Genomic DNA, 72,089 nt, shown 5'->3' on the forward strand with positions numbered 1-72,089 from the left:
CAAGGAGGAACCAATAGAGAAGCCATTACGCCATGGGGAAGGCTTTAGAAGCGACAATTATACAGTATAGTATTGGTCCCAAAGTCCACAGAACTCACCACAGTTATTATTTCAATATGGAGGAGAAGCCAGGAAGCACAAAATAAAATGTACTTCTGGAGGAAATCAATTTAATCTGTAAAAACCTGGAGAATCAAAATCAACACAGCAGACGTTCCATTTCCTTTCAGCCTGGTCTCAGATCTGTTTGTGGTGTCCTGTGAACTCCTACAGCAGCATGACAATGACATGCCATAGGAGTTTGCACTAGGACAGCACAATGAGATCTGGAACCAGGCTAATTTCCTTTTGGTTTGCCAGTAGGACATACCCAACAATAAACGGATAGGTACTGAGAACAGGACAACGTGACAGACAGGCATTACTGTACACAGGTCACACACAGATAATAAAAAGGGAGTTCCTGCAACTCCTACGACCATTTTAATGTCTTGTGATAATGATCCGATTAGATGGCAAGGCAGTACAAACACATCTGGAACCAGGCTAGGCTCCTACAGCACTTAGGCCTTATCCCAAACTAAACAAAAACCCCTCTCTTGCCCACACTAGGTCCTTTCAGATCAGCTATAGGGGTTGAACAAGGGCCAAGGGAGAGCAAAGGAAGGCTCCGTCTGTTTGGGACTTGGCCATGGGAGTTGCTTAGCCTGGTGAACCCAGATTGAAACGCTGCGCTCACCAGCTTTCAGTCTGGTTTATCCAGGCTAGGAGTTACTGTATCATTCATTAAGGGAGTCAGTCAGCGGTTCTAAAATTTGGACCGTGCTTTGGTAAACGTTTCAGGAAGGATCTCTCTCTCTCTCTGTTAATCAGAACAGATGGGTTCGATTCAATCAAAGACAAGACGGAAAAAAAATAATAATCAGGAAAACTCATTCAAATCAAAGTGAGTTTTATTTTCTGATTCTTTCTTCACCCAGTAAACATTGTCTATGAATCACATTACTTAAAATGGTGTTTTTCAAGTTTTGCGCAGTAGTAATGCTTTTCCACAGTGCAGTTTTTCCTGTACTGTGTGTTTGATTGAATACCAGCCCAACACAGAAATCCCATCCATATTATCGTCAGATTCAAATCAAACCTTGCATATTAAAGATAAAATATTGCTGAAAGATACAACTATTCTTCTGAATATAATATATTTTATATGTATTATATATATACACACACACACACCCCCCACTGTACTTCGTCTCACACTGTAATCCTAACATCAAATGTTACCACTTGCATACTACCTTTTAATTAAATAATTTCTAACCCCTTTAAGAGCAATTCCAACAAATACGTAGACTTCTAAAATATTGTTCTTTACAGTTTGACAAAACATTGAGTCTAGTAAGAAGTAGAATATTGGAACCGTTGAGGAGTGGCTCAGCTCAAGTGAGTTGGAATGGACACTGGATTACAAATACAGTGCAACTAAACTCATTGGTTAACAGGCTAGACAGGAAGGAAGCACAAAATTATTTCCTCACAATCTCAAGTAAATGTTTAAGTTACCCCACACGTTCCCACAGCAGCAGACACCAGTTCAACTTATGTGTACAAAACATTATGAACACCTGCTCTTTCCATGACATAAACTGACCCGGTGAATCCAGGTGAAAGATATGATCCCTTATTGAAATTAAATCCACTTCAATCAGTGTAGATGAAGGGGAGGAGACGGGTTAAAGAAGGATTTTTAAGCATTGAGACATGGATTGTGTATGTGTGCCATTCAGAGGGTGAATGGGCAAGACAAAATATTTAAGTGCCTTTGAACAGGGTATGGTAGTAGGTGCCAGGCGCACCGGTTTGAGTCAAGAGCTGCAACGCTGCAGTTTTTTTTCACGCTCAACAGTTTCCCGTGTGTATCAAGAACGGCCCACCACCCAAAGGACCACAAGCCAACTTGTCACAACTGTGAGAAGCATTGGAGTCAATATGGGGCCAACATCCCTGTGGAACGCTTTCGACACCGTGTAGAGTCCATGACCCTGACGAATTGAGGCTGTTCAGAGGGGAAAAGGTTTGAGGTGTAACTCAATATTAGGAAGGTGTTCTTAATGTTTTGTACACTCTATGTATATATCATCCCATGTAATTGTTTTGTTTGTAATAGGGCTATCATAATAATATATTTTCACAAGTCACAGATTTTATATTAGGTCTTTGTTCAGCTAAATATATGATATATTCTATGTACAGTAATACATTGGAAATCAGAACAGTGTGCTGGTTGCTATAGCTACTGTGTTTGTTTGTTTGTTTGTTTACATCCAAGCTTTACACACAAGCTCTATCTATCTCAAGAGTGAGGTCAATTGCCAATACCTACAGTAGGTATATATCTAGAACCTAAAACAAGTTCATAGAGGGGAGAAAAAAAATGTAAAAAATGTTTTCAGCAGTAATGAACGATAGAACTTAGAAACATGCTTAATGTTTTCAATTTTAATCATTTAAAAAATAAGTTCTATTATTAAGTTTAGTGAAGACCATTATCTCTGATAGACAGATCATACTAAACGGCCAAAGCCTAAGTCAAGTGTATTTAGTATCTTGAAAATGTTTGTCCTCTGGGTCGTATTTCACACCGTAGCACTACGCAACAGAAAGTAAAAAAAAAAAAAAAACAGGCTTTTGTTGTTGGACAAATTCAGGTCGTGTCCCTCTCTGTTTTCAGTCCGTTTTCCTCCGTTTGGTGTCTAGTGAATACAACAAGACACTAACCCAGGATATGCCGATAGCCTTGTATTGTAATAGCTTTACTACGGTTCTTCCTTCAAGTCAGCTAAAAATCAGTGCAATATTCTCCGTACATCCACAGAGAAACCGTCAGCCAGCTAGTCAGTCAGTCACCCACTGTCCCCTATCTGTGTGCTTAGTTAGGATCCATTTTGTTTAGGAAGACATTCTGTTCAGAGCAACGCAGACTTTAGTCTTTAGCTAGCTAGCTTGTTAGCTTGGTAGCATAACGGTTGGTTGATGCTGTTGCTAGCTAGCTTGGTAGCATAACGGTCGTTTGATGCTGTTGCTAGCTAGCTTGGTAGCATAACAGTCGGTTGATGCTGCTGCTAGCTAGCTTGGTAGCATAACAGTTGGTTGATGCTGTTGCTAGCTAGCTTGGTAGCATAACAGTCGGTTGATGCTGTTGCTAGCTAGCTTGGTAGCATAACGGTCGGTTGATGCTGTTGCTAGCTAGCTTGGTAGCATAACGGTCGGTTGATGCTGCTGCTAGCTAGCTTGTTAGAATAACAGTTGGTTGATGCTGCTGATAGCTAGCTTGGTAGCATAACGGTCTGTTGATGCTGTTGCTAGCTAGCTTGGTAGAATAACAGTTGGTTGATGCTGTTGCTAGCTAGCTTGGTAGAATAACGGTCGGTTGATGCTGTTGCTAGCTAGCTTGGTAGCATAACGGTCGGTTGATGCTGTTGCTTGGTAGCATAACGGTCGGTTGATGCAGTTTGTTTGTGTAGTTTGGTACTCAGGTACTCATGCAGGTCCCAGTGGTAGCTATGACAGTCTGAACGTGTTGTTCTTGTTGCTGTTATTGGTAACTCCTTGATGCTGGGAGCAACATCTTAGTTCACAGTAATGACTGGTTAAAAACAAGAAAAAAAAATAGATGCTGGGCAGATGAGGGATGAGTGTCTGGAAGAAGGTGCAGGCCACACACAAGTAGCCAAAGAATCTCTCTCAGACACACACACACACACACAGCCAAACTCTTCCTCTCACACACACACACACACACACTCTCTCCCCCTCTTGCATGTGTGTTCTACATGGCCTCCGTGGCAGCAGGGGGCAGTATTCCCCTGTCTCTCAGGCGATCTCTCATGGCGTTAAAGATACTGAGCTGCTGCTCTGGCTGCAGGACCAACAGCTGCTGTAACACCTTGCTGGGGTTGGGACCTCTGTGACACAGACATAACATAACATTACATCAACATTACATATTATAACGTAACATAAACAGCTGCTGGGGTTGGGACCTCTGTGACACAGACATAACATTAACATAACAACCATCAAGATTACATATTATAACATAAACAGCTGCTGGGGTTGGGACCCCTGGCCTGGAAGATGGATACACTGGACAGGGTCACCGCATGATAGATAACTACCCCAAACCTCCTATCAAACCACAGGACAGGGTCACCGCATAATACATCACCAACTACCCCAAACCTTACATTTTGCATTTACATTTGCATTTGAGTCATTTAGCGGACACTCTTATCCAGAGCGACTTACAGTAGCGAATACATACATTTCATTTTTCATTTCATGCATTTTTTTTTTTGTACTGGTCCCCCGTGGGAATCGAACCCACAACCCTGGCGTTGCAAACACCATGCTCTACCAGCTTGGATCTAAACAGCTTGGAGTCGACCATCTGATCCAACTGGTCACCATCTCTCTTCATCTGGCTGTCAGTTAGACACCAACCCCTGATCTAAACAGCTTGGAGTCGACCATCTGATCCAACTGGTCACCATCTCTCTCCATCTGGCCGTCAGTTAGACACCAACCCCTGATCTAAACAGCTTGGAGTCGACCATCTGATCCAACTGGTCACCATCTCTCTCCATCTGGCTGTCAGTTAGACACCAACCCCTGATCTAAACAGCTTGGAGTCGACCATCTTATCCAACTGGTCACCATCTCTCTCCATCTGGCTGACAGACACCAACCCCTGATCTAAACAGCTTGGAGTCGACCATCTGATCCAACTGGTCACCATCTCTCTTCATCTGGCTGTCAGACACCAACCCCTGATCTAAACAGCTTGGAGTCGACCATCTTATCCAACTGGTCACCATCTCTCTCCATCTGGCTGACAGTTAGACACCAATCCCTGATCTAAACAGCTTGGAGTCGACCATCTTATCCAACTGGTCACCATCTCTCTCCATCTGGCTGACAGACACCAACCCCCTGATCTAAACAGCTTGGAATCAACCATCTGATCCAACTGTTGTGACAGTTTGAAATTGATGACATATAGCCATTAAATGCCTCTTGATATCCCATATAGAAGCTTGTTTTACTCCAATGTTAGTAAACAAACACAATATAGCCTCAAAACATGGTTAAAACTAGAGCTGGGACGATAAACCAAAAATGATCGACACCGACCATACGGACCACTTACCAACACCGACTATACGGACCACTTATCAACACCGACCACTTATCAACACCGACCATATGGACCACTTATCAACACCGACCACTTATCAACACCAACCATATAGACCACTTATCAACACCGACCACTTATCAACACCGACCATATGGACCACTTATCAACACCGACCACTTATCAACACCGACCATATGGACCACTTATCAACACTGACCACTTATCAACACCGACCATATAGACCACTTATCAACACCGACCATATGGACCACTTATCAACACCGACCATATGGACCACTTATCAACACCGACCATATGGACCACTTATCAACACCGACCACTTATCAACACCGACCATATGGACCACTTATCAACACCGACCATATGGACCACTTATCAACACTGACCACTTATCAACACCGACCATATGGACCACTTATCAACACCGACCACTTATCAACACCGACCATATGGACCACTTACCAACACCGACTATATGGACCACTTACCAACACCGACTATATGGACCACTTATCAACACCGACCATATGGACCACTTATCAACACCGACCACACTGACCACTTATCAACACCGACCACTTATCAACACCGACCACACTGACCACTTATCAACACCGACCATATGGACCACTTATCAACACCGACCACTTATCAACACCGACCATATGGACCACTTACCAACACCGACTATATGGACCACTTACCAACACCGACTATATGGACCACTTATCAACACCGACCATATGGACCACTTATCAACACCGACCATATGGACCACTTATCAACACCGACCACACTGACCACTTATCAACACCGACCACACTGACCACTTATCAACACCGACCATATGGACCACTTATCAACACCGACCATATGGACCACTTATCAACACCGACCACACTGACCACTTATCAACACCGACCATATAGACCACTTATCAACACAGACCATATAGACCACTTATCAACACCGACCACACTGACCACTTATCAACACCGACCATATAGACCACTTATCAACACCGACCACTTATCAACACCGACCATATGGACCACTTATCAACACCGACCACTTATCAACACCGACCATATGGACCACTTATCAACACCGACCACTTATCAACACCAACCACACTGACCACTTATCGTAGGCATTTTGTTGATATGGTTCATTATGATGAGTAGCCTATACTAGAGAAATGTGAAATACAATACATTTGCTAATATGGGTGATTTGTTAATGAGACACTTGATGGCTACAACCATCCCACTAATAACAGTAGTTAAAGGGAAATTTACCAATTATCGTTCTATTTATCGTTGTCGCATCAATTCAGGCAATTTATTGCGATATGGATTTTTGTCCCAAAAAAACTATAATATTGATGTCATGGATGGTCAGTCCTTGCAGCCATTAATCTGACTATGATGAATTGGCGAGTGGTTAGATTTCTTCAGCCTCATCCCTCGGCTTTTTACCCAAACAGTTCCAGTACTGCTAATTGCCCCTTTAAATTAACAGTTGTTGCCTATTGATCCTCTTAAAGATCATCCGTACCTGATAAAAGCTGACGTAAACTGGCTAATAAACTATGTCAATTACTCCCTATTCCCTAAGTAGTGCATTATGGGTATTTGTCTGGCTACGTTAATGTGACGACCCTTACCTGATGAAGCTGGCTACGTTAATTTGACGACCCTTACCTGATGAAGCTGGCTACGTTAATTTGACGACCCTTACCTGATGAAGCTGGCTACGTTAATTTGACGACCCTTACCTGATGAAGCTGGCTACGTTAATTTGACGACCCTTACCTGATGAAGCTGGCTATGTAAACGTGAGTGAAGGTAGCCATCAGATACTGACAGTCGAAGCGATCCATGATGCCTCCGTGACCAGGGATGGTGTCTGCAAAGTCCTGACAGGAGAGAGAGAGAAGTTACTACAGAGAAAGTCCTGACAGGAGAGAGAGAAGTTATTACAGAGAAAGTCCTGACAGGAGAGAGAGAGAGAAGTTATTACAGAGAAAGTCCTGACAGGAGAGAGAGAAGTTATTACAGAGAAAGTCCTGACAGGAGAGAGAGAAGTTATTACAGAGAAAGTCCTGACAGGAGAGAGAGAGAGAAGTTATTACAGAGAAAGTCCTGACAGGAGAGAGAGAGAGAAGTTATTACAGAGAAAGTCCTGACAGGAGAGAGAGCGGTTACTACAGAGAAAGTCCTGACAGGAGAGAGAGAAGTTATTACAGAGAAAGTCCTGACAGGAGAGAGAGAAGTTATTACAGAGAAAGTCCTGACAGGAGAGAGAGAGAGAAGTTATTACAGAGAAAGTCCTGACAGGAGAGAGAGAGAGAAGTTACTACAGAGAAAGTCCTGACAGGAGAGAGAGAGAGAAGTTACTACAGAGAAAGTCCTGACAGGAGAGAGAGAGAGAAGTTACTACAGAGAAAGTCCTGACAGGAGAGAGAGAGAGAAGTTATTACAGAGAAAGTCCTGACAGGAGAGAGAGAGAGAAGTTATTACAGAGAAAGTCCTGACAGGAGAGAGAGAGAGAGCGGTTACTACAGAGAAAGTCCTGACAGGAGAGAGAGAGAAGTTACTACAGAGAAAGTCCTGACAGGAGAGAGAGAGAGAGAGAGAGAGAGAGAGAGAGAGAGAAGTTACTACAGAGAAAGTCCTGACAGGAGAGAGAGAGAAGTTACTACAGAGAAAGTCCTGACAGGAGAGAGAGAGAAGTTACTACTAGGGTTGAGCAGTATAACGTATATACCAGGCTATTTTGGAAATACCCACGAGATGTTTTTTTCAATACCGTTGAAACTGTACGTAATTCACTACTAAATGTTTGCCGTCAGATATAATCTTAAGAACTGTCCGAAAGATGTGCTTTTACTCTCCAGCTGTGAATTTGGTTACTTGTTAGTTAACTATGTTAAGTGGGCTGAATTAAATCAGGAGAAGGGGTATTAGCATTCTGCCGTGTTTGAGAAGACAAAGCGCTCTAGATGAGATCTACACAGCTGCCATTTTGTCCCTGTGCTTCCTACTAGTGGTCGTTTCCCCTCCTCTCTGCTCCCCTCTCTGCTCCGTGTACACATGCCACTACTTCCTTCAAAAAAGCATGCATAACATGCTTTGTTCATTTGCACAATTTTTCTTATTCACTTTCGACTTGTAAACGTCCACACTCAACGAAAATGGTTACTAGCTATACTTGTATAACTTTATGAGCTGGATTTGCCTGTCTGCAATTAGTTTGTTTGTTTTTGCTCGTTAGCATTTAGCTAAAAGCGTTCATGAGAACTCGCTATGAATTTTGTTATCATTCTGGTAATGACTCAAAAAATGTCTTTTTTTTGTGTGTATTTAGTGCCCCCTAGTGTACTATGCTGGAAATACCGTAAATCCCGCGATGGCAGAAGAACAGTACGACAATCTGGATACCGCCCCAAGACTAGTTACAGACGAATCACTGATTATGTCTTTAAGGTATCCATGGAAGTAATCCTACACAAACATTTAGCTAAATAAACAAGCGTAGCCAAGCGTAGGCCTGTGTGTGTTTATGTCTCTGTTCTCACTTTAATCTTGAACGCTCGTTTGAATCCGCTGGCGAAGAATCCTCCGAAAGGACCAATGAGAGAGCCGAAGGTGGAGAGCGCCACGCTGTGGATCTGGTATGGGTAGATGTTGACCGTTTTCTGTAGAGACAGACAGACACAGACAGACACAGACAGACAGAGACAGACAGAGACAGACAGACAGAGACAGACAGAGACAGACACAGACAGACAGAGACAGACAGAGACAGACAGAGACAGACAGAGACAGACAGAGACAGACAGAGACAGACAGAGACAGACAGACAGGACACTTTAGCGTTTCCCTTGGATTCATTGAAACAAGCACTACTATTTAGTTGTAACCAGCTAGTAAGTAAATGTTTGAACAACATGTAGTAAAATACATTTGAGCATTGATCATGTCTTGTACACACAACAGCAGGTCTATCAGACTTCCATTCTCACCAGACCAGTAATACAGGCATCCTAATTCTGAACTTTTTACACTAATTGGGTCTTTCGACCAATCAGATAAGCTCTTTTTGCTCAGAATTGGACTGCCTGTGTAAACTCAGCCTAAGAACACAAAATTTTGCCTATTAGTATCAAAGCCATCCAGGACCACAGGAAAGGCACACCACTTGTCAGAGCAGGTGATTTAACAGAGGTAAATAAATAAAGTAAATAAACCATTCAGCCTAGAGGTGCTCCCCTTCTATGACCAGATAAACTTTGACCCTGGTGGCTAAATCCCCAAAACGTTCCCAAATGCCACTGCTTTGCCCAGTTAGAGTATTTCTGGGACCAGCAGAGAATAAGATGTTAGGGAAACAGGAATTCTTCAGACAGAATTTCTGGGGGGGGGGGGGGGGGGGGGGGGGGGGGGAAATGAAATTTGCAACTGTGTAAGGTCCCCTTACCCATCTGAGGATGCTCTGGACAGTGAAGGGCAATGTGTACTCGTGCATCACGAAGATGTCCGAGGGTTCACACTCCGCAGTGAAACGGTTAGTCTCGCTGTTGTATTCCACGGGACAGACAAAATACTGGAACTGAGCTAGCAGGTATGCCAGCTAGCAGGAGAGAAGAAACACAGAAACTTTATTCCATACTATTACCATGCTGTTACTCTATTCTATACCATTACCATGTTGTTAAACTTTATTCCATGTTATTACACTTTATTCCATACTATTACTATGCTGTTACTTTATTCCATACTATTACTATGCTGTTACTTTATTCCATACTATTACCATGTTGTTACTCTATTCTATACTATTACCATGTTGTTAAACTTTATTCCATGTTATTACACTTTATTCCATACTATTACCATGCTGTTACACTTTATTCCATGTTGTTAAACTTTATTCCATGCTGTTAAACTTTATTCCATGTTGTTAAACTTTCTTCCATGTTGTTAAACTTTATTCCATGTTGTTAAACTTTATTCCATGTTGTTAAACTTTATTCCATACTATTACCATGCTGTAACTATTTTACTGTAATACTCACTATGAATCCAAAGACCAGGGTCCCAAAGAACCCTCCTATGAATCCCTCCCACGTCTTCTTGGGAGACAGCTGTAACAAATAACAATAATACATTTCAATTTCTAACGCATGTTATGATAATTATTTGATTTCTTCCAATGAGGTCTTTTTTTTATGCATAAATTGATTTTAAAATGGCAATTCCACCATTAAAACAATAAGATTCATAAAATGCCACATGAATTCACAATGTAGACGGTAAACATCACGCTTCCCGCGGAGAACATTTTATAATTTATACTGCTGTTGCTTTTCACGAGAGTGGCGCCATGTTAGCTTGTTGTCATCATCCAATCACAAGTCAACAAACCAGCACTAGACTACAGACAAGAGTTACAGCCTCCCTGTTCAAGTTATTAAGATATATTTAGGCTACTCAATGGAAGATGGAATTAAAATGACAGAACTAAATGAGAAGGACAGGCTACAACAGGTAGACTGGTAGACTGCTACTTAATAACCTGAACAGAGTTATTTACTGTAGGATTCGGAAGGGGATAAAGCGCACAGTTGAAGTTATGTAGTCTCAATTAGCCTGGCTAACGTTAGCTGGCTAGCTTCTCTCGGTTTGATGCAGTCAAGACGGGGGACTATGTACACTGAACAAAAATATTAAAAACGCAACATGTAAAGAGTTGGTCCCATGTTTCATGAGCTGAAATAAAAAGATCCCAGAAATGTTTCATACTCATAAAAAAACGAATTTCTCTCAAATTTAGTGCAAACATTTGTTTACATCCCTGTTAGTGAGCTTTTCTCCTTTGCCAAGATAATCCATCCAGCTAACAAGTGTGGCATATCAAGAAGCATGATCATTACACAGGTGCACCTTGTGCTGGGGACAATAAAAGGCCACTCAAAAATGTGCAGTTTTGTCACACAACACCACAAATGTCTCAAGTTTTGAGGGGGTGTGCAATTGGCATGCTGACTGCAGGAATTTCCACCAGAGCGGTTGCCAAGAGAATTTCATGTTAATTTCTCTACCATAAGTCACCTAATTTGAGAGAATTTGGCAGTACGTCCAACCGGCGTCACAACCGCAGACCACAGGTAACCACGCCAGCCCAGGACCTCCACAACCGGCTTCTTCACCTGCAGGATCGTCTGAGACCAGTCACCCAGACAGATGATGAAACTGTGGTTTTACACAACCGACACAACTGCATCTCTCCCCCTCATCCATTACAGCGCTGGTTAATAAAGTATAACTATTTAAAAAAATATATAATTATCAATAAATGTATCCTCCTACTAAAGTTACAGCATTGTGGTATTAGGTATTTGTAAAAAATATATATATATATATATATATATATATATATATATATATATATATATATATATATATATTAAAAAAAGGCTTTATGATGATCGGAACCTGTTAGTGGTAGTTTTGTGATAACATTTAAATCACAGTACAGTTAAGAAAAAAACAACAGTTTTTCGGGTTGGGGATTTTTATTTAATCATTCACACCCCTATTTCACACAGTGATGGCAGTGTTTCAACACAGTGATGACATTGCATTTCCACCCAGCCCACCCTGGCCTAACAGGGTGTGTGAGTAACAGGGTGTGTGAGTAACAGGGTGTGTGTGTGTGTGTGTGTGTGTCCATCCTAACCCCAATCCGCATGTGACTCAACTCCAATGGGAAAGAAAAAGGTCATGTATCTATTCTGTGGCCATACTGAAAAATGTCTGACTGTTTCTCTCTGTGTGTGTGTGTGTGTGTGTGTGTGTGTGTGTGTGTGTGTGTGTGTGTGTGTGTGTGTGTGTGTGTGTGTGTGTACTAGTATAAATCATTTTACTATTAGAATAGTATCATACATTTTTCCGATATCTGGATATTTGAAATACTTGTGATTTTTAAAACTTAAATGTTGTAACCTGAGCTGAGCCCTGCTATACACTATTTCTACCACTGGTGAGGAGACAGTGAGAGACGGGAGCAAGCGGATGGAGGTGAGAGAGATTCAACTGGGCTACAGATACAAGATTCGGTAAGTTGTAGCAGCCAAAATATTGATCATCAATTCAAAAAACAGTGACGGTCTTGAATAGAGTAGCCACATGAAGCTAGCTAGCTAGGCTAACGTTCCACACTGCACTTTCTCCCCAACCAGATTCATTTAAAAACAGTCTACCTGTTGGTTGCTCATTGTAGCATACTCCTGAATTATTTCACTTTTAAATTCTGTGATTTTTATTTTAATCTGGCATTGTATTAGTGAACTCCTGCTATACAAGGAGCCTCTGACTGTGAAGTTAAGTCACTTTGATTGGCCAACATACTGTAAACAACAAGCTACATGGTACCGGTCTTTTTAAATGGGGCACACGTCATAAAAACTATATTGAAAAGTTTGTTTTATTAAATGAAATCATTTGAAATGTCATGATATATCCTTGTATAACAATGTCACATGGATAATATTTACATTTAGAAAAAGTATGTATTTGTTCAAATATACCTACATTTACAGGCCTACTGGTGCCAGAAAAACATCCCACAGAACCACCGTCACCAGCCGGTAGCGTTGACACCAGGCAGGATGGGTCCATGGACTCATGCTGCTTTACGCCAAATCCTGACTCTGCCGTCAGTATGACTCAACAGGAACCAGGATTCGTCGGACCAGGAAATGTTTTTCCACTCCTCAAGTATCCAGTGTTGGTGATGGTGTTGGTGATATGTTGGTGTTGGTGATGGTGATATGTTGGTGTTGGTGTTATGTTGGTGTTATGTTGGTGTTGGTGTTATGTTGGTGTTGGTGTTGGTGATATGTTGGTGATGGTGTTGGTGGTTATGTTGGTGTTGATGATGGTGATGATGTTGGTGATGGTGTTGGTGATGGTGTTGGTGATGGTGTTGGTGATGGTGTTGGTGATGGTGTTGGTGATGGTGTTGGTGATGGTGTTGGTGATGGTGTTGGTGATGGTGTTGGTGATGGTGTTGGTGATGGTGTTGGTGTTGGTGATATGTTGGTGTTGGCAATGGTGTTGGCAATGGTGATATGTTGGTGATGGTGTTGGTGATGGCGCGCCCAATGGAGCTGCTGCTTCTTGTTTTTAGCTGTTAGGAGTGGAACTCCAGTGTGGTCTTCTGCTGCAATAGCCAATCCGTGACAAGGACCGACAAGTTGTGCGTTCCCGAGATGCCGTTATTCGCCTGTTAGCTTGCATGACCCATGCCATTCTCCTTTGACCTCTCATCAACGAGCTGTTTTCACCCACAGGACTACCGCTGACTGGATGTTTTTTTTTGGTTTGTCGCATCATTCTCAGTAAAATCTAGACACTGTCGTGCGTGAAAAGCCCAGGAGGCCATTCGTTTCTGAGATAATGGAACCCGCACGCCTGGCACCGACGATCATACCACACAACAAAGTCGCTTAGGTCACTGATTTTGCCCATTCTAACGTTCAATCGAACAGTAACTGAATGCCTCGATGCCTGTCTGCCTGTTTTATATAGCCACGTGACTCACTGTCTGTAGGAGCCATCCATTTTGGGGAACGGAGTCATGTACCTAATAAACTGGCCACTGAGTGTATAATATAATACAGTATACATTAAATGTACCTTAATGAGTGGTGTTCTGCCAAAGAAGAAACCAAACAAGTAGGCCATGATGTCATTGCAGATCACTATGGAGACAGGGACGAGGAACCTGGAAAACAACGTTCAAAAACATGTCAACTCCAACCGAACATTATCTTTACATTTGACCAACGAGCATCTTTACCGTTTACAGATATTGTTTTACAAAATACAGTTTGAATACAGAGCCATGAGGAGGACCTCTGTATTTGGGCTCAGCGCTGACTACCATAGGGCTGACTACCATAGGGCTGACTACCATAGGGCTCAGCGCTGACTACCATAGGGCTCAGCGCTGACTACCAAAGCGCTGACTACCATAGGGCTGACTACCATAGGGCTGACTACCATAGGGCTCAGGGCTGACTACCATAGGGCTCAGGGCTGACTACCATAGGGCTCAGCGCTGACTACCATAGGGCTGACTACCATAGGGCTCAGCGCTGACTACCATCGGGCTCAGGGCTGACTACCATAGGGCTGACTACCATAGGGCTGACTACCATAGGGCTGACTACCATAGGGCTCAGGGCTGACTACCATAGGGCTGACTACCATAGGGCTGACTACCATAGGGCTCAGGGCTAACTACCATAGGGCTGACTACCATAGGGCTCAGCGCTGACTACCATAGGGCTCAGGGCTGACTACCATAGGGCTCAGGGCTGACTACCATAGGGCTCAGGGCTGACTACCATAGGGCTCAGCGCTGACTACCATAGGGCTCAGCGCTGACTACCATAGGGCTCAGGGCTGACTACCATAGGGCTCAGGGCTGACTACCATAGGGCTCAGGGCTGACTACCATAGGGCTGAGCGCTGACTACCATAGGGCTCAGGGCTGACTACCATAGGGCTGAGCGCTGACTACCATAGGGCTGACTACCATAGGCCTGACTACCATAGGCCTGACTACCATAGGGCTGAGCGCTGACTACCATAGGGCTGAGTGCTGACTACCATAGGGCTGAGCGCTGACTACCATAGGGCTCTGGGCTGACTACCATAGGGCTCTGGGCTGACTACCATAGGCCTGACTACCATAGGGCTGAGCGCTGACTACCATAGGGCTGAGTGCTGACTACCATAGGGCTCTGGGCTGACTACCATAGGGCTCTGGGCTGACTACCATAGGGCTCTGGGCTGACTACCATAGGGCTCTGGGCTGACTACCATAGGGCTCAGATGGTGAAATCAGACTACTACAGTGTCAGGTAATCTGATGACTACAGTATCAGTGAAGAGGAGAGAAAGGACAGGTTTTTCAGGGACAGGTTTCTGGGCGTATTGTGTTTGCCGTTGTCTCTCTTACCAGATCATTCCTTCAAACAGGTTCTGGATGACCAAGTGAGACTGAGTCACCACTATCAGTAGGGTCACATGGGTCCACGCAAACTGCAGGGGCAAACCACACACACACACAGTTAGCGATGGGGAATGTAACCTGATCACTCACAATAACAAGGTTGGCAGGTAGAATGCAGAGATAGGCAGACAGGCTATAGATGTAGAAATACAGTATCTAGATAGGCAGGCTATAGAAATACAGTATCTAGATAGGCAGGCAATAGATACAGAAATACAGCATCTAGATAGGCAGGCAATATAGATATAAAAATACAGCATCTAGACAGGCAGGCAATAGATATAGAAATAGAGTATCTAGATCGGCAAGGCTGAGTCACTCCACACCACTACACCCACCGATATCTATGGAAGGCTAATAAATATGTTTTTTTTTTTAACACAGCACACTAGTGTGTGTGTGTGTGTGTGTCATGCTGGCTAGTCTGAAACATCATCCCATGTAGTGCACCTACTGTTTCATCCAGAGAGAGAGAGAGAGAGAGAGTTGGTCAAATGTAATTATCATTTCACTATGTAGTGCTCTACTTTTTACTCAAAGGTCAACAGTGGTGCAGTACATAGGGAATAGGGTTCCCTTTGAGCCGTAGTCTGGGAGGCAGTAAGCTGAATAGTAGGGTTCCCCAATAGGAGGGAGCTGTATAGTAGGGTTCCCAAATAGGAGGGAGCTGAATAGTAGGGTTCCCCAATAGGAGGCAGTAAGCTGTATAGTAGGGTTCCCCAATAGGAGGGAGCTGTATAGTAGGGTTCCCCAATAGGAGGCAGTAAGCTGTATAGTAGGGTTCCCCAATAGGAGGGAGCTGTATAGTAGGGTTCCCCAATAGGAGGCAGTGAACTGTATAGTAGGGTTCCCCAATAGGAGGCAGTAAGCTGTATAGTAGGGTTCCCCAATAGGAGGCAGTAAGCTGTATAGTAGGGTTCCCCAATAGGAGGGATCTGTATAGTAGGGTTCCCCAATAGGAGGCAGTGAACTGTATAGTAGGGATCCCCAATAGGAGGCAGTAAGCTGTATAGTAGGGTTCCCCAATAGGAGGGAGCTGTATAGTAGGGTTCCCCAATAGGAGGGAGCTGAATAGTAGGGTTCCCCAATAGGAGGCAGTAAGCTGTATAGTAGGGTTCCCCAATAGGAGGGAGCTGTATAGTAGGGTTCCCCAATAGGAGGCAGTAAGCTGTATAGTAGGGTTCCCCAATAGGAGGGAGCTGTATAGTAGGGTTCCCCAATAGGAGGCAGTGAACTGTATAGTAGGGTTCCCCAATAGGAGGCAGTAAGCTGTATAGTAGGGTTCCCCAATAGGAGGCAGTAAGCTGTATAGTAGGGTTCCCCAATAGGAGGGATCTGTATAGTAGGGTTCCCCAATAGGAGGCAGTGAACTGTATAGTAGGGATCCCCAATAGGAGGCAGTAAGCTGTATAGTAGGGTTCCCCAATAGGAGGGAGCTGTATAGTAGGGTTCCCCAAAAGGAGGCAGTAAGCTGTATAGTAGGGTTCCCCAATAGGAGTGAGCTGTATAGTAGGGTTCCCCAATAGGAGGCAGTGAACTGTATAGTAGGGTTCCCCAATAGGAGGCAGTGAACTGTATAGTAGGGTTCCCCAATAGGAGGCAGTAAGCTGTATAGTAGGGTTCCCCAATAGGAGGCAGTAAGCTGTATAGTAGGGTTCCCCAATAGGAGGCAGTAAGCTGTATAGTAGGGTTCCCCAATAGGAGGGAGCTGTATAGTAGGGTTCCCCAATAGGAGGCAGTAAGCTGTATAGTAGGGTTCCCCAATAGGAGGCAGTGAACTGTATAGTAGGGTTCCCCAATAGGAGGCAGTAAGCTGTATAGTAGGGTTCCCCAATAGGAGGCAGTAAGCTGTATAGTAGGGTTCCCCAATAGGAGGGATCTGTATAGTAGGGTTCCCCAATAGGAGGGATCTGTATAGTAGGGTTCCCCAATAGGAGGCAGTGAACTGTATAGTAGGGATCCCCAATAGGAGGCAGTAAGCTGTATAGTAGGGTTCCCCAATAGGAGGCAGTAAGCTGTATAGTAGGGTTCCCCAACAGGAGGCAGTAAGCTGTATAGTAGGGTTCCCCAATAGGAGGCAGTAAGCTGTATAGTAGGGTTCCCCAATAGGAGGCAGTAAGCTGTATAGTAGGGTTCCCCAATAGGAGGCAGTAAGCTGTATAGTAGGGTTCCCCAATAGGAGACAGTAAGCTGTATAGTAGGGTTCCCCAATAGGAGACAGTAAGCTGTATTGTAGGGTTCCCCAATAGGAGACAGTAAGCTGTATTGTAGGGTTCCCCAATAGGAGGCAGTAAGCTGTATAGTAGGGTTCCCCAATAGGAGGCAGTAAGCTGTATAGTAGGGTTCCCCAATAGGAGGCAGTAAGCTGTATAGTAGGGTTCCCCAATAGGAGGCAGTAAGCTGTATAGTAAGGTTCCCCAATAGGAGGCAGTAAGCTGTATAGTAGGGTTCCCCAATAGGAGGCAGTAAGCTGTATAGTAGGGTTCCCCAATAGGAGGGAGCTGTATAGTAGGGTTCCCCAATAGGAGGCAGTAAGCTGTATAGTAGGGTTCCCCAATAGGAGGCAGTAAGCTGTATAGTAGGGTTCCCCAATAGGAGGCAGTAAGCTGTATAGTAGGGTTCCCCAATAGGAGGCAGTAAGCTGTATAGTAGGGTTCCCCAATAGGAGGGAGCTGTATAGTAGGGTTCCCCAATAGGAGGGAGCTGTATAGTAGGGTTCCCCAATAGGAGGGAGCTGAATAGTAGGGTTCCCCAATAGGAGGGAGCTGAATAGTAGGGTTCCCCAATAGGAGGCAGTAAGCTGTATAGTAGGGTTCCCCAATAGGAGGGAGCTGTATAGTAGGGTTCCCCAATAGGAGGGAGCTGTATAGTAGGGTTCCCCAATAGGAGACAGTAAGCTGTATAGTAGGGTTCCCCAATAGGAGGCAGTAAGCTGTATAGTAGGGTTCCCCAATAGGAGACAGTAAGCTGTATAGTAGGGTTCCCCAATAAGAGACAGTAAGCTGTATAGTAGGGTTCCCCAATAGGAGGCAGTAAGCTGTATAGTAGGGTTCCCCAATAGGAGGGAGCTGAATAGTAGGGTTCCCCAATAGGAGGGCGCTGTATAGTAGGGTTCCCCAATAGGAGGCAGTAAGCTGAATAGTAGGGTTCCCCAATAGGAGACAGTAAGCTGTATAGTAGGGTTCCCCAATAGGAGGGAGCTGTATAGTAGGGTTCCCCAATAGGAGGCAGTAAGCTGAATAGTAGGGTTCCCCAATAGGAGACAGTAAGCTGTATTGTAGGGTTCCCCAATAGGAGGGAGCTGTATAGTAGGGTTCCCTAATAGGAGGGCGCTGAATAGTAGGGTTCCCCAATAGGAGGCAGTAAGCTGTATACTAGGGTTCCCCAATAGGAGACAGTAAGCTGTATAGTAGGGTTCCCCAATAGGAGGGAGCTGAATAATAGGGTTCCCCAATAGGAGGGAGCTGAATAGTAGGGTTCCCCAATAGGAGGGAGCTGAATAGTAGGGTTCCCCAATAGGAGGCAGTAAGCTGTATAGTAGGGTTCCCCAATAGGAGGGAGCTGTATAGTAGGGTTCCCCAATAGGAGACAGCTGTATAGTAGGGTTCCCCAATAGGAGACAGTAAGCTGTATAGTAGGGTTCCCCAATAGGAGGCAGTAAGCTGTATAGTAGGGTTCCCCAATAGGAGACAGTAAGCTGTATAGTAGGGTTCCCCAATAAGAGACAGTAAGCTGTATAGTAGGGTTCCCCAATAGGAGGCAGTAAGCTGTATAGTAGGGTTCCCCAATAGGAGGGAGCTGAATAGTAGGGTTCCCCAATAGGAGGGCGCTGTATAGTAGGGTTCCCCAATAGGAGACAGTAAGCTGTATAGTAGGGTTCCCCAATAAGAGACAGTAAGCTGTATAGTAGGGTTCCCCAATAGGAGGCAGTAAGCTGAATAGTAGGGTTCCCCAATAGGAGACAGTAAGCTGTATAGTAGGGTTCCCCAATAGGAGGGAGCTGTATAGTAGGGTTCCCCAATAGGAGGGAGTAAGCTGAATAGTAGGGTTCCCCAATAGGAGACAGTAAGCTGTATAGTAGGGTTCCCCAATAGGAGGGAGTTCTCCAAGTTTTTTGGGCAATATATATATATATATATACTGTGTGTGTATATGTATATATATATATATATATATATATATATATAAAACACACACAGTTCCAGTCAAAAGGTTGGATACATCTACTCATTCCAGAGTTTTTCTTTATTTGGACTATTTTCTACATTATAGAATACTAGTGAAGACATCAAAACTATAAAATAACACATATGGAATCATGTAGTAACCATAAAAAGTGTTAAACAAATCAAAATATATTTTAGGTTCTTCAAAATAGCCACCCTTTGCCTTGATGACAGCTTTGCACACTCTTGGCATTCTCTCAACTAGCTTCATGGGGAATGCTTTTCCAACAGTCTTGAAGGAGTTCCCACATATGCTGAGCACTTGTTGGCTGCTTTTCCTTCACTCTGCGGTCCAACTCATCCCAAACGGGTTGAGGTCTGGTCATTGTGGAGGCCAGGTCATCTGATGCAGCACTCCAATTCTCCTTCTTGGTCAAATAGCCCTTACACAGCCTGGAGGTGCGTTTGGGGTCATTGTCCTGTTGAAAAACGAATTATAGTCCCACTAAGCGCTAACCAGATGGGAAGGTGTATTACTGTAGAATGCTGTGGTAGCCATGCTGGTTAAGTGTGCCTTGAACTCCAAATAAATCACTGACAGTGTCACCAGCAAAGCACCCCCATACCATCACACCTCCTCCTCCATGCTTCACGGTGGGAACCACACATGCGGAGATCATCCCTTCACCTACTCTGCGACTCATAAAGACGCGGCGGTTGGAACCAAAAATCTCAAATTTGGACAGATTTTCACCAGTCGAATGTCCATTGCTCGTGTTTTCTGGTCCAAGCAAGTCTCTTCTTATTGGTGTCCTTTAGTAGTGGTTTCTTTGCAGCAAATCAACCATGAAGGTCTGATTCACACAGTCTCTTCTGAACAGTTGATGTTGAGATGTGTCTGTTACTTGAACTCTGTGAAGCATTTATTTGGGCTGCAATCGGAGGTGCAGTTAACTCTAATGAACGTATCCTCTGCAGCAGAGGTAACTCTGGGTCTTCCTTTCCTGTGGCGGTCCTCATGAGAGCCAGTTTCATCATAGCACTTGATGGTTCTTGCAACTGCACTTGAAGAAACTTTCAAAGTTCTTTACATTTTCCACATTGACTGACCTTTATGTCTTAAAGTAATGATGGAGTGTTGCTTCTCTTTGCTTATTTGAGCTGTTCTTGCCACAATATGGACTTGGTCTTTTACCAAATAGGACTATCTCCTGTATACCACCCCTACCTTGTCACAACACAACTGATTGGCCTCAAACGCATTAAGGAAAGAAATTCTACAAATTAACTTTTAACAAGGCACACCTGTTCATTGAAATGCATTCCAGGTGATTACCTCACAAATCTGGTTGAGAGAATGTCAAGAGTGTGCAAAGCTGTCATCAAGGCAAAGGCTGGCTACTTTGAAGAATCTCAAATATAAAATATATTTTGATTTGTTTAACACTTTTTATGGTTACTACATGATTCCATATGTGTTATTTCATAGTGTTGATGTCTTCACTATTATTCTACAATGTAGAAAATAGTAAAAAATAAAGACAAACCCTGGAATGAGTAGATGTGTCCAAACGTTTGACTGGTACTGTATATATTTATTTTATTATTTTCGTTGTTGGATATATATATATATATATTTTTAAATCACCAGGAATTCAGCTCAAATTTATTTTATTTTAGGAAATCTGTTCCATGTATTCCCACACATAAAGAAGTGATCGTATCCCAAATGTAAATCAAAGTTTGAAATTATTCCGTTTTATTTTTTTTTTGTCAAAATACTCCAATCTCCATTTTGGTGATTCTTGCTGTCAATTTGCGCTGTAGAAATGATATATAACCATGTTCCCTTGGGGGGGGACCCCCCTGACCATCCGTGGCTGGATGAAACTGGGGAACCCTGCTGTATAGTATGGCATGCAGAGTATCAGGAAGGTGATTGGGCAGTTAGTCAGTGGTATCCAGGGTTACGTGACTCATACACACCATGTAAAACTGCAGGCGATAATGCTTCTTCACTAAACTCAGAACAAACATGCAGAAACCTGTGAAAAATCAAATAACATGCGGTCAGTTTCTCTGTACAAGGTGGGAGGGGAAAGAACAACATCTTCATCCTCATCATCATCATCATCATCATTCCATATCCCCCCCCACACCTTTAATCTGTTGCAGTAGGGTATCAATAGGGATGTGCATCTTTTTGAGACGATTTAATATACGTATATAGATACATGGACTCCATTACCATACAGGAACTATCGGTTTAAATTTGAAAACGATTCAGTGAATCGATGAGAATCAAAAAAAAATGTTGCATTTATTTGTTACATAAAAACATATTCCTTTTCAAGTTGAAATCAGCTGCTGATGGGAGCTCACGGGTTGGATATGTCTGAGCTGACGTGTGTGTGTGTGTGTGTGTGTGTGTGTGTGTGTGTGTGTGTGTGAGAGAGAATGATGTACACTGCGTGCAAAATTATTAGGCAAGTGAGTATTCTGATATTATCTGCTATCATTAAGGATGAGGTGGTTGGACCTTTTCGGGTTAAAGCTGGACTGAAACTCAACTCCCAAACCTACTGCCAGTTTCTGGAAGATACTTTCTTCAAGCAGTGGTACAGGAAGAAGTCCTCCACATTCAAGAAGGCCATGATCTTTATGCAGGACAATGCTCCATCACATGCATCCAAGTACTCCACTGCTTGGCTAGTCAGCAAGGGCCTCAAAGATGCCTGAATAATGACCTGGCCCCCTTCCTCACCTGACTTCAATCCTATTGAGAACTTGTGGGCCCTTCTCAAACGTGAGATTTACAGTGATGGAAGACAATACACCTTTTTGAACAGCATTTGGGAGGCTGTAGTTGCTGCCTCAGCGAAAGGTGATCGTGAACAGATCAAGAAACTGACAGACTCCATGGAAGGAAGGCTCATGGCATTTATTGAAAAGAAGGGTGTCTATACTGGTAACTGAATATTTTTGAAAGGTCGAAAATTGTTATTTAATTGTCATTTTGTGTTACTTATTTGTTACACTTACTCTAAAAATTGAGAATAAACAAGTGAGTTGGGAGAAATTATTTTTGGTATTTAGTTGCCTAATAATTGTGCACACTTATATATTCCCCTGAGAAAGACACAACTCACTTTTCCTTTGTTAAACATTCCGGTTTGAGGTTCAATAACATTTCTGGATTGACTGAGAGCATTGTGTTTGTTCAACAGTAAAATTAATCCTGAGGAATACAATTTGTCTAATAACTGTGCACTCAGCGTATATCTATGGTGTAGGTACCTGATCTGAGCCATAAAGGAGACTACCACCCACTACCAGATTAGAGCCATGAGGGAGACTACCACCCCTCTACCAGATTAGAGCCATGAAGGAGACTACCACCCCACTACCAGATTAGAGCCATGAGGGAGACTACCACCCCACTACCAGATTAGAGCCATGAGGGAGACTACCACCCCTCTACCAGATTAGAGCCATGAGGGAGACTACCACCCCACTACCAGGTTAGAGCCATGAAGGAGACTACCACCCCACTACCAGATTAGAGCCATAAAGGAGACTACCACCCCTCTACCAGATTAGAGCCATAAAGGGAGACTACCACCCCACTACCAGATTAGAGCCATAAAGGAGACTACCACCCCAATTTCAGATTAGAGCCATGAAGGAGACTACCACCCCACTACCAGATTAGAGCCATAAAGGAGACTACCACCCCTCTACCAGATTAGAGCCATGAGGGAGACTACCACCCCACTACCAGATTAGAGCCATGAAGGAGACTACCACCCCACTACCAGATTAGAGCCATAAAGGAGACTACCACCCCTCTACCAGATTAGAGCCATAAAGGAGACCACCCCACTACCAGATTAGAGACATACAGGAGACTACCACCCCTCTACCAGATTAGAGCCATAAAGGAGACTTCCACCCCTCTACCAGATTAGAGCCATGAGGGAGACTACCACCCCTCTACAAGATTAGAGCCATAAAGGAGACTACCACCCCTCTACCAGATTAGAGCCATAAAGGAGACTACCACCCCAATTTCAGATTAGAGCCATAAAGGAGACTACCACCCCTCTACCAGATTAGAGCCATAAGGGAGACTACCACCCCACTACCAGATTAGAGCCATAAGGGAGACTACCACCCCTCTACCAGATTAGAGCCATAAAGGAGACTACCACCCCACTACCAGATTAGAGCCATAAGGGAGACTACCACACCACTACCAGATGAGAGCCATAAGGGAGACTACCACCCCACTACCAGATTAGAGCCATAAAGGAGACTACCACCCCAATTTCAGATTAGAGCCATGAAGGAGACTACCACCCCACTACCAGATTAGAGCCATAAAGGAGACTACCATCCCTCTACCAGATTAGAGCCATGAGGGAGACTACCACCCCACTACCAGATTAGAGCCATGAAGGAGACTACCACCCCTCTACCAGATTAGAGCCATAAGGGAGACTACCACCCCACTACCAGATTAGAGCCATAAGGGAGACTACCACCCCTCTACCAGATTAGAGCCATAAAGGAGACTACCACCCCACTACCAGATTAGAGCCATAAGGGAGACTACCACACCACTACCAGATGAGAGCCATAAGGGAGACTACCACCCCACTACCAGATTAGAGCCATAAAGGAGACTACCACCCCAATTTCAGATTAGAGCCATGAAGGAGACTACCACCCCACTACCAGATTAGAGCCATAAAGGAGACTACCACCCCTCTACCAGATTAGAGCCATGAGGGAGACCACCCCACTACCAGATTAGAGCCATAAAGGAGACTACCACACCACTACCAGATTAGAGCCATAAGGGAGACTACCACCCCACTACCAGATTAGAGCCATAAGGGATACCATCACCCCCATCAGATTTGTGGTCAATGTAACCTATGTTTTTTGTCTCCCTACTGTGGTTCTGAAATCACCATCCCCCACTAATTAACTTATTTTTGCAGATTAAGTGTTTGAGCTAGTCATGTATCAATATGTATTCTTTACAAATTAGCTATGACATACCCAACGAATATTTCGCAAATTTTGGATTTCACCCCCATCAAAAAAAAAAAATTATGGTTTGGATTGTTTGGAAGTTTTAAATGGAGAGATCTTCTCTGACTTCGGCCATGCAGCGCACCTCGCAAAAAGTATTGCTTGTTATGAAATGATGAACATTACCCTGTATATCTAATAATGACCATCGGGGACCGATGCGTATCGGTGAATCATTACATCCTTAGCTATTAACCAAACAGTCACTGTATATGGCCTGATCGTAACAGTGAGAGGGTATTATAATATCCACCCAGTACAGCCAGAAGAGGACTGGCCACCCCTCATAGCCTGGTTCCTCTCTAGGTTTCTAATCTCCACCCGGCACAGCCAGAAGAGGACTGGCCACCCCTCATAGCCTGGTTCCTCTCTAGGTTTCTTCCTAGGTTTTGGCCTTTCTAGGGAGTGTTTCCTAGGGAGTTTTTCCCAGCCACCGTGCTTCTTTCACATGCATTGCTTGCTGTTTGGGGGTTTTAGGCTGGGTTTCTGTACAGCACTTTGAGATATCAGCTGATGTACGAAGGGCTATATAAATACATTTGATTTGATTTTGTATACATAGAGCAGGGAATGTCATGTGACTATTGAATGGAACGGGACATCACATTTTCAAAACATTGTCTTTTAAAACTGGAATCCTTAAAATTGGTCAAACTGTCCGTTCGGGATACTACAACAAAGAAATTACTAACAACAAAACACTATTCTGTTCCCTTCGGACATCGTCGCATGGAAACTGTATTTTAGCAAACTGCTATACTCTCCTCTGTTTAATCAGAATACTAAAAGGTGCTGTGGCAAACAGCGGTTTCCTCAAATGCAAATTCCATGTTTTAGCATTTTACACAACGAACAACGCAACCTCAGAAAACAAAACTCCATTGGATTTGATTGAAGAGCTATAGATTTGTAGCACGGTCCCAGATATGTTTGTTGCGGCCTTGCTAAACGGATATTGCCAATGTCACGCTGAGTTGTCAAGACCGCAAAAAAACTGATATGGGACCAGGGCTAATAGAACTCAATTTGTGACTCGTTTCAAATACGCGGAGGGAGTTGAAAAGAGAACACAAAGAAGGCTGTTGTATAAAACACCTGTCTCCGGATTACATCGTCAAAATAAAGGGCAACCATGGCATCCGTGACAGAGAGGGAGAAGCGTAAGAGAGTCTAGCTAGCTACATTTTCAGATATTATACGTTTCAAATTTTGTCAGAAAGTCATTTTCATTGCAAGTTAAAGTGTAGCTAGCTAACATCAGCTGGCTGGTTCGCTAGCTAACGTTGTGTATGATCTGTGTAGTAATATTATTCATATCTCAGAGCCATTTGCATTGCTAGTTATAGCCTAATGTTAGCTAGCTAACTAGTTGGTTAGCTTTAGCTACCTGTAGATTCATGCATGGTAGTAACGTTATGAGTTGGGATTATGGTTCATTGTTTAGCTAGCTAGCTAGCTACATGTCTAAACATAAGACTCCACTATGCAAGTAACCATTTCACTTCACCGTTTACACATTCTGTATCCTGTGCATGTGACAAATAAATGTTGATTTAATTTAATATACTGTGTGTTTACCAGAGATGGTAATGTGAAGAACAACATGACCTGCACCAAAGTCAAATTAGGATATAACGTTAGGCCAAAGAGACAGTGTCCAAGTTAGTAAAATTCTCTGGTAGAATTCTCTGTGTTTATTTTTGTCACACTCTAAACCGTAAGCTATTTTCTGTAATTAGCTCGTCATTAACTTCTAAATAGTGATCTTGTTGTGAGTTTATTTTCCGGTAATAATTAATACAACTTAGCTAAACTCAAGACGTTGTCAGCTATATGACATGGTCATTATTTGAACTGACTAGCCAGCTAACTTAACGTTAGCAAGCTAGCTAACAAGCTAGAAACGAACCATAACATTGTTTAGAAAGTTGCTTTTAGTAGTCTGGTTTGCTAGATTGACATATGCTAAATTCATTTTTAAATGGATGGGTTTATTGGTGTTAAAATTAAATCAAATTGTATTTGTCACATGTGCCAAATACAACAGGTGTAGACCTTAGCGTGAAATGTTTACATACAAGCCCTTAACCCACAATGCAGATTTAAGAAAATATAGTTCTGAAAATATTTACTAAATAAACTAAAGTAAAAAAAAATTTAAATCCTTCTGCTACTGGATCCTGGACTTCCTGACTATTCTGGACCACCTGCTGACGTCATGCAGCCTGGCGTTTTCACAACAGCAAGTTTGACGTTCATGAGGTCACTGCGACAACTGTCTACAGACATGTCTATAGACGTAGTATAAACCAGCCTTTAGTCTTGATGTCTTTGGTTGTTTAGTACACTATACGGTACTCACTCTGTTTAGCACATGGCCTCACATGTGAATCCTTAAAGAGATGGGTGGGGCTAAAGGCTTAAGAGGGTGTGAACGATGCTGAACGAGTGTAGACAAAGAAGAGCTCTCCAGTAGGTGTACAAAAATATTCAAGGGCCATTTTCTCAAAAGTGGGGTTACAAATTTATAAACTTTCAAAGCAGAACTACTTTCCCATTGTTCCTCAACTGTAGTGTATGATATACCATTCTCTCTCTCTGAGTCTCTACTTCTATCTAATGTAAAAAAAACAAAAAAAACACTTTCAAATGTTGCTACATAAGACCGAATTGAGCCGGTCGGTCACATTTGTGCTGAAGGTGTCGATTAAAACCCTCATTGTGTGTCGGATTTCGCCACATAAAGCAAGCAGCCGATATGAAATCCCCTAGGAAGAAGTTGCGTATTGAAGTCGCCGGGAAGATTTAGTCTGTTCAGCAGAGAGTTGTGGATTTTAACTGGCTGTGACAGACAGTCACACACCAGCCAGGGTCAAGTCAAAAAGAGACTCCAAAGCCTGTATTCACAAAGGCTGTGTTTACATTGGCAGCCCAAAATCAGATCTATTGGCTGATTTTTCAGGGAATGTGTAAACAGCAAAAAAAAACACACAAAAAAAACAGATGGAATCTGATCTTCCAGGCTAGCAGGAAGCTGAAGGGAGAAAGGAAATGTTGTCATGCCATCACCTAACTGTCATGCCATCACCTAACTAGCTAACACGCCAATAAGGTGAGGAAGGGGGGGTAACTGACGATAGTGTGTCTGTTTCTGAATGGTTATTATGGAAATGCTCTTTGGCCCGAGTCCATAGGCTTCTGAGAAACATACTTTATAGCCCTGTTAGTTAATCACAAACCGCAGCGTGTGTAGGGACTTACGTCAGTCTAGTAGTCAATGTTTCACGTCGGCCTCGTCTTCACAATAAAACTACCCAGCCAACAGGGGACGTCCTAAGGACGTCCAGGGGACCGTGACACAAACCTCCCGATGTTCCGCGACTCATTTTTGTTTGCTGGGTAAGTAGCTAGCCCAGAGGTTTACAAGCGTTTTTTGGTCTGTCAACCCATTTTGATACAAATGTTATTTTTGTGTGTAATCAATAGGCAATGATAATTATTATTATTTTTTTTTAATTGGGACGATGACCGGCTGGCAGTGCTTTTGACGGTATTTCAATCTGAAGACAGTACGGTTTGAAGTGATTGAAATGCATCAGAAAGGTATTAGGAAGTTCACCAGATGTTGTTCAGAAAATAAAAGAACATCAACAATATCTGATTTATTTCCTGGTTTTGTCCACCGGGTTCTGAAGGCTTGTGGACATAGTAGAGAGAAACAGAATACAGAACTCTTTCCATGACAGACTGACCAGGTGAAGCCATGATCCCTTATTGATGTTACCTAAATCCACTTAAAATCAGTGTAGATGAAGGGGAGGAGACGGGTTAAAGAAGGATTTTTAAACCTCGAGACATTTGAGACATGGATTGTGTATGTGTGTCATTCAGAGGGTTGAACGGGCAAGACAAGATATTTAAGTGCCTTTGAACAGGGTATGGTAGTAGGTGCCAGGCCGTACCGGTTTGTGGCAAGGGCTGCAACGCTGCTAGGTTTTTCACTGTGTAGCTTAAACCGTTCAAAAGATAGCAGGAAGAAAACAGAAACCGGTTACTCACGTAACCCCGGTTCTATGAACCAAGCATGATTTTCTTTCTCTCATGACCCCATTTTTTCAAATCAGGCTGTTAAAATGTGCCTGTTTCTATGTTGTTATAGACCAGTATATTAATACTGCTGTTTATGTTATTATAGACCAATATATTAGTACTGCTGTTTCTATGTTATTATAGACCAGTATATTAGTACTGCTGTTTCTATGTTATTATAGACCAGTATATTAGTACTGCTGTATATATGTTGTTATAGACCAGTATATTAGTACTGCTGTTTCTATGTTCTAATAGACCAATATATGTTCTAATAGACCAGTGTATTAATACTGCTGTTTCTATGTTGTTATAGACCAGTATATTAGTACTGCTGTATACATGTTGTTATAGACCAGTATATTAGTACTGCTGTTTCTATGTTCTAATATACCAGTGTATTAGTACTACTGTTTCTATGTTCTAATAGACCAGTATATTAATACTACTGTTTCTATGTTCTAATAGACCAGTTTATTAGTACTGCTGTTTCTATGTTGTTATAGACCAGTTTATTAGTACTGTTGTTTCCATGATTAACGTTTATGGGTTATTACTGTGGAGATAAGAACTGCACAGGCTTATATATAAATATTATATATATATATATATATTAAAGTGTTATTTCTTACTTTTTGTAGGTATTTTTCTTAAAACGGAATTGTTGGTTAAGGGCTTGTCAGTAAGTATTTCACTCTAAGGTCTACCTACACCTGTTGTATTCGGTGCACGTGACAAATACAATGTTATTTGATATGTCTACCTTACACTTGTCTTCATGGTACTGATGGCGTTACACTGAGCCTCACCTGCCAGGTAGACAGCGAAAGAGATAAATCTATGGTATCGGACCAGGAACTGGAGCGGTTCTTCTCTCTGCACCAACGCACCAAAGTACTCCGCCAATGTCTCACCATAGAAGAAGTAGTTCACACAAATCAGGAAGTACCTAAAAAAAAAGAAAAAAAAAAAGGCAAACAAGTCAGTTTCAATTCACACGAATCATCATCAGGCGAAAGTACTTGAAGGAAAACAAGGATTTTGTATTCATTCCTTTTGGTTTTGTGTGTTTTTGTTTGTTTGTTGTTTGTTCAGAGGTTAGAGTTCACTTGGTTTTGGGCTGTTCAGAGGGCATGCTGTGTGTACTTTTCAAACGGACTTGCCTAGTTCAATAAATAAAAGGTACAATAAAAATAAATTAAAACTTCCAGCATGGCAGTGGCATTTGCTCATGGTTGGCTCAACTCAAGCCTTGGTGTGTATGAGTTTGTGTGCGTTTATGGGGAAAAAGTTGCTCTGCTCTACAGAACCCCCCCCCCCCCCCCGAGGCGAAGGGGGACTCTATATTCAGACTATTACCTGAAAAATAAAACTACTCGACATTTTTGACAGAGAAACTGTTAAACCCAACCCTCTCTGTCCCCTGGGATACAAAGGCACAAACTTCAAGAGATAAAGTGTAGATGGTATCCCTGTCTCCTGCTGGTCATTCTACGTCTTCTAACCTGGACTCAGAACAGTCGCACCTATAATCAATACCGGAAACAGTTGATGGCTCTCTATTTTTCAGAGACGCAGAGTGAGGAGAGACGGGGAGGGGGGGACAGAGAGAAGAGAGAGACGGAGGGGGGGACAGAGAGAAGAGAGAGAGGGGGACAGAGAGAAGGGGGGGACAGAGAGAAGAGAGAGCGAGAGAGACAGATAGAGAAAAACGAGAGGGGGGGAGATAGAGAGGGAGAGAGATGGAATGAGAAAAAGGATCATTAAGATTGACAGAGAGATTATAGTTGGTCCTCACCAGCTGAGTGTCCTGAACCAGGGCAGCTCGTAGGAATGGTAGACTCTGTAGCCGATCTCTATGATCTCCTGAAAACACTTGATCTGGATGGTCATCACCTACCAAGGAGAGAGAACGAGAGAGAAAGAGAGAGGGGGGGAGTGAGAGAGGAGTTAGGACCAGTGTTGGGGGTGACCCATATAAAAGGAATGCCATAACTTTTTTTTGCGGTTGTCAGGTCCTGGCCAGTATAAGGGGTTATTTGTTATTGTAGTTTGGTCAGGAAGTGGCAGAGGGGTGTGTTTGTTTTGTGTTGTCGAGGTTTTTGGGTTGTGTTCTATGTTTTATTTTCTAGTTTTTCTATTTCTATGTCTAGTTTATTGTTTTGACCTTCAAATTGGGAGGCAGCTGTTCCTCGTTGCCTCTAATTGAAGGTCCTATTTGGTAGGGGTGTTTTTCTATGGGTTTTGTGGGTAGTTGTTCCTTGTTTAGCCGTGTGCCTGACAGGACTGTTTTTCGTCGTTCTTTTTGTTCGTGTGTTTTGTTTCTTCAATAAAAGAGAAAATGAGCATACACATTCCCGCTGCATTATGGTCCAATTCCTACGACGCCCGTAATAAGGGTTATGTAACTCGTTACTTTTTTTATTTTATTTTACGTGGTAATATTACGAACTCCCCTTTTTTTTTTACGTAACCCCTGCGTTACCTTCACGTTATTTTCAGAAGATATCGGTCGTGGTGTTTCCGTGATCTGATCTGGAGAATCCAGATTAAAATGGAAGGGGGGTTGCACATCTGATCTTGAGAATCCAGATTAAAATGGAAGGGGGGTTGCACATCTGATCTTGAGAATCCAGATTAAAATGGAAGGGGGGGTTGCACATCTGATCTGGAGAATCCAGATTAAAATGGAAGGGGGGGTTGCACATCTGATCTTGAGAATCCAGATTAAAATGGAAGGGGGGTTGCACATCTGATCTTGAGAATCCAGATTAAAATGGAAGGGGGGGTTGCACATCTGATCTGGAGAATCCAGATTAAAATGGAAGGGGGGAAGGGGGGGTTGCACATCTGATCTTTGCAGTCGATTGCTTCTGTGATAGCAAAGTCCACTGTAACTATCCAATAGATGAAGCGAGGCAATTAGCGTTTTAAAAAACGCTGTTACTTTATTGTTAAGAGGGTTAACTTAGTCACTTGGCAGGCAGAGTCATTCAGGTATACACCGTACAATGTCGCAAAAAAAATATTGCAGACCGTTGCTGAAATTGATCCTGAAGTAGAATAACCTTACTCTATAATGCTGGACTACTGTGGTGTCCCTCCCACCTCCTATATAATGCTGGACTAATGTGGAGTCCCTCCCACCTCCTCTATAATGCTGGACTAATGTGGAGTCCCTCCCACCTCCTCTATAATGCTGGACTAATGTGGAGTCCCTCCCACCTCCTCTATAATGCTGGACTAATGTGGAGTCCCTCCCACCTCCTCTATAATGCTGGACTAATGTGGTGTCCCTCCCACCTCCTCTATAATGCTGGACTAATGTGGAGTCCCTCCCACCTCCTCTATAATGCTGGACTAATGTGGAGTCCCTCCCACCTCCTCTATAATGCTGGACTAATGTGGAGTCCCTCCCACCTCCTCTATAATGCTGGACTAATGTGGAGTCCCTCCCACCTCCTATATAATGCTGGACTAATGTGGAGACCCTCCCACCTCCTCTATAATGCTGGACTAATGTGGAGTCCCTCCCACCTCCTCTATAATGCTGGACTAATGTGGAGTCCCTCCCACCTCCTCTATAATGCTGGACTAATGTGGAGTCCCTCCCACCTCCTCTATAATGCTGGACTAATGTGGAGTCCCTCCCACCTCCTCTATAATGCTGGACTAATGTGGAGTCCCTCCCACCTCCTCTATAATGCTGGACTAATGTGGAGTCCCTCCCACCTCCTATATAATGCTGGACTAATGTGGAGACCCTCCCACCTCCTCTATAATGCTGGACTAATGTGGAGTCCCTCCCACCTCCTCTATAATGCTGGACTAATGTGGAGTCCCTCCCACCTCCTCTATAATGCTGGACTAATGTGGAGTCCCTCCCACCTCTCGTTACTCTATAATGCTGATCATAACCCAAATGTTATAATGTGTGTATGGCTCAAAACACATTTCTGTGATGGTTATTAGTGCCCTCAAAGTGTAGTATAGTGGTTTCGATACATATGAGCTTCGTTGATTTGAGTTGAGTCCCACCAATGTTTTCCCGTTAAAAATCGCCACTTGCATATTAGTAGACTATCTTTGGTTCCTCCTTTAAAAGTTGTGTCATACTGCGGCACACCTTGCGTGCTGCTGCAGCATTCTGTGGCACGTTATTTAATTGTCAGACATTTTTTTCGGTTAATACAAATTACTGCTAGTTTGACCATCAGAGGGCATCTTAAAGAAGCATTTGATTTAGTCTTCCATATTGATATTGGGGCTTTCACACCTAGCTCGGCAATTAGACAATTCAGTAAAGGTTGAATAGTCTATTGTTCAGCAAATAGCCCATAATAATAAATAGCCCAAATAGAAACATATGAACATGTTATGAAGCTACGTACCACTAATATGAACATGTTATGAAGCTACATACCACTAATATGAACATGTTATGAAGCTACATACCACTAATATGAACATGTTATGAAGCCACGTACCACTACTATGAACAGGTTATGAAGCTACGTACCACTACTATGAACAGGTTATGAAGCCACGTACCACTACTATGAACAGGTTATGAAGCTACGTACCACTACTATGAGCATGATAGGTCCCAGGTAGATCATCATGAAGAATCCTGATATCATGGCCATGGATAGAACACCACGAATACAGCAGTTCTTCCATCTGGAAACACACACAAACACCAATATACACACAGACACATCAATACACACAGACACATCAATACACACAGACACATCAATACACACAGACACACATCCATCAATACACACAGACACACAAACACCAATATACACACAGACACATCAATACACACAGACACATCAATACACACAGACACATCAATACACACAGACACACATCCATCAATACACACAGACACACAAACATCAATACACACAGACACATCAATACACACACAGACACACAACCATCAATACACACACAGACACACAACCATCAATACACACACAGACACACAACCATCAATACACACACAGACACACAACCATACACACACAGATACACAACCATACATACACAGATACACAACCACACACACACACACACACACACACACACACACACACACACACACACACACACACACACACACACACACACAGATACACAACCATACACACACAGATACACAACCACACACACACACACACACACACAAACATCAATGTAGGCCTGCATAAACGCCCAATATCTCTACACAGTCATTAAAACAAAGCTATCAGCCATTGGATATATCTACAGTGAGCTCCAACAGTATTTGGGACATCGACCCATTTGTTGTTGTTTTGACTCTGTCCTCCAGCAACTTTGGACTCGAAATGACACAATGACTATGGAGGTTGAAGTGCAAACCGTCAGCTTTAATTTGTGGGTATTTTCATCCATATCGGCTGAATCGTTTAGAATTTACAGCACTTCCTAGTACCCCCCATTTTAGGGGACCAAAAGTATTGGACAAATTCACTGTAAGAATAGAATATGTTTCTAAACACTTCTACATTCATGTGGATGCTGCTATGATTACAGATAATCCTGAATGAATCGTGAATAATGATGAGTGAGGAAGTTAGACGCACAAATATCATACCCCCAAGACATGCTAACCTCCTACCATTATAATAACAGGGGAGGTTAGCATACCCCCAAGACATGCTAACCTCCTACCATTATAGTAACAGGGGAGGTTAGCATACCCCCAAGGCATGCTAACCTCCTACCATTATAATAACAGGGGAGGTTAGCATACCCCCAAGACATGCTAACCTCCTACCATTATAATAACAGGGGAGGTTAGCATACCCCCAAGACATGCTAACCTCCTACCATTATAATAACAGGGGAGGTTAGCATACCCCCAAGACATGCTAACCTCCTACCATTATAATAACAGGGGAGGTTAGCATACCCCCAAGACATGCTAACCTCCTACCATTATAATAACAGGGGAGGTTAGCATACCCCCAAGACATGCTAACCTCCTACCATTATAATAACAGGGGAGGTTAGCATACCCCCAAGACATGCTAACCTCCTACCATTATAATAACAGGGGAGGTTAGCATACCCCCAAGGCATGCTAACCCGTATTTTTTAGAAAAATGGGACCAAATACTAAACTTTTGACTTCTTTAATACCTACTTCTAAGTCCCCTAAAATGGGGGGGGAGGGGGGCTATGTACAAGTAGTACTGTAATTTCTAAACGGTTTGCCCGATATGGATGAAAATACCCTCATATTAAAGCTGCACTTTATCCTCATTGTATCGTTTCAAGTCCAAAGTGCTGAAATAACGGAGCCAAAACCAACAATTTTTCCACTGTCCCAATACTTTTGGAGCTCATTAATGTTTGGTACATAAATATAGACAGGCTAAATACACTTGATTGTAAAACACGGGATAGTCATGCTTAAATCCAGGAAGAAACCGGTGTACAGAGCCTCCTGGTATACTGTTCCCCCAAGAAACAAAGCACCATCGGGGGAAAAAAAGTGGCTTGCTGTGCTGCCGCCTTGCTGCCTCCGCAATCCAATTCATACACTCTCTCTCCCTCCCTCCTTCTCCCTCTTCCTGCCCCTCTCCACTCTCCCTCCCACCTCCTCTATAATGCTGGACTAATGTGGTGTCCCTCCCACCTCCTCTATAATGCTGGACTAATGTGGTGTCCCTCCCACCTCCTCTATAATGCTGGACTAATGTGGAGTCCCTCCCACCTCCTCTATAATGCTGGACTAATGTGGAGTCCCTCCCACCTCCTCTATAATGCTGGACTAATGTGGAGTCCCTCCCACCTCCTCCCTCTTCCTGCCCCTCTCCACTCTCCCTCCCACCTCCTCTATAATGCTGGACTAATGTGGAGTCCCTCCCACCTCCTCTATAATGCTGGACTAATGTGGAGTCCCTCCCACCTCCTCTATAATGCTGGACTAATGTGGAGTCCCTCCCACCTCCTCTATAATGCTGGACTAATGTGGAGTCCCTCCCACCTCCTCTATAATGCTGGACTAATGTGGAGTCCCTCCCACCTCCTCTATAATGCTGGACTAATGTGGAGTCCCTCCCACCTTCTCTATAATGCTGGACTAATGTGGAGTCCCTCCCACCTCCTCTATAATGCTGGACTAATGTGGTGTCCCTCCCACCTCCTCTATAATGCTGGACTAATGTGGAGTCCCTCCCACCTCCTCTATAATGCTGGACTAATGTGGAGTCCCTCCCACCTCTCGTTACTCTATAATGCTGATAATAACCCAAAGGTTATAATGTGTGTTGGGGCTCAAAACGCATTTCTGTGTGGTTATTATAGTGTATTCAATGTGTAGTATAGAGTACATCCCACGTCTCCCTCCCGTGAGGATGTTTGTGTGTGTTACCTGGGGTTTAGGCCCTCCACGGCCTCTTTGAGGAACTGTGGAGTGTTGTCTGCTGTGGAGGGAGGAACGGATGGGGTGTCTGCTTTATTCTCTCCGTCACAGTCTCCTCCGGCCTCACCAGGCAGACCCAGTCTGTCCTCTCCATCTGCCTCCTAACACACACACACACACACACGAGAAAGGGAGAGAGAGCAAGTTAGACTAGAAATACGAGTGTGTCAACAACAAAAAACAACACAGGCATGATCTAAAGATACTAGATTAGACTAGTCATTCTGCTACAGTACTGGAGTATAGGCTATTTCTGAAACATGGAAAGGAAGAGCCAGGTCTCTTGAGAGCCAGGTCTGCCTACGGTGGCCTTTCTCAATAGCAAGGCTATGCTCACTGAGTCTGTACATAGTCAAAGCTTTTCTTAAGTTTGAGTCAGTCACAGTGGTCAGGTATTCTGCCACTGTGTTCTCTCTGTTTAGGGACAAATAGCATTCTAGTTTGCTCAGTTTTTTTGTTAATTCTTTCCAATGTGTCAAGTAATTATCTTTTTGTTTTCTCATGATTTGGTTGGGTCTAATTGTGTTGCTGTCCTGGGGCTCTGTGGGGTGTGTTTGTGAACAGAGCCCCAGGACCAGCTTGCTTAGGGGACTCTTCTCCAGGTTCATCTCTCTGTAGGTGATGGCTTTGTTAGGGAAGTTTTGGGAATCGCTTCCTTTCAGGTGGTTGTAGAATTTAAACGTCTCTTTCCTAGATTTTGATAATTAGAGGGTATCAGTCTAATTCTGCTCTGCGTGTTTTACGTTGTACACAAATGATATTTTTACAGAATTCTGCATGCAGTCTCATTTTGTCAATTCTTGGTTGATGAGCGGACCCCATACCTCAAAACCATAAAGGGCAATGGGTTCTATAACTGATTCAAGTATTATTAGCCAGATCCTAATTGGTATGTTGAATTTTATGTTCCTTTTGAAGGCATAGAAGGCCCTTCTTGCCTCGTCTCTCAGCTCGTTCACAGCTTTGTGGAAGTTACCTGTGGCGCTGATGTTTAGGCCGAGGTATATATAGTTTTTTGTGTGCTCTAGGGCAACGGTGTCTAGATGGAATTTGTATTTGTGGTCCTGGAGACTGGACCTTTTTTGGAACACCATTATTTTGGTCTTGTTGAAGAGGGTGGGGCTAAAACTGCATCACTGTCTCATCCCACAGCCATGTGGGAAGGAATGTGTGTTTTTTTGCCAATTTTAACCGCACACTTGTTTGTTGGAATGCTGGGATGATGGAAAGTAGTGTGGAAACCTACCAAAAAACAATTAGGCAACAACAAATTCAATACCTTTTAGACAACTTCCTGGACAAAACGTTCCACTGTAATAGTGAAGGTGTAAACTTGGCAGTAGAAAACCTAAACAGTATAATTGACCTCTCAGCTTCCCTATCAAATCTTAAAATATCAAACTGAAAACCGAAGAAAATGAACAACAATGACAAATGGTTTGATGAAGACCTAAGAAGGAAATTGAGAAACCTGTCCAACCGAAAACATAGAGACCCAGAAAACCTGTCCTACGCCTTCACTATGGTGAATCACTAAAACAATACAGAACCAAGGACTGATCACCCCAATCCACAAAAGTGGAGACAAATTTGACCCCATTAACTACCGTGGGATATGCGTTAACAGCAACCTTGGGAAAATCCTCTGCAAAATCATTAACAGCAGACTCATACATTTTCTTAATGAAAACAATTGGCTTTTTACCAAATTCCCGTACGACAGACCACGTATTCACCCTGCACACCCTAATTGACAAACAAACAAACCAAAACAAAGGCAAAGTCTTCTCATGCTTTGTTGATTTCAAAAAAGCCTTCGACTCAATTTGGCATGAGGGTCTGCTATACAAATTGATGGAAAGTAGTGTTGGGGGAAAACCTATGACATTATAAAATCCATGTACACAAACAACACGTGTGCGGTTAAAATAGGCAAAAAAATTCTTCCCACAAGGGCCATGGGATGAGACAGTGATGCAGTTTAAGCCCCACCCTCTTCAACATATATATCAACGAATTGGCGAGGGCACTAGAACAGTCTGCAGCACCCGGCCTCACCCTACTAGAATCTGTCAAATGTCCACCATTTGCTGATGATCTAGTGCTTCTGTTACCAACCAAGGAGGGTCTACCAGCAGCACCTAGATCTCCTGCACAGATTCTGTCAGACCTGGGCCCTGACAGTAAATAATGGTGTTCCAAAAAAGGTCCAGTCGCCAGGACCACAAATACAAATTCCATCTAGACACTGTTGCCCTAGAGCACACACACTATACATACCTCGGCCTAAACATCAGCACCACAGGTAACTTCCACAAAGCTGTGAACGAGCTGAGAGACGAGGCAAGAAGGGCCTTCTATGCCTTCAAAAGGAACATAAAATTCAACATACCAATTAGGATCTGGCTAATAATACTTGAATCAGTTATAGAACCCATTGCCCTTTATGGTTGTGAGGTCTGGGGTCCGCTCACCAACCAAGAATTCACAAAATGGGACTCTGCATGCAGAATTCTGCAAAAATATCCTCAGCGTACAACGTAAAACACCAAATAATGCATGCAGAGCAGAATTAGGCCTATAACAGCTAATTATCAAAATCCAGAAAAAGAGAAGTTAAATTCTACAACCACCTGAAAGGAAGCGATTCCCAAACCTTCCATAACAAAGCCATCACCTACAGAGAGATGAACCTGGAGAAGAGCCCCCTAAGCAAGCTGGTCCTGGGGCTCTGTTCACAAACACAAACAGACCCCACAGAGCCCCAGAACAGCAACACAATTAGACCCAACCAAATCATGAGAAAACAAAAAGATAATTACTTGACATATTTGAATGAATTAACCTGTTGGGGTTAGGGGGCAGTATTTGCACGGTCGGATAAAAAACGTACCCGATTTAATCTGGTTACTACTCCTGCCCAGTAACTAGAATATGCATATAATTATTGGCTTTGGATAGAAAACACCCTAAAGTTTCTAAAACTGTTTGAATGGTGTCTGTGAGTATAACAGAACTCATATGGCAGGCAAAAACCTGAGAAGATTCCTTACAGGAAGTGGCCTGTCTGACAAGTTCTTATTCTTCTTGACTCTTTTTATTGAAAACTGAGGATCTTTGCTGTAACGTGACACTTCCTACGGCTCCCATAGGCTCTCAGAACCCGGGAAAAAGCTGAATGATGTAATTCCAGCCCTTGGCTGAAAAATATTAGCGCGTTTGGATAGTGGCCGGTCAGAGGACCATCAGACTGAGGCTCGTGCACGAGGGGATCCCATGTTTTTATTTTCTCTCTCTTTGAACGTAAACACGCTTTCCCGGTCGGAATATTATCGCTTTTTTACGAGAAAAATTGCATAATAATTGATTTTAACTTCTTTGGGCTAGGGGGCAGTATTTTCACATCTGGATAAAAAACGTACCCGATTTAATCTGGTTACGACTCCTGCCCAGTAACTAGAATATGCATATAATTATTGGCTTTGGATAGAAAACACCCTAAAGTTTCTAAAACTGTTTGAATGGTGTCTGTGAGTATAACAGAACTCCTATGGCAGGCAAAAACCTGAGAAGATTTCATGCAGGAAGTGGCCTGTCTGACAAGGTGTTGTTGTTCTTGCTTCTGTTTATTGAAGACTCAGGATCTTAGCTGTAACGTGACATTTCCTACGGCTCCAATAGGCTCTCAGAGCCCGGGAAAAACCTGAACGATGACGAGGCAGCCTCAGGCTGAAACACATTATCGCCTTTTCCAAGTGGCCCATCAGAGGACAATGGAATTAGGCGCGTGCCCGATTCGACCCCGTGCAGTATTTTCCTTCGGCTGTTTACCTAATTGCAGATTCCCGGTCGGAATATTATCGCTTTTTTACATAAAAATTGATTTTAAACAGCGGTTGACATGCTTCGAAGTACGGTAATGGAATATTTAGAAATCTTTTGTCACGTTATGCGCCATGCGTGCGACCGTTATTTACCATTGGGCTAGTGTCTAGAACGCACGAACAAAACGTCGCTGATGGAACATAACTATGGATTATTTGGGACCAAACCTACATTTGTTTTTGAAGTAGAAGTCCTGGGAGTGCATTCTGACGAAGAACAGGAAAGGTAAGACCATTTTTGTTATAGGAAATGTGATTTTGGTGAAGGCTAAACTTGCCGGGTGTCTAAATAGTTAGCCCTGTGATGCCGGGCTATCTACTCAGAATATTGCAAAATGTGCTTCATCCGAAAAGCTATTTTAAAAATCGGACATATCGAGTGCATAGAGGAGTAATGTATCTATAATTCTTAAAATAATTGTTATGCTTTTTGTGAACGTTTATCGTGAGTAATTTAGTAAATTGTTAGTAAATTCCCCGGAAGTTTGCGGGGGGTATGCTTTTTCTGAACGTCACATGCTAATGTAAAAAGCTGGTTTTTGATATAAATATGAACTTGATTGAACAGACATGCATGTATTGTATAACATAATGTCCTAGGTGTGTCATCTGATGAAGATCATCAAAGGTTAGTGCTGCATTTAGCTGTCTTCTGGGTTTTTGTGACATTATATGCTAGCTTGAAAAATGGGTGTCTGATTATTTCTGGCTGGGTACTCTGCTGACATAATCTAATGTTTTGCTTTTGTTGTAAAGCCTTTTTGAAATCGGACAGTGTGGTTAGATTAACGAGAGTCTTGTCTTTAAATAGCTGTAAAATAGTCATATGTTTGAGAAATTGAAGTAATAGCATTTCAAAGGTATTTGAATAACGCGCCACAGGATTCCACTGGCTGTTACGTAGGTAGGACGAAATCGTCCCACTGGCCCTAGAGAAGTTAACAAAAAACAGAGCAAACTAGAATGCTATTTGGCCCTAAACAGAGAGTACACAGTGGCAGAATACCTGACCACTGTGACTGACTCAAACTTAAGGAAAGCTGTGACTATGTACAGACTCAGTGAGCATAGCCTTGCTATTGAGAAAGGCCACCGTAGGCAGACCGGGCTCTCAAGAGAAGACAGGCTATGTGCAACACTGCCCACAAAATGAGGTGGAAACTGAGCTGCACTTCCTAACCTCCTGCCCAAATGTATGACCATATTAGAGAGACATATTTCCCTCAGATTACACAGATCCACAAAGAATTAGAAAACAAACCCAATTTTGATAAACTTTTTATAAGCGAAAGAAACAGCCAGGGAAGAAACAGCCGTGTGTGTGTGTGTGTGAACAGTACACCACCAAGGCCATGCTACAGAAGCAGAAAGAGCACCATTCAGGAGGAAATGAATGAGAGGGGAAAGCAGTGAGGAACACACACACACACTGACCCCTGTCTCTGATTGAGATTGAACAGTCGCCCTGATGCTATCTGGTACCTCTCATCCTCTCTCTAAAAGCTTTGCAGAGGGACGATCCCTTTAAATTCCCCCCCCCCCCTCCCCCTCTATTCCACCCTGGTCCCTTTAACTGCTTTGCAGAGGTGGCAGAAAACAGAGGGCCAGCCTGATTAGGGATTCATTCTCACTAGGGCATCAAACAGCCAAATGAACAAAGACAAAAAAGTCAGGCCAACAAACATGCATTCTGTTCTGTTCTGCTTTGTAGTGGCAGGCTGTGTTTGGCCTAGCTGGAGTCCAGTAAGCTACTGCTGCTACTGCTGGAGTCCAGTAAGCTACTGCTGGAGTCCAGTAAGCTACTGCTGGAGTCCAGTAAGCTACTGCTGGAGTCCAGTAAGCTACTGCTGCTGCTGGAGTCCAGTAAGCTACTGCTGCTACTGCTGGAGTCCAGTAAGCTACTGCTGCTACTGCTGGAGTCCAGTAAGCTACTGCTACTGGAGTCCAGTAAGATACTGCTGCTGGAGTCCAGTAAGATACTGCTGCTGGAGTCCAGTAAGATACTGCTGCTACTGCTGGAGTCCAGTAAGATACTGCTGCTGGAGTCCAGTAAGCTATTGCTGCTACTGCTGCTGGAGTCCAGTAAGCTATTGCTGCTACTGCTGCTGGAGTCCAGTAAGCTACTGCTGCTACTGCTGGAGTCCAGTAAGCTACTGCTGCTGGAGTCCAGTAAGCTACCGCTGCTACTGCTGGAGTCCAGTAAGCTACTGCTGGAGTCCAGTAAGCTACTGCTGGAGTCCAGTAAGCTACTGCTGCTACTGCTGGAGTCCAGTAAGCTACTGCTGCTACTGCTGGAGTCCAGTAAGCTACCGCTGCTGCTGCTGGAGTCCAGTAAGCTACCGCTGCTGCTGCAGGAGTCCAGTAAGCTACCGCTGCTACTGCTGGAGTCCAGTAAGCTACTGCTGCTGCTGGAGTCCAGTAAGCTACTGCTGCTGCTGGAGTCCAGTAAGCTGCTACTGCTGGAGTCCAGTAAGCTGCTACTGCTGGAGTCCAGTAAGCTGCTACTGCTGGAGTCCAGTAAGATACTGCTGCTACTGCTGGAGTCCAGTAAGATGCTACTGCTGCTACTGCTGGAGTCCAGTAAGATACTGCTGGAGTCCAGTAAGCTGCTACTGCTACTGCTGGAGTCCAGTAAGATGCTACTGCTGGAGTCCAGTAAGCTGCTGCTGCTGGAGTCCAGTAAGCTGCTACTGCTGGAGTCCAGTAAGATACTGCTGCTACTGCTGGAGTCCAGTAAGATGCTACTGCTGGAGTCCAGTAAGCTGCTGCTGCTGGAGTCCAGTAAGCTGCTACTGCTGGAGTCCAGTAAGATACTGCTGCTACTGCTGGAGTCCAGTAAGCTACTGCTGCTACTGCTGGAGTCCAGTAAGCTGCTACTGCTGGAGTCCAGTAAGCTGCTACTGCTGCTGCTGGAGTCCAGTAAGCTACTGCTGGAGTCCAGTAAGATACTGCTGCTACTGCTGGAGTCCAGTAAGATACCGCTGCTACTGCTGGAGTCCAGTAAGATACCGCTGCTACTGCTGGAGTCCAGTAAGATACCGCTGCTACTGCTGGAGTCCAGTAAGATACCGCTGCTACTGCTGGAGTCCAGTAAGCTACCGCTGCTACTGCTGGAGTCCAGTAAGCTACCGCTGCTGCTGCTGGAGTCCAGTAAGCTACCGCTGCTGCTGCTGGAGTCCAGTAAGCTACCGCTGCTGCTGCTGGAGTCCAGTAAGCTACTGCTGCTACTGGAGTCCAGTAAGCTACCGCTGCTGCTGCTGGAGTCCAGTAAGCTACCGCTGCTGCTGGAGTCCAGTAAGCTACCGCTGCTGCTGGAGTCCAGTAAGCTACCGCTGCTGCTGGAGTCCAGTAAGCTACCGCTGCTACTGCTGGAGTCCAGTAAGCTACCGCTGCTACTGCTGGAGTCCAGTAAGTTACCGCTGCTACTGCTGGAGTCCAGTAAGCTACCGCTGCTACTGCTGGAGTCCAGTAAGCTACCGCTGCTACTGCTGGAGTCCAGTAAGCTACCGCTGCTACTGCTGGAGTCCAGTAAGCTACCGCTGCTACTGCTGGAGTCCAGTAAGCTACCGCTGCTACTGCTGGAGTCCAGTAAGCTACCGCTGCTACTGCTGGAGTCCAGTAAGCTACCGCTGCTACTGCTGGAGTCCAGTAAGCTACCGCTGCTACTGCTGGAGTCCAGTAAGCTACCGCTGCTACTGCTGGAGTCCAGTAAGATACTGCTGGAGTCCAGTAAGCTGCTACTGCTGCTACTGCTGGTGTCCAGTAAGATACTGCTGCTACTGCAGCTGGTGTACAGTAAGCCTCCATCCCAAATGGACCCTTATTCCCTATGTAGTGCACTACTTTTGAGCAGGGCCCATATTGTACTTCAGTCAAGGCTCATCCTACATAACTACTGCTGTCCACACCTTTTCTATTCATATACTGTCTATACACGCCATCCTATATAACTACTGTCTATACACGCCATCCTATATAACTACTGTCTATACACACCATCCTATATAACTACTGTCTATACACACCATCCTATATAACTACTGTCTATACACACCATCCTATATAACTACTGTCTATACACACCATCCTATATAACTACTGTCTATACACACCATCCTATATAACTACTGTCTATACTGTCTATACACACCATCCTATATAACTACTGTCTATATACACCATCCTATATAACTACTGTCTATACACGCCATCCTATATAACTACTGTCTATACACGCCATCCTATATAACTACTGTCTATACACGCCATCCTATATAACTACTGTCTATACACGCCATCCTGTATAACTACTGTCTATACACGCCATCCTATATAACTACTGTCTATACACACCATCCTATATAACTACTGTCTATACACACCATCCTATATAACTACTGTCTATACACACCATCCTATATAACTACTGTCTATACACACCATCCTATATAACTACTGTCTATACACACCATCCTATATAACTACTGTCTATACACACCATCCTATATAACTACTGTCTATACACACCATCCTTTATAACTACTGTCTATACTGTCTATACACACCATCCTATATAACTACTGTCTATACTGTCTATACACACCATCCTATATAACTACTGTCTATACACACCATCCTATATAACTACTGTCTATACACACCATCCTATATAACTACTGTCTATACACACCATCCTATATAACTACTGTCTATACACACCATCCTATATAACTACTGTCTATACACACCATCCTATATAACTACTGTCTATACTGTCTATACACACCATCCCATATAACTACTGTCTATACACACCATCCTATATAACTACTGTCTATACACACCATCCTATATAACTACTGTCTATACACACCATCCTATATAACTACTGTCTATACACACCATCCTATATAACTACTGTCTATACACACCATCCTATATAACTACTGTATACACACCATCATATACAGTGCATTTGGAAAGTACTTTTTCCAAATGTTCTTACGTTACAGTCTTATTTTAAAATGCATTAAATTGTATTTTTTTCTCATCAATCTACACACAATACCCCATAATTTTTTACACGTACCCTTTTTTCTCTCTAATTGGTTGTTACAGTTTTGTCCCATCGCTGCAACTTCCTTATGGACTCGGGAGAGCCTTGCGAGAGCCATGCGAGAGCCATGGGAGAGCCTTGCGAGAGCCATGGGAGAGCCATGGGAGAGCCATGCGAGAGCCATGCGAGAGCCATGCGAGAGCCATGCGAGAGACTCCGAAACACAACCCCGCCACGCCGTACTGCTTCTTAACACACTGCTCACTTAACCCGGAAGCCAGCCGCACCAATGTGTCGGAGGAAACACCGTCCAATGTATATAGTATGGTACTGAACTGACCCTGTATATAGTATGGTATTAACTGACCCTGTATATAGTATGGTATTAACTGTATATAGTATGGTATTAACTGATCCTGTATATAGTATGGTATTAACTGACCCTGTATATAGTATGGTATTAACTGACCCTGTATATAGTATGGTATTAACTGTATATAGTATGGTATTAACTGACCCTGTATATAGTATGGTATTAACTGACCCTGTATATAGTATGGTATTAACTGTATATAGTATGGTATTAACTGATCCTGTATATAGTATGGTATTAACTGACCCTGTATATAGTATGGTATTAACTGATCCTGTATATAGTATGGTATTAACTGACCCTGTATATAGTATGGTATTAACTGACCCTGTATATAGTATGGTATTAACTGTATATAGTATGGTATTAACTGACCCTGTATATAGTATGGTATTAACTGACCCTGTATATAGTATGGTATTAACTGATCCTGTATATAGTATGGTATTAACTGACCCTGTATATAGTATGGTATTAACTGTATATAGTATGGTATTAACTGATCCTGTATATAGTATGGTATTAACTGACCCTGTATATAGTATGGTATTAACTGATCCTGTATATAGTATGGTATTAACTGACCCTGTATATAGTATGGTATTAACTGACCCTGTATATAGTATGGTATTAACTGACCCTGTATATAGTATGGTATTAACTGACCCTGTATATAGTATGGTATTAACTGACCCTGTATATAGTATGGTATTAACTGTATATAGTATGGTATTAACTGTATATAGTATGGTATTAACTGTATATAGTATGGTATTAACTGACCCTGTATATAGTATGGTATTAACTGATCCTGTATATAGTATGGTATTAACTGACCCTGTATATAGTATGGTATTAACTGACCCTGTATATAGTATGGTATTAACTGTATATAGTATGGTATTAACTGTATATAGTATGGTATTAACTGACCCTGTATATAGTATGGTATTAACTGACCCTGTATATAGTATGGTATTAACTGTATATAGTATGGTATTAACTGATCCTGTATATAGTATGGTATTAACTGACCCTGTATATAGTATGGTATTAACTGACCCTGTATATAGTATGGTATTAACTGACCCTGTATATAGTATGGTATTAACTGTATATAGTATGGTATTAACTGATCCTGTATATAGTATGGTATTAACTGACCCTGTATATAGTATGGTATTAACTGACCCTGTATATAGTATGGTATTAACTGACCCTGTATATAGTATGGTATTAACTGACCCTGTATATAGTATGGTATTAACTGATCCTGTATATAGTATGGTATTAACTGACCCTGTATATAGTATGGTATTAACTGTATATAGTATGGTATTAACTGTATATAGTATGGTATTAACTGACCCTGTATATAGTATGGTATTAACTGACCCTGTATATAGTATGGTATTAACTGTATATAGTATGGTATTAACTGATCCTGTATATAGTATGGTATTAACTGACCCTGTATATAGTATGGTATTAACTGTATATAGTATGGTATTAACTGACCCTGTATATAGTATGGTATTAACTGACCCTGTATATAGTATGGTATTAACTGACCCTGTATATAGTATGGTATTAACTGACCCTGTATATAGTATGGTATTAACTGTATATAGTATGGTATTAACTGACCCTGTATATAGTATGGTATTAACTGACCCTGTATATAGTATGGTATTAACTGACCCTGTATATAGTATGGTAGTAACTGACCCTGTATATAGTATGGTATTAACTGACCCTGTATATATTATGGTATTAACTGACCCTGTATATAGTATGGTATTAACTGTATATAGTATGGTATTAACTGACCCTGTATATAGTATGGTATTAACTGATCCTGTATATAGTATGGTATTAACTGTATATAGTATGGTATTAACTGACCCTGTATATAGTATGGTATTAACTGTATATAGTATGGTATTAACTGACCCTGTATATAGTATGGTATTAACTGTATATAGTATGGTATTAACTGTATATAGTATGGTATTAACTGTATATAGTATGGTATTAACTGGCCCTGTATATAGTATGGTATTAACTGACCCTGTATATAGTATGGTATTAACTGACCCTGTATATAGTATGGTATTAACTGACCCTGTATATAGTATGGTATTAACTGATCCTGTAAATAGTATGGTATTAACTGATCCTGTATATAGTATGGTATTAACTGACCCTGTATATAGTATGGTATTAACTGTATATAGTATGGTATTAACTGATCCTGTATATAGTATGGTATTAACTGACCCTGTATATAGTATGGTATTAACCTGACCCTGTATATAGTATGGTATTAACTGACCCTGTATATAGTATGGTATTAACTGACCCTGTATATAGTATGGTATTAACTGTATATAGTATGGTATTAACTGTATATAGTATGGTATTAACTGACCCTGTATATAGTATGGTATTAACTGACCCTGTATATAGTATGGTATTAACTGACCCTGTATATATAGTACCAGTCAAACGTTTTAGAACACCTCATTCAAGGGTTTTTCTTTATTTGTACTATTTTGTACATTGCAGAATAATAGTGAAGACATCAACATGATGAAATAACACATATGGAATCATGTAGTAACCAAAAAAGTGTTAAACAAAAAAATATTTGAGATTCTTCAAAGTAGCCACCCTCATTTTGTGCATGTATCCTCCCAGGGGATCCTTTTTATGTTGAAAGACCGAGAAGCTCAGTTCTGGTGACTTTTTAAAAAAGGCCATTCTACTCCAAAATGTATGAAAATAAAAAAAATATACTGACACACCATATCATTGCATCTCTAGAAATTAGCCCAATAACATATTGGTAACCTATTCGACCATGCATATAACCTATCCATAGTCTATATTATCATTGTGGAGATTGTAGCTACACTATATGGAATCATTGTGTAAATTCTCACTATATTTGCTTTAATCATTGAAAACTATCGACGCGGACTCAACACATTTCACAGTTAGGGAGGGACTCCACATTATTGTGATGGATGAACAACAAAAAACCCCGGACAATTATACGCCACAGCCAGGACCCATTGAAGGGTATTTATTGAGGTAAAACCAGACTGAACGCTGAGCTCTCCATCATTGTTTCACAGTAAACTGACTCTCTAGGCAGAGAGCTTGGGCTAGCCTATAATATAATTGTATAAAATATAAAAACGTCTTGACTCTTTTAGACAGTCATATTTGATAGGAATATGCACAAATCACTTCATAGGGCATCTCTGTCAGAGACGACGTCTGTTTACAATTCAGAGGCATGAGGGAAAATTCTATTCCTTAATATTTCAACTATATCCACTCTTCGTTTCCCCGTTATTCGTGAGCTGATCTGCTCTCTGTATAAAAAAAAACACAAATATAACTCTGTCATTCGTTAGGAGGAGGATATCTAGCAAGCTTAGCAACAACATTGGTCCTTTGACTTATGGTTTGACTGCCGTTATAAAGTTTGTATGATTCCACAACGACGTACTCCGAATGCGCTCTGAACATGCTTTACGTCGAGACAGCCTACTTTTTAAAATGCACTCAATGAATTGAGGAGCATGATAACGTTCGGGAATTCATAAACCTGCCTTTGATGCCATTGGCGATCAAAGATAAGACTAACTATCATTACTAATTGTAAATATCAGTTGAATTTGAACTGAAATCTTTCCATCGTGGTGCAGGCCAAGCAGACGAGGCGGTGAAGCACCCTGTCTTATTCGGGGACATCCATGGCACAGTAACCACATCCTGGGTTTTAAACTCGTTAAAAAAAAAGGAACGTCATATTTTAGTCTTATTTCCCGGGACTCTCTGGATAAATATGAATTACTCCTGGTATTGAAAAACTTGGTAAAGGTGGTCAAATATGAATCCCTAATTAATACGATTACTCGAATATAGCCTCTTGAGGACCTAATTAAAAAGTGTCAGCCAGGCTGAGAAAAGGCAAGCACAGTGAAGGCTGTAGCACAGTGAAGGCTGTAGCACAGTGAAGGCTGTAGCACAGTGAAGGCTGTGGCACAGTGAAGGCTGTGGCACAGTGAAGGCTGTGGCACAGTGAAGGCTGTAGCACAGTGAAGGCAGTAGCACAGTGAAGGCTGTGGCACAGTGAAGGCTGTAGCACAGTGAAGGCTGTGTACGTCTATGAAGAAAGCACAGTGAAGGATGTAGCACAGTGAAGGCTGTGTACGTCTATGAAGAAAGCACAGTGAAGGAGGCTGTGTACTTCTATGAAGAAAGCACAGTGAAGGCTGTGTACGGGTATGAAGAAAGCACAGTGAAGGATGTAGCACAGTGAAGGCTGTGTACGTCTATGAAGAAAGCACAGTGAAGGATGTAGCACAGCGAAGGCTGTGTATGTCTATGAGGAAAGCACAGTGAAGGATGCTACTATGTATAGAAGTGAGAGCAGATCCATTTTTACCCAGATTGTGTACTAGCCTGGTCCTAGATGTAAATCCTGTTTTGCCAATGGCCTTAGGAGACAACTGATCTGGGACCAGGCAAGCTTATCACTGCACGGGGAGGGGGTTACATTACCAAGCTGTGTATGTCCCACAAGCCCCACAGAACCTAAATCAGAGGACAGTCTAGTAGACAGACCGTCTAATAGACAGACCGTCCCATACAAGGTCAGGTCCAGGAACAATGCTTTACCTCCACTGTGACGGAGGTAATCCGTTTAAATCATTACTACACACCACAAGTCAAGGAGGTCAGTGTGTGTTTCAACTTTTTCAATGAGCCATGTTCCAAGATCAGACCTTAAGGCTTTGGGATTAGCTGCCTGCCTGCCTCTCTATAGAACAGTTAGCTGCCTGCCAGCCTGCCTCTCTATAGAACAGTTAGCTGCCTGCCAGCCTGCCTGCCTCTCTATAGAAAAGTTAGCTGCCTGCCAGCCTGCCTGCCTCTCTATAGAACAGTTAGCTGCCTGCCAGCCTGCCTGCCTCTCTATAGAACAGTTAGCTGCCTGCCTGCCTGCCTCTCTATAGAACAGTTAGCTGCCTGCCTGCCTGCCACTCTATAGAACAGTTAGCTGCCTGCCTGCCTGCCACTCTATAGAACAGTTAGCTGCCTGCCTGCCTGCCTCTCTATAGAACAGTTAGCTGCCTGCCAGCCTCTCTATAGAACAGTTAGCTGCCTGCCTACCTCTCTATAGAACAGTTAGCTGCCTGCCTACCTCTCTATAGAACAGTTAGCTGCCTGCCTACCTCTCTATAGAACAGGTAACTGGCTGCCTACCTCTCTATAGAACAGTTATCTGCCTGCCTGCCTCTCTATAGAACAGTTAGCTGCCTGCCTACCTCTCTATAGAACAGTTAGCTGCCTGCCTGCCTCTCTATAGAACAGTTAGCTGCCTGCCTGCCTCTCTATAGAACAGGTAACTGGCTGCCTACCTCTCTATAGAACAGTTAGCTGCCTGCCTGCCTCTCTATAGAACAGTTAGCTGCCTGCCTACCTCTCTATAGAACAGTTAGCTGCCTGCCTGCCTCTCTATAGAACAGTTAGCTGCCTGCCTACCTCTCTATAGAACAGTTAGCTGCCTGCCTACCTCTCTATAGAACAGTTAGCTGCCTGCCTGCCTCTCTATAGAACAGTTAGCTGCCTGCCTGCCTCTCTATAGAACAGTTAGCTGCCTGCCTACCTCTCTATAGAACAGTTAGCTGCCTGCCTGCCTCTCTATAGAACAGTTAGCTGCCTGCCTGCCTCTCTATAGAACAGTTAGCTGCCTGCCTGCCTCTCTATAGAACAGTTAGCTGCCTGCCTGCCTCTCTATAGAACAGGTAACTGGCCTGCCTGTCTGTAATAACCTCATAACAGCACATGTTCTGGGACTCTTGTGGCAGTCTAACCTACATTGTGGGCTGCTTTCCGATCACCACTTTGGCACGATCTCTAAGACATTACACATAAATAACCAGAGTCCTATGGCATAGAGGACCATGTCCCAAATGGCACCCTATTCCCTATATAGTGCACTACTTTATACCAGAGTCCTATGGCACCCTATTCCCTATATAGTACACTACTTTATACCAGAGTCCTATGGGAATAGGGTGCCATTTGGGACAGAGCTAAATCAGGTCAGACCACATCATGTCATGAATCACTATTTCCGTTGTGTAATGCAGCCGCACACATAAAACCAGAACGAACCTTTGACAGACGCCACACAAGTCCATAGTAGGGAGTGGTCACGGTGAGCCTTTGAAGCAGCAGAAAGTCTGGGGGGGGGGGGACTAGATTAACCCAGAGCCATATACAAATGTGGGCCGTGGCTGAGGATTCAACTCTAAAGTTCACGGGACCAAAAAGATTGTGAGCTTCCTGAAGCTTCTGCACGTGTTTATTCTCTACTTGACACAGTCTCTGCTCTACTCCTAGAGAAGAGTCTCCTTTACACAGTCTCTGCTCTACTCCTAGAGAACAGTCTCCTTTACACAGTCTCTGCTCTACTCATAGAGAACAGTCTCCTTTACACAGTCTCTGCTCTACTCCTAGAGAACAGTCTCCTTTACACAGTCTCTGCTCTACTCCTAGAGAACAGTCTCCTTTACACAGTCTCTGCTCTACTCCTAGAGAACAGTCTCCTTTACACAGTCTCTGCTCTACTCCTAGAGAACAGTCTCCTTTACACAGTCTCTGCTCTACTCCTAGAGAAGAGTCTCCTTTACACAGTCTCTGCTCTACTCCTAGAGAACAGTCTCCTTTACACAGTCTCTGCTCTACTCCTAGAGAACAGTCTCCTTTACACAGTCTCTGCTCTACTCCTAGAGAACAGTCTCCTTTACACAGTCTCTGCTCTACTCCTAGAGAACAGTCTCCTTTACACAGTCTCTGCTCTACTCCTAGAGAAGAGTCTCCTTTACACAGTCTCTGCTCTACTCCTAGAGAACAGTCTCCTTTACACAGTCTCTGCTCTACTCCTAGAGAAGAGTCTCCTTTACACAGTCTCTGCTCTACTCCTAGAGAACAGTCTCCTTTACACAGTCTCTGCTCTACTCCTAGAGAACAGTCTCCTTTACACAGTCTCTGCTCTACTCCTAGAGAACAGTCTCCTTTACACAGTCTCTGCTCTACTCCTAGAGAACAGTCTCCTTTACACAGTCTCTGCTCTACTCCTAGAGAAGAGTCTCCTTTACACAGTCTCTGCTCTACTCCTAGAGAACAGTCTCCTTTACACAGTCTCTACAAGAACACAACGATCACAGTATTCTACATAACAGAATATATCTCCTAAGTTACTGTAAGTAAAAAAAGAAAACACTGCATTAAACCGTGAATTATAAATCTTCATGTTTTTACTGGTGAAACCATTTGATCTCAATTTCATTTAGGATATGCATTTACATGTTAAGTTATGGCTCCCGAATTGGTGCAGCGGTCTAAGGGGGCGTCACTACAGTCCCTGGTTCGAATCCGAGGCTGCATCACATCCGGCCGTGACGGGCGGCCCAACGTTGTCCGTGGTAAAAGCCGTCATCGTAAATAAGAACTCTTAACTGACTTGCTTAGTTAAATAAAGTTTTAAATAAAAAGTAAATATGCCGTGTTGAAGTAGCCTAAAGTGTTCCCCTGTGGCTCAGTTGGTAGAGCATGGTGTTTGCAACGCCAGGGTTGTGGGTTCGATTCCCACGGGGGACCAGTACGGAAAGGAGAAGAAAAAAAAGGTATGAAATGTATGCATTCACTACTGTAAGTCACTCTGGATAAGAGCGTCTGCTAAATGTTAAGTGTTGTTTTGAATGATGTACAGTGAATACATTTTTAGTGTAGATGGTGTGTATTTATTCCGAGTGGCGCTCGCTGTTGAGTCATTCGTACAGAAGCTTCGGGAAGCTCTGGATCTTGCGGCCCGGCGGGAATAAAGATCCCGAAAACGTTAGATCTGTACAATGTAATGTAGATCCTGATTGTATCCCAAATGGCACCCTATTCCCTATAGTCCACTGCTATTGATCAGGACCCAGAGGGTGAGTAGTGCACTACTATAATACTTTGGTAGGTGCTGCTATTTGTACTATTTCACATGAAACAAGTGTGTATTATACGTATGTGACTCAATGTTTTTTATTTTTACATTGGATAAAAGTAGAGATTCAGAGCTACAAAATGGTATATCATACACAACAGTTGAGAAACAATAGGAAAGTAATTCTGCTTTGAAAGATGGAAACTCACTTTTGAGAAATTGGAAAAGTATTTTTTTTTTTTTTTTTTTTTTTTGCATATCCCAACTCCCGAGACATGTTCTGAGAGAGAGGTCACGGCCAGGGTGGGGTCATTATCAATCTGGACCGCAGGCCCTTATAGGGAGCTGTTGTTTTAAATGGTTACCATGGCCACGTACCTCATGCTTTTCAATGGCCTGTCTATTTAATTGTTACACAGAGACGCATCACCATAACAACTGTGTAACAGACAACACCATGAAGTAAACATATGATTATAACGTCACAACGCTTATTTACAATGCAGGCATACCATGTAGCCTAGCTATTATATAACACCTAAAGAGGTGGCTTTTTACACCTTACTATTCTTCATCATGTCTAAGAATACCATAGTCAAGTCGTATTTTTTATATACTTTTTATTTATTCATTTAAGTTAATAAAATGTGGTCCGTTGTAGCTCAGTTGGTATAGCTTGTAAGACCAGGGTAGTGGGTTCGATTCCCGCACATATATTTTTTTAAACCTTTATTTAACTAGGCAAGTCAATTAAGAACAAATTGTTATTTCTAAATGACAGCCTACAGGGGAACAGTGGGGTTAAATTGCCTTTTTCTGGGGCAGAAGGACAGATTTATACCTTGTCAGATCAGAGGATTTGACCCAGCTATAAACACTAGGCTACTTTCCGCCCTATGACTAAGTTGCTTTGGTTAAAAGCGTCTGCTAAATGGAATATAATAATGTTATTAACTACATCCTAGACAAATTGCTCCTTGTTTTATTAGATATTGTAAATAATTAAGAGCCAACTTTGCCCAGATCCTAAAATCAGACTATAGTATTGTATCTGTCATATTGACAGTGTGATCTGCTTTCTCATTGGAAATACACTTACTCCTAAGCTTTTGGGTCCAAGACACGAAAAACAGCGTCCTATATTATATCTGGGGGGGTTAAAAGTATAATAAACATTTGGTTTACATTGTTTTATTGGCCATGTTTCTACAACACTTGTGTATAGAGGGGTCACTAGCTACAGCACTGAGTCAGCTGGTATGACATGTTAGCCAGTAGCTCGATAGCATGTTAGCTAGCAAATCATTATTCCTTTTAACTAAATAAGTCATTACTCGCAACAACAAAAAAAAACATTTTTTTTTAAAGAGGGTTTTACAGTAGTAATTCAATAAGTGCCGATTTGGTAAGGTAACATTCACATAGTTACCCCGCTAGCGAGTGAACATGAACTACCTAGCTAACTAAGCTAATTAGCGAGGAAGGAGATTAGCTAGCTACAACTCCCTAGCCCCAATTTCAGCACGAAAGAGATTTTAAAATAAAAATAATGTTTTCTTAGTTTAAAGTTTCTCACCTTGTCACTAACGCTGTCAGGATCCCCTCCTCCTCCTCCTCTCTTTCTTAGCTCCGTCATGTTTTCCTTATTTCACTCACGACAACATATAAAACCCGAGTCTGAAGACGACCGACGACGAGCTTCCAATTGAAGTCAACTCTCGTAATCCGGTTATGAAGATCTTCGGTTACCGATTCTGCTGCACATGTGCTGTTATTTTTTTCGACAGAACATTCACAACAACAGTACGCACCCTCCGGTCTACTACTCTCAACCGACTGAGTTCTTGCATTTGTTTATCGCCACCGTTCCCGTTCGCCATCTCAGGTGTCTGAACCTATGGTGAAGCGAGACACTGAGGACTAAAACCCACAATAGTGGAATTTGCTGTTCGCCTTCAAAATAAATGTCCCCAGTCCCTCCCTCCACCATTTGAAAGTGATGTTAAAGGAAACTAATAGTGGAATCATGCCATATTTCGACTAGATAATACCAAATAAGGCTGGAATGTTTTTATATAAATGAAACAAAAGACAATAGTTAGTTAATTTGACAAAAAAAAAAAAAGTATAGCTCCGTTTAAATCGCACTTTGGATGTATAGATTTCAGAATTGCATTGGGGGCATACTTGCATGCACTGGATAGCCTTACCAATGAAGAGTTTATACAAATACTAGAGTCATAGCTAGTGTTATGGGTTTTCAACCTCTGCCATATCGTGGATTCAGAGCTGTCTATCTATTAGAACTCAGAGGGTTTTCTTTAATGGAAGCTTCTCTAATGTCAAACATGTTATGTGTGGTGTACCACAGGGCAGCTCTCTAGGCCCTCTACTCTTTTCTATTTTTTTTACCAATGACCTGCCACTGGCATTAAAAAGCATGTGTGTCCATGTATGCTGGTGATTCAACCATATACGCATCAGCAACCACAGCTAATGAAGTCACTGAAACCCTTAACAAAGAGTTGCAGTCTGTTTTGGAATGGGTGGCCAGTAATAAACTGGTCCTGAACATCTGTTAAACTAAGAGCATTGTATTTGGTACAAATCATTCCTTAAGTTCTAGACCTCAGCTGAGTATGGTAATGAATGGTGTGTCTGTTGAACAAGTTGAGGAGACTAAATGACTTGGCGTTACCTTAGATTGTAAACTGTCATGGTCAAAACATATAGATTCAACGGTTGTAAAGATGGGGAGAGGTCTGTCCGTCATAAAGAGATGCTCTGCTGTTTTGACACCACACTCCACACAGTCCTGCAGGCTCTAGTTTAGTCTAATCTTGATTATTGTCCCAGTCGTGTGGTCCAGTGCTGCAAGGAAATACCTAGTTAAGCTGCAGCTGACCCAGACCAGAGCGGCACGTTTTGCTCTTCTTTGTAATCAGAGGGTTGATATAAATACTATGCATGCCAGTCTCTCTTGGCTAAGAGTTGAGGAGTGACTGACTGCATCACTTCTTTTTTGTAAGAAACCTAAATGTATTGAAAATTCCAAATTGTTTGCATAGTCAAATTACACACAGACCTGCCACACACACTTATCCCACCAGATTTGCCACCAGGGGTCTTTTCACAGTCCCCAAATCCAGAACAAATTCAAGAAAGCGTACAGTATTATATAGAGCCCTTATTGCATGGAACTTCCTTCCATCTCATATTGCTCAAATAAACAGCAAACCTGGTTTCAAATAACAGATAAAGCAACATCTCACAGCACAACACCTCTCCCCTATTTGACCCAGATAGTTTGTGTGTATGTATTGATATGTAGGCTATGTGGGCCTTTTTAAAAATGTATGTAGTTCTGTCCTTGAGCTGTTGTTGTCTATTGACGTTCTGTAATATGTCATTCTGTATTATGTTTCATGTTTTGTGTGGACCCCAGGAAGAGTAGCTGCTGCTTTTGCAACAGCTAATGGGGATCCTAATAAAATTAGGATTTAGATTAATTTACTAAAGATCCAACTATTTCTCAATGTGCCCCACCTTATATTCTTCATCTTAAACGAAGTAGTAATTCTCTTTTGTTTAGATTTGTCCCCATGTAGTCAACATTTTTAAAGAGTATGCAAATCTAGATTTTTGTATCGCAGACTTTTATTTTGAAGGCAAATTTATGAAAGCCAGTAGTCTTAATGTTGCCGATGTTGCTGCCGTCATAGACATCCTTTACACAGATGAGTGAGATGTTTCACCTGATGTAAACTCAGCAAAAAAAAGAAACGTCCTCTCACTGTCAACTGCGTTTATTTTCAGCAAACTTAACATGTGTAAATATTTGTATGAACCGAACAAGATTCAACAACTGAGACATAAACTGAACAAGATCCACAGACATGTGACGAACAGAAAATGATAATGTGTTCCTGAACAAAGGGGGGGGGGTCAAAATCAAAAGTAACAGTCAGTATCTGGTGTGGCCACCAGCTGCATTAAGTACTGCAGTGCATCTCCTCCTCATGGACTGCACCAGATTTGCCAGTTCTTGCTGTGAGAGGCACCTGCAAGTTCCCAGACATTTCTTGGGGGAATGGCCCTAGCCCTCACCCTCCGATCCAACAGATCCCAGACGTGCTCAATGGGATTGAGATCCGGGCTCTTCGCTGGCCATGTCAGAACAATGACATTTCTGTCTTGCAGGAAATCACGCACAGAACGAGCAGTATGGCTGGTGGCATTGTCATGCTGGAGGGTCATGTCAGGATGAGCCTGCAGGAAGGGTACCACATGAGGGAGGAGGAAGTCTTCCCTGTAACGCACAGCGTTGAGATTGCCTGCAATGACAACAAGCTCAGTCCGATGATGCTGTGACACACCGCCCCAGACCATGACGGACCCTCCACCTCCAAATCGATCCCGCTCCAGAGTACAGGCCTCGGTGTAATGCTCATTCCTTCGACGATAAACGCGAATCCGACCATCACCCCTGGTGAGACAAAACCGCGACTCATCAGAGAAGAGCACTTTTTGCCAGTCCTGTCTGGTCCAGCGATGGTGGGTTTGTGCCCATAGGCGATGTTATTGCCGGTGATGTCTGGTGAGGACCTGCCTTACAACTGGCCTACAAGCCCTCAGTCCAGCCTCTCTCAGCCTATTGCGGACAGTCTGAGCACTGATGGAGGAATTGGGCGTTCCTGGTGAAACTCGGGCAGTTGTTGTTGCCATCCTGTACCTGTCCCGCAGGTGTGATGTTTGGATGTACCGATCCTGTGCAGGTGTTGTTACACGTGGTCTGCCACTGCGAGGACGATCAGCTGTCCGTCCTGTCTCCCTGTAGCGCTGTCTTAGGCGTCTCACAGTACAGACTTTGCAATTTATTGCCCTGGCCACATCTGCAGTCCTCATGCCTCCTTGCAGCATGCCTAAGGCACGTTCACGCAGATGAGCAGGGACCCTGGGCATCTTCCTTTTGGTGTTTTTCAGAGTCGGTAGAAAGGCCTCTTTAGTGTCCTAGGTTTTCATAACTGTGACCTTAATTGCCTACCGTCTGTAAGCTGTTAGTGTCTTAACGACCGTTCCACAGGTGCATGTTCATTAATTGTTTATGGTTCATTGAACAAGCATGGAAACAGTGTTTAAACCCTTTACAATGAAGATCTGTGAAGTTATCTTTGAAAGACAGGGTCCTGAAAAAGGGACGTTTCTATTTATGTAGTGAGTTTAGTATTTATGTAGTGATATGTTATATTATAGATGTATTAATGTAGTATTTATGTAGTGATATGTTATATTATAGATGTATTTATGTAGTGATATACTATATTGTGGATGTATTCATGTAGTATTTATGTAGTGATATATTATCCGGTTGGCATTTCCACTCACTACCAAATATGGTGATGAGAGAAAGCCCACTGGCCGGCAGTGGGAGAAGATGGAACAAGATGGATTTTGGTCAACATTCTACAAATTTTCGCAAATATTAAACATTTGATCTCATTACAGTACTCTCTTCCCAAAACTTGAATCTGTTACAGAGTGGACTAAGTTTTGTTGACTTTTCCCTTTGCCATAGTTTCAAAAAATGGTGATGTTTAGAAGGAGTGCAAAGGGCGAATTGAATTATTGCATACGCCCACTTAACAGAGTAGGCGTTTCCTTAAGGAAATATACAAATATACGCTAGAACGGGCCAATAGGATCTCGCTAGCTTGCGCTCGGCTCTGCCCACCTCCTTGCTTGTTCTGTCCACTATGATTCATTTTCTCCCATTGGAAACGACGGACTGCGGTCTATCTTCGGTGGTATAAAAATCTTAGTCCTATCAGCTAGCTAGCTAGCTCACACTTCAATTTCAATTTAAGGGGCTTTATTAACATGGGAAACATATGTTTACAATGTTTACATTGTCAAAGCAAGTTTAATAGATAAACAGAATTGAGAAAAACAAAAAATGAACAGTGAACATTGCACTCAAATCAAATCAAACTTTATTTGTCACATGTACCGAATACAACCTTACCGTGAAATGCTTATTTACAAGCCCTTTAACCAACAATGCAGTTCAAGAAAGAGTTTAGTTTACTTGGTAAATATTTTCTTAAGTAAAAAAATTATGAAAAGTAACACAATAAAATAACAACGAGGCTATATACAGGGGGCACCGGTACCGAGTCAATGTGAGGGGGTACAGATTAGTCGAGGTAATTTGTACATGTAGGTAGGGGTAAAGTGACTATGCATAGATAATAAACAGCGAGGAGCAGCTGTGTAAAAAAAAAGGGGGTGCGGGGGTGTCAATGTAAATAGTCCAGTTGGCCACTTGATTAATTATTCAGCAGTCTTATGGCTTGGGGGTAGAAGCTGTAAAGGAGCTTTGGTCCTAGACTTGACGCTCGTCGTGCGGTAGCAGAGAGAACAGTCTATGACTTGGGTGACTGGAGTCCTTGACAATTTTTTGGGCCTTCCTCCGACCCCGGCGAGGATATAATTCCTGGATGGCAGGAGACTTGGCCCCGTACGTACTGCCCTCTGTAGCGCCTTACGGTTAGATGCCGAGCAGATGCCATACCAGGCGGTGATGCAACCGGTCAGGATGCTCTCGATGGTGCAGCTGTAGAACTTTTTGAGGATTTGGGGAGCCATGCCAAATCTTTTCAGTCTCCTGAGGGGGAAAAGGTGTGTTTGGTGTGTTTGGACCATGTCTTGGTGTGTTTGGACCATGATAGTTTGTTGGTGATGTGGACACCAAGTAACTTGAAACTCTCGACCCGCTCCACTACAGCCCCATCGATGTTAATGGGGGCCTGTTCGGCCCATCTTTTCCTGTAGTCCACGATCAGCTCCTTTGTCTTGCTCACATTGAGGGAGAGGTTGTTGTTCTGGCACCACACTGCCATGTCTCTGACCTCCTCCCTATAGACTGTCTCATCGTTGTCGGTAATCAGGTATAATCAGGTTGTGTCGTCAGCAAACTTAATGATGGTGTTGGAGTCGTGTTTTGGCCACGCAGTTGTGGGTGAACTGGGAGTACAGGAGGGGCCCCAGTGTTTATGATCAGCGTGACAGGCATGTTGTTGCCTTCCCTTACCACCTGGGAGCAGCCTGTCAGGAAGTCCAGGATCCAGTTGCAGAGGGAGGTGTTTAGTCCCAGGGTCCTTAGCTTAGTGATGAGTTTTGAGGGTACTATGGTGTTGAATGCTGAGCTGTAGTCAATGAATAGCATTCTCACATAGGTGTTATTTTTGTCCAGGTCGGAAAGGCCAGTGTGGAGTGCGATTGAGATTGCGTCAGCTGTGGATCTCTTGGGGCGGTATGAAAATTGGAGTGGGTCTAGGTTTTTTTTTCAAAGCACTTCATGGCTACCGATGTGAGTCCTATGGGGCGGTAATCATTTAGGCAGATTACCTTCGCATCCTTGGGCACAGGAACTATGGTGGTCTGCTTGAAACATGTAGGTATTACAGACTCGGTCAGGGAAAGGTTGAAAATGTCAGTGAAGACACTTGCCAGTTGGTCTGTGCATGCTTTGAATACACGTCCTAGTAATCCGTCTGGCCCTGCGGCTTTGTGAATGTTGACCTGTGTCTTGCTCACATCGGCTACCGAGAGCGTTATCTCATTCGTCCGAAACAGCTGGTGCTCTCATGCATGTTTCAGTCCGACGAGTGTCAGAGCCGGTGTAGCAGAATTCAATCTTAGTCCTGTATTGACGCTTTGCCTGTTTGATGCTTCATCTGAGAGAGCGTAACGGGATTTCTTATAAGTGTACGGATTAGTGTCCTGCTCCTTGAAAGCGGCAACTCTAGCCTTTACCTCGATGCGCATGTTGCCTGTAATCCATGACTTCTGGTTGGGTTATGTACATACGGTCACTGTGAGGACGACGACGTCAATGCACTTATTAATGAAGCCGGTGACTGATGTGGTATAACCCTCAATGCCATTGGATGAATACCGGAACATATTCCAGTCTGTGTGTTTTTTCCCCTCTGGTTGCAAATGTGACATGCTGGTAGAAATGAGGTAAAACGGATTTAAGTTTGCCTGCATTAAAGTCCCCGGACACTAGGAGTGCCAATTCTGGACGAGCATTTTATTGTTTGCTTATGGCCTTATACAGCTCGTTGAATGCGGTCTTATTGCCAGCATTGGTTTGTGGTGGTAAATAGATGTCTATGAATAATATAGATGAGAACTCTCTTGGTAGATAGTGTGGTCTACATCTTACTATAAAGGTACTCTACACGTCAGGCGAGCAAAACCTCGAGACTTCTTTAATATTAGACATCTGTTATTGACAAGACATACACACCCCATAAAACATACCCCTCACAGAAGTTCCAAAGCAATAGAGACATTTCAAATGTCCTGTTATATACACACAGTGTTGTAACAATATTCACGCGAAGAGCGGTTTGTTCTCCACCCATTTCATTTTATAGATAATTTATCTGCCATGAAAAATTAAACAAAGTAAACAATGAAAGTTAAATCAGGGTCCGTATAACATAATATCAGAGTCTTTCAAATTAAACAATGAAAGTAGTAGTTTATTTTCAAATAGAATCTAACTCCCTCCAAAATCTTCTGACATGAGAACAGTCCCAAAATAAAAATGGTCAAGAGCCTCTGGGTCACAACCACAGAATACACATTTGTTATCAATATCTATTTAGAATCTGTGTATAATAAAAGGTATTTTACAGGGGTGTTTGACTGCTGCTGTTAGTACAGAACACTCGGATCAACCCATAAAGAGATGGGTGGGGCTAAAGGCTTAAGAGGGTGTGAACAATGCTGAATGGGTGGAGACTAAGAAGAGCTCTCCAGTAGGTAGCAAAAACATTCAAGGGCCATTTTCTCAAAAATGGGGTTACAAATTTATCAGCTTTCAATTCAGAATTACTTTCCCATTGTTCCTAAACTGAAGTGTCTGATATACAATTCTCTATGTCTGAGTTTCTACTTTTATCCAGTGTAAAAAAAAAAAAAAACACAATTTCAAATTTTGCTACTTAAGACCGAATTGAGTCGGTCGGCCACAAATTCCAAATAAACCACACATACACACAGCTCTAATTGGTGGTAAACAGCAAGTATTTAATTTAAATTAAGAGAATAAGTACCAGATTTATTGCATTTTTGTAACAGTTTATGTAGGAGTTATTCTAGTTTTTTTTTTTTTTTTTTAAATCATTGTTGTACTAAACACAAATATACAATGAACATTCAGTAATCATCATAATCATCACAGACTGCACACTATATACTGTAGTAATGCAGTCTAATACAGGACCACCAAAATAATACAGGATTTCATTTTGATCGGTCCTTAAAGAGTACAAAAGTCCACCCAGAGTTGGAGCACATCTCCACCACTCCTGTCATAACTGTACACAGACCTGTCGCTCGGGGCTTATAACATCTTATATCAAGTCATGACTGACGATGCCTTGAAAATATATAAGAAAACACAACAAACAATAATAATGCCCAAAAAAAACATGTACAATGCACCGACACAGAAAGTCAGTTGGGTTAATCTGACATGCAACAAGTAACTAAACTTGCTGAAATTACAATAATCATAAAAATAAAAATAAACTATAATACAAAATGTTTAAAACCCAGTAATAATTGCATAAATACTTTGAACAGTTCAGGACAAATGCACCCTTTCTTTAAAATGATAGCCCAACAACATAACATTTGCATTCGATAAAAAAAATCATGATTCCTATTCATCTAAACTTTTTTTTCTGTACACGAGAAGGTACAAATAATGAACTCGGATTAACATAATAATAATAATAATCATAATAATAATAATAAAAATCATCCATCTGGTTTGTTTTGAAGTTGCTTAGTAACAGCCAAATCATGATGATTGCACGCTAGATACAGTACACACCACTAGAGTGATTTCCCATCAGTAATAGGAGTAGGAGGAAAAGTCAGACCGTGATCGATCATTGACTGCACTTTGTGCAACAGCTCTTTAAAAAAAAAAAAAAAAAAAAGTGTTTTAACATGTCAAAAGAGACTCCAAAAAATTTTGAAAAAAAAAAAAAAAAAAGTGTCAAATTATAATGTTATTTCTAGTAAACAAAGCAGCACTGTTGCATCGTAAAACGTTCCGGAGGATACACGACCAATAACGAAGAGGGATGACGACGACAAACTATGTTCTCACTTCACAGTCTCCACACGTACACAGAGAAACCTTTCGCGTCTAATATTTCTAATTATACAAAAGCTAGCTAACGGCATTAAGAGTGAAATGTGACGAGCAAAAAAAAAACAAAAAAAAACCCCATCTATTTTCTTGTGACCAACGGTTTTCATGCTACAATAAACTACAGAGATCATCCTTGGTCAGTATAATATAATAGTATGAACAAAAATATAAATACAACATGTAAAGAAAAATATATAAAATATAAGATCCCATACATTTTCCTATACGTACAAAAAGCTTAAGATTTTGGGCACAAATTTGTTTACATCCCTGTTAGTGAGCATTTCTACTATGCCACGATAATCCATCCCCCTTGACAGGTTTGGCATATCAAGAAGCTGATTAAACAGCATGATCGTTACACAGGTGCACCTTGTGCTGGGGACAATAAAAGGCCTCTAAAATGTGCAGTTTTGACACAACGCCACAGATGTCTCAAGTTGAGGGAGCGTGCAATTGGCATGCTGAGTGCAGGAATGTCCACCAGAGCTGTTGCCAGAGAATTTAATGTTAATTTCTCTACCAACGTCGTTTTAGAGAATTTGGCAGTATGTCCAACCGGCCTCACAACCGCAGACCACGTGTATGTCATCGTGTAGGCGAGCGGTTTGCTGATGTCAACGTTGTGAACAGAATGCCCCATGGTGGAGGTGGGGTTATGGTATGGGCCCCATGGTGGAGGTGGGGTTATGGTATGGGCCCCATGGTGGCGGTGGGGTTATGGTATGGGCCCCATGGTGGTGGTGGGGTTATGGTATGGGCCCCATGGTGGAGGTGGGGTTATGGTATGGGCCCCATGGTGGTGGTGGGGTTATGGTATGGGCCCCATGGTGGTGGTGGGGTTATGGTATGGGCCCCATGGTGGAGGTGGGGTTATGGTATGGGCCCCATGGTGGTGGTGGGGTTATGGTATGGGCCCCATGGTGATGGTATGGGCCCCATGGTGATGGTATGGGCCCCATGGTGGAGGTGGGGTTATGGTATGGGCCCCATGGTGGAGGTGGGGTTATGGTATGGGCCCCATGGTGGAGGTGGGGTTATGGTATGGGCCCCATGGTGGAGGTGGGGTTATGGTATGGGCCCCATGGTGGAGGTGGGGTTATGGTATGGGCCCCATGGTGGAGGTGGGGTTATGGTATGGGCCCCATGGTGGCGGTGGGGTTATGGTATGGGGCAGACATAAGCTACGGACAACAAACACAATTGCATTTTATCGATGGCAATTTGAATGTACAAAAAAATACCGTGACGATTTAGATTTATGTGTATTGTCAGAGCTACATCTGCTAAATATGTGTTTGTAAAATTTGATTTGGGCCTAATGCATTTATTTCAAATGACTGATTTCCACATATGAACTGCAACTTAATAACATCAATGAAGTTGTTGCGTTTATATTTTTGTTCAGTATCTATCTCGATCTCTCTCATCTATCTATCTATAGTATCTATCTCGATCTCTCTCATCTATCTATCTATAGTATCTATAGTATATATCTCGATCTCTCTCTCTTTCTCTCTCTCCCACTCATCTATAGTATCTATCTATCTCGATCTCTCTCATCTATCTATCTATAGTATCTATCTCGATCTCTCTCTCTTTCTCTCTCTCCCACTCATCTATAGTATCTATCTATCTCGATCTCTCTCATCTATCTATCTATAGTATCTATCTCGATCTCTCTCTCTTTCTCTCTCTCCCACTCATCTATAGTATCTATCTATCTCGATCTCTCTCATCTATCTATCTATAGTATCTATAGTATCTATCTCGATCTCTCTCTCTTTCTCTCTCTCCCTCTCATCTATAGTATCTATCTCGATCTCTCTCTCCCACTCATCTATAGTATCTCTCGATCTCTCTCCCTCTCATCTATCTATCTATCTATAGTATCTATCTCGATCTCTCTCCCTCTCATCTATCTATCTATAGTATCTATCTATCTATCTATAGTATCTATCTATCTATAGTATCTATCTATCTATAGTATCTATCTATCTATAGTATCTATCTATCTATCTATAGTATCTATCTATCTATCTATAGTATCTATCTATCTATCTATCTATAGTATCTATCTATCTATCTATAGTATCTATCTATCTATCTATCTATCTATAGTATCTATCTATCTATAGTATCTATCTATCTATCTATCTATAGTATCTATCTATCTATAGTTAGTATCTATCTATCTATCTATAGTATCTATCTATCTATCTATAGTATCTATCTATCTATCTATCTATCTATAGTATCTATCTATCTATCTATCTATAGTATCTATCTATCTATCTATAGTATCTATCTATCTATCTATCTATCTATCTATCTATCTATCTATCTATCTATCTATCTATAGTATCTATCTATCTGATCAACAAATATATATATCTATCTTGAGGTGATCCTTGTATCCCCAAATGTTCCAGTAACAACTGTACTACAGCCACTCCAGTTACTGGCTTTCATTTTAGTAGATTGTGAAACCATAGAAATATAATCTATAGAACAGGCCTCCCCATTCAAGTCAATGATGGCATAAAGATTCTATCTCAGAATATCTCTCACTACTACACCCATTCTACTGGAGCTCCTCTCCTAGAGATCCGAGACATGTTCATTAAACACAACGGCATAAATTGTTTTTAAAAAAATGGCTTGTGAGCCACATTTGGCTCGCTGGCCTCCAGTTTGAGACCCCTGCATTAGTCTCAAAGACCTGGGTAAGGGAATCTATCATCAGAATAGATTATTTAGAACTTTATATCAAATGGACATCTAACAGAAAAAACAACCCACATATTCTCTTCATTAAGGAACAGTACTGTGAAATGAACTAGAAGGTGCTTACAGGTACTGAAGAGACATTTTCGTAAAAAAAAAATATAATGTGATGAAATGAATGAAGGATAGTTTATATTGCTGCTACTAGATAGGTCTGGTTAACTGGGTCTGACTGGACAAAACATTAAGAAAACCTGCTCTTTCCATGACAGACTGACCAGGTGAATCCAGGTGAAAGCTATAATCCCTTATTGATGTTACCTGTTAAATCCACTTCAATCAGTGTAGATGAAGGGAAGGAGACGGGTTAAAGAAGGATTTTTAAGCCTGGAGACATTTTGAGACATGGATTGTGTATGTGTGTCATTCAGAGGGTGAATGGGCAAGACAAAATATTGAAGTGCCTTTGAACAGGGTATGGTAGTAGGTGCCAGGCGCACCAGTTTGAATATGTCAAGAACTGCAACGCTGCTGGGTTTTTACACACTCAACAGTTTCCTGTGTTTATCAAGAATGGTCCACCACCCAAAGGACATCCAGCCAACTGGACACAACTGTGAGAAGCATCGGAGTCAACAATATAAATTAATTGTAAATAATGTTCAGGGGGAGGCAGGTAGCCTAGTGGTTAGAGGGGGGAGGCAGGTAGCCTAGTGGTTAGAGGGGGGAGGCAGGTAGCCTAGTGGTTAGAGGGGGGGAGGCAGGTAGCCTAGTGGTTAGAGGGGGGGAGGCAGGTAGCCTAGTGGTTAGAGGGGGGAGGCAGGTAGCCTAGTGGTTAGACGGGGGAGGCAGGTAGCCTAGTGGTTAGAGGGGGGGAAACAGGTAGCCTAGTGGTTAGAGGGGGGAGGCAGGTAGCCTAGTGGTTAGAGGGGGGAGGCAGGTAGCCTAGTGGTTAGACGGGGGAGGCAGGTAGCCTAGTGGTTAGACGGGGGAGGCAGGTAGCCTAGTGGTTAGAGGGGGGGAGGCAGGTAGCCTAGTGGTTAGAGGGGGGAGGCAGGTAGCCTAGTGGTTAGAGGGGGGAGGCAGGTAGCCTAGTGGTTAGAGGGGGGGAGGCAGGTAGCCTAGTGGTTAGAGGGGGGGGAGGCAGGTAGCCTAGTGGTTAGAGGGGGGGGAGGCAGGTAGCCTAGTGGTTAGACGGGGGAGGCAGGTAGCCTAGTGGTTAGAGGGGGGGAGGCAGGTAGCCTAGTGGTTAGAGGGGGGGGAGGCAGGTAGCCTAGTGGTTAGAGGGGGGGAGGCAGGTAGCCTAGTGGTTAGAGGGGGGGGGAGGCAGGTAGCCTAGTGGTTAGAGGGGGGGAGGCAGGTAGCCTAGTGGTTAGAGGGGGGAGGCAGGTAGCCTAGTGGTTAGAGGGGGGAGGCAGGTAGCCTAATGGTTAGAGGGGGGGGGGGGGGGGGGGGGGGCAGGTAGTCTAGTGGTTAGAGGGGGGGAAGCAAGTAGCCAGTGGTTAGAGGGGGAGGCAGGTAGCCTAGTGGTTAGAGGGGGGAGGCAGGTAGCCTAGTGGTTAGAGGGGGGAAAGCAGGTAGCCTAGTGGTTAGAGGGGGGAGGCAGGTAGCCTAGTGGTTAGAGGGGGGAGGCAGGTAGCCTAGTGGTTAGAGGGGGGAGGCAGGTAGCCTAGTGGTTAGAGGGGGGAGGCAGGTAGCCTAGTGGTTAGAGGGGGGAGGCAGGTAGCCTAGTGGTTAGAGGGGGGGGGGGGGGCAGGTAGCCTAGTGGTTAGAGGGGGGGGGGGGGCAGGTAGCCTAGTGGTTAGAGGGGGGGGGGGGCAGGTAGTCTAGTGGTTAGAGGGGCGAGGCAGGGAGCCTAGTGGTTAGAGGGGGGAGGCAGGTAGCCTAATGGTTAGAGGGGGGTGGCAGGTAGCCTAGTGGTTAGAGGGGGGAGGCAGGTAGCCTAGTGGTTAGAGGGGGGAGGCAGGTAGCCTAGTGGTTAGAGGGGGGGAGGCAGGTAGCCTAGTGGTTAGAGGGGGGAGGCAGGTAGCCTAGTGGTTAGAGGGGGGGGCCGGTAGTCTAGTGGTTAGAGGGGGGAGGCAGGTAGCCTAGTGGTTAGAGGGGGGAGGCAGGTAGCCTAGTGGTTAGAGGGGGGGGGCCGGTAGTCTAGTGGTTAGAGGGGGGAGGCAGGTAGCCTAGTGGTTAGAGCGTTGGGCCAGTAAACAAAAGGTTGCAGGATCGAATCCCCGAGCTGACGAGGTAAAAATCTGTCGTTCTGCCCCTGAACAAGGCAGTTAACCCACTGTTCCCCGGTAGGCTGTCATTATAAATAAGAATATGTTCTTAACTGACTTGCCTAGTTAAATAAAATTAAAATGTATTATCATTTTTTTGTTTTATTAGAAATAAGAAAATAATATATATATATCTAAACACTCCAACATTAATGTGGATGCTACCATGATTACGGGATGTCCTGAAAGAATCATGAATAATGGAAGAGGGTCAAAGATCATAGCCCCAAGATGCTAACCTCTCACCATTACAATAACAGGGGAGGTTAGCATTTTATATCATATCCCCAAGACATGCTAACCTCTCACCATTACTATAACAGGGGAGGTTAGCATTTTATATCATACCACCAAGACATGCTAACCTCTCACCATTACAATAACAGGGGAGGTTAGCATTTTATATCATAGCCCCAAGATGCTAACCTCTCACCATTACAATAACAAGGGAGTTTAGCATTTTATATCATAGCCCCAAGATGCTAACCTCTCACCATTACAATAACAGGGGAGGTTAGCATTTTATATCATATCCCCAAGACATGCTAACCTCTCACCATTACAATAACAAGGGAGGTTAGCATGTTATATCATAGCCATAAGACATGCTAACCTCTCACCATTACAATAACAAGGGAGGTTAGCATTTTATATCATACCCCCAAGACATGCTAACCTCTCAGCATTACAATAACAGGGGAGGTTAGCATTTTATATCATAGCCCCAAGACATGCTAACCTCTCAGCATTACAATAACAAGGGAGGTTAGCATGTTATATCATAGCCCCAAGATGCTAACCTCTCACCATTACAATAACAGGGGAGTTTAGCATTTTATATCATAGCCACAAGGCATGCTAACCTCTCACCATTACAATAACAAGGGAGGCATGTCTTGGGGATATGATCTTTGACCCTCTGTAACTTCCTCACTCATCATTATTCACGATTCATTCAGGATTATCTGTAATCATGGTAGCATCCACATTAATGTAGAAGTGTTTAGAAATATATGATATTCTTATTACAATAAAAGTGACTCCAAAATGACACCATACATTATTTAATATAAATGTATTTTGGTCACAAAATAATCTGAAACACAACCAAAATGAACTGCAAACGCATCTAACAAGTTTGTAGAGTCACAAGCTTGATGTAGTCATTGAGTGCTACGAATATGGGACCAAATACTAAACTTTTGACTTTATTTATGAGAATCTTTAGGGGTGTCAATTTTGACGCTTACCCTTTTGAGAAAAAAAATACTACTTGTTAAACAAAATCTTTCTCTGAACAGTTGTATTAATATAAAATAAATACATTTCCAAAATTTTTTTTGCATACAATATAGCTCACTATTTCAATAATGTATTTAATATAGTCATTATTGCTCCATCTTTAATCAAGGGATCCCACTTTATATACTCTATATTCATCATTCTATTTCAGATGATAATGATGGATTATTTTAAGGAGACACACTACTAACGTCTCCATCTCTCACAGCCTCTCTCACACAGCCTCTCTCACACACAGCCTCTCTCTCACACAGCCTCTCTCTCACACAGCCTCTCTCTCACACAGCCTCTCTCTCACACAGCCTCTCTCTCACACAGCCTCTCTCTCACACAGCCTCTCTCACACAGCCTCTCTCACACAGCCTCTCTCACACAGCCTCTCTCACACAGCCTCTCTCACACACAGCCTCTCTCACACACAGCCTCTCTCACACACAGCCTCTCTCCTCTCTCACACAGCCTCTCTCTCACAGCCTCTCTCACACACAGCCTCTCTCCTCTCTCACACAGCCTCTCTCTCACAGCCTCTCTCTCACAGATCAGTTGAGGGACAAATAAAACTTGATATGGTAAAAAGGAAAGAATGCCTAGAAACTGAAATGATATTTTTCCCCAGTCATTACCCCAGTCATTTCCCCAGTCATTACCCCAGTCATTTCCCCAGTCATTTCCCCAGTCATTTCCCCAGTCATTACCCCAGTCATTACCCCAGTCATTTCTCCAGTCATTTCCCCAGTCATTTCCCCAGTCATTTCTCCAGTCTTTTCCCCAGTCATTTCCCCAGTCATTTCCCCAGTCATTTCCCCAGTCATTTCCCCAGTCATTTCCCCAGTCATTTCCCCAGTCATTTCTCCAGTCATTTCCCCAGTCATTTCTCCAGTCATTTCCCCAGTCATTTCCCCAGTCATTTCTCCAGTCATTTCCCCAGTCATTTCCCCAGTCATTTCTCCAGTCATTTCCCCAGTCATTTCCCCAGTCATTTCGCCAGTCATTTCCCCAGTTATTTCCCCAGTCTTTTCCCCAGTATTGACAAGCAGCAACAACATAATATTCCGTGGCCTAAACTGGGAAGTGTTACAAGCAGAAGACGGCATGGTAGCTAGGTAAACACCGACACGCTGGTTCATACGTACTACCTAAGGCATTACGCACATGAGATATCAAAGCAATTTGACAAAAATAAATACATGACACAATCTCACTTTGATGGCAATGGCTTGATACTGCGGGCAACTCACAAATCAAATCACATATTGTAATACAAAATTAAAACAAATGAAGAAGTAAATTGCATTAACTAGACACACTAGTAATGTCAACTCACAAACATGTGTTATTATAATAACATTCATAGACCCCCCCATCATTATCATTGGCTGAGTCCCTATTCCCTATATGGTGCCATAGGGCCCTAGTCTAAAGTAGTGCACTACATAAGGAATAGGGTATCATAGGGCCCTGGTCTAAAGTAGTGCACTACATAGGGAATAGGGTGCCATAGGGCCCTGGTCTAAAGTAGTGCACTACATAGGGAATAGGGTGCCATAGGGCCCTGGTCTAAAGTAGTGCACTACATAAGGAATAGGGTGTCATAGGGCCCTGGTCTAAAGTAGTGCACTACATAGGGAATAGGGTGCCATAGGGCCCTGGTCTAAAGTAGTGCACTACATAGGGAATAGGGTGCCATAGGGCTCTGGTCTAAAGTAGTGCACTACATAGGGAATAGGGTGTCATGGTTATCATTCCCTCTGGGCTTCCGTGACCAGTGATATTCTAGACACGGAACACAATCGTTTTGGAGTCAGTAGTGGTTAGTGACAGACTATTTCTCTGTCCTTAACAAACATTATTACTAGTTCTTCTTGCTCCAGTTAAAAAGACCAATGTAAGTATTTACAATATAAACAAGTTTTATCTCAGGTTCTGGGCGGAAAGAGGCTTCCCACCCTCTAGTGTTGTCTCTAAGATCTAAAGTACTAGGAGATATGCGGAGGACGGCGTGATGCCAGCGGTTTATTTTGGGACTGTGAAAGAAAGCGTGAATTAGATTGTTAACGAAACTTTCTCACATTTCTTTTTGTCTATTTCATTGT

The 72,089-nt window shown here is 42.8% G+C and overlaps 1 protein-coding gene across 1 annotated transcript; it reads right to left on the bottom strand.

Annotated features, from left to right (window-relative positions):
- Positions 1–2,200: 2,200 nt before the first annotated feature.
- LOC115165041 (phosphatidate cytidylyltransferase 1) lies at positions 2,201–55,381 on the bottom strand. Its single transcript, XM_029718069.1, has 13 exons — positions 55,031–55,381; positions 36,080–36,231; positions 33,249–33,345; positions 30,464–30,561; positions 29,475–29,614; positions 21,463–21,521; positions 15,257–15,339; positions 13,927–14,014; positions 10,302–10,370; positions 9,704–9,856; positions 8,802–8,921; positions 7,036–7,139; positions 2,201–3,965 (listed from the first exon to the last, which is right to left on the bottom strand). Exons 1-13 carry the CDS (start codon positions 55,088–55,090, stop codon positions 3,830–3,832), a joined length of 1,359 nt encoding a protein of 452 aa, XP_029573929.1. The 5' UTR covers positions 55,091–55,381; the 3' UTR covers positions 2,201–3,829.
- Positions 55,382–72,089: the final 16,708 nt, after the last annotated feature.

Source organism: Salmo trutta, chromosome 27, assembly GCF_901001165.1.
Source record: "Salmo trutta chromosome 27, fSalTru1.1, whole genome shotgun sequence".
In the NCBI taxonomy this organism is placed as follows: domain Eukaryota; kingdom Metazoa; phylum Chordata; class Actinopteri; order Salmoniformes; family Salmonidae; genus Salmo; species Salmo trutta.

Excerpts from the sequence above, each read along its gene's own strand:
- LOC115165041 (XM_029718069.1), bottom strand. The coding sequence starts at position 55,090 with ATGACGGAGCTAAGAAAGAGAGGAGGAGGAGGAGGGGATCCTGACAGC. Across the intron at positions 30,562-33,248 it reads CTATCATGCTCATAGTAGTG|GTGATGACCATCCAGATCAA; the intron begins GTACGTAGCTTC and ends TCTCCTTGGTAG. Across the intron at positions 8,922-9,703 it reads TCCAGAGCATCCTCAGATGG|AAAACGGTCAACATCTACCC; the intron begins GTAAGGGGACCT and ends CTGTCTCTACAG.